Raw genomic sequence first — 62,847 nt, 5'->3', positions numbered from 1 at the left:
TGTGCTATTTTCAAATGTTCTTTTTATTGTAGACAACTACTGGAAGAGTGGGGCGTCAATGAATTGTAAGTTCCTATTAAGCGACCGTTGAGAATGAAAATAGTAGAAGAACAGAATCTGATCACTGAAAAAGCTCGCTGACAGGTAAATGCCTGTCCTTCAGCTGTCTGCTCTAATATAAAGACAAATAGGTCATGTATTTCAAGACCTTTCTGAAGTTAGTAAACTGTTATGAAACTTTGCCACCTCTATCCCAAATACCTGATTTAAAAATACTTAAGCGAAATAAATGGAAGTCATTACCTGAAGCTCAGGAGGGATAGCAGCAACAAGTCAATCCCAGACAGCCATATCTAATCACTATCATCACCAAGCTAGCTACATAAACTGAACTCAAATGCCTTCCCTCGCATTCATCTCAAGACTCCCTCCTTCACCCCATCTCCATATTGCAGCTGCCCCTTGGTTCACTCAGTCTGAATGGGGTTCAGGCCTCCTGTGTCCTGTGGCCAGCAGGTTAAGCCAGACTGTTCTCAACAAGTATTCCAATAATTCACAAAGCATTAAATGTTGTCGACCCTAGTCCCTGGTGAAATAATAGTTCTTTTTTAGAATTTGTTTCAGTATCGGTGCTTACTTAAGCTGATAAAAAATAAAGGGAATTGTGTGTACTTTAACTGATTTGTAAATCACTCTGTGCTTTCTTGTCACACTTTGTTTGCCTTTAGAAAAGTGTTGTTGGGAAGCCTTCATGATGAAGCCTTGTAGAGGGCCTTCATAATGTACCGACAAAATATTCCAGATTTGCGTAATGATCCAATCAGTTTAACCATAGAAATAACTTATACAGACTTAAAGGCATGTTGATGGGGCTACCCTATATACTAATATCTAAAAGCATGTGTCGCACGTTGATAGGAATGCTTTTTTATCATTACACATCCATGGAGACCTCCTGTAAAAGAGTATACTAGATTACACAGTTGAATACAAGGATAGTGGTCTGAAGGATAACAGTCTGCTAAATATCACACAGTTCTGGATGGGCTTGGAAGGGTACGTACCTTGATAACTTTTCAGTGAGAAATCACTTAGGTAAATACACCTTATGGATTGTTCAACTTTTAGAGAATCTCCCGCAGTGTTGATTAATGGCTAATGAACGTTAATAAAAGAATGAAGTGTACATAACCCACTGTGTGTTTAAAGAATGATTGATCACATTCAAAATTTACCTTCAGGAAAACGATATCCGGGCTTGCATGGGAATTGAGCCGAGGCAAGAACCGTCTGTCTCTCAGATTGTTACTGATACAAAGCAAAAAAAATTCCTTAGATTTCCCTTTCGTGAAAGTGAATCTGTTTCTGTTTTTTTATAACTTGAAAATGCGCAACTCTGCAGTTGAAAGAGAATGAGGCAGAATTAACAATATATATTGTTTTTTTCTTGTTTTTGTTTTGTGTGCAGAGTCCAACAAGCAACTCATGCAAGCATATACAGTAGAGTTTCAATGTTCATAGATTCTTATTAAGTGAAACGATCTGAGCAGTGCAAAATCCTGAAATGGTCAATAAAGTGGTGTTATTTTGGTTTGGGCGCCAGGTCACCCACCTGGCTACCCACAACTCTGCATGCATCTTTCTTGCTCCTGTCACTCCACCCCAACTTCACCCTTTCAGCTGCCTCCCTGGTTCATTCTGCATTAGTTAGGGGGGTTGTGACAGCATTTATCGTCAGTCATGGCTGTCATTTTTCCAGCCAAACCAGCAAATGCCAAAATATTAAGAATGTTATCCCTTTATATTCATTGGTTCATTTAATTGATATTGGAATTTTACCAAAGTACTCAAAGTCACTTGTACTGGAGATAAGTTATCAAGGTTATATTTTGACCAAAAGTTAAGCACCTTGAACTTATCTGACATTTTTCCACACTTTAATGAGTGGATCATTATTTGTAAATCATATAATAGAACTAGAACTTAACTTGTTTGTGTCAGCAAATTACCGTCATTGTATGAAGTGTGAAAAGGTAGAGGTATGTCTGATGTGAAAGCCACTAAATGGTTAATTTAATGACTGTGTAATCCAATTATGAAATACAAGACTTATCATAGCAGTAAAAACAGGATAATTCAATTAAAAAGTAAAATATAGTGTTTATTTTATTTTAAAATGCACTTCATTTCAAATAAGGACATAAAACGACAATTAACAAGTCTCTTCATTGGATTAGACTTGTTATGAGGTTATGTCTGATGCTATGATGGCACTTCATAGGTGTGATGCAGAACTGGAAATAAAAAACTAATAGATTTAGCAGAAAAACCTTCTGGTAAAATGTGAGACACTTATTTAATAACACTAATGAATAACACTAAAAGAAAGAAATGGCACAGGACCCAAAAAATTAGACAAACACAGACTGCCTTTAAACAAACGTCCTTGTGCCTCAAATAGCTTTCCAGTTCATAAGCTTGGCCTATCAGTTGCACCAAAAGCTATTGAGTATCAATAATTTTTTAATAATTTAATATTTTTAGCCTCAGCTACAGAAACTCCATACTCTGGCTGGTTCTTTGTTTCTTTTTCAGTTTTGGATTCTTCATTGCAGATTTTGCTGACATTCAGCTGCTCACCTTTCTGTTTGAGCATTCAGGTTTTGGATGAAAAATATATGCTGTTAAAAAAGTTCTATTCATCATTTGAAATTCAATAAAATGGGCCATGGTTGCAAAATACTTTTGCAAGGCACTGTATACTGCATATCCACAGCAATTGAATACACACGCACATTTACTTCAGTCACTACATTTTTCCTGCAACAGAGGCGCTGAAGTATGCTTTCGCTTCAGAACACAGGGCCATGTATTACTATAACTCTCAGCCTGCTTGCAATCACAAAAGTCACTTGGTAAAGCATAGCAAACATCAGATGAGAACAAATTAATTCCTGGTTTAAACCTACATACAAAATCAACAGTCTATGAATGTGAATTAGACGAAAAAAAACTTGAATTAGTTAGGACATTTTAAATCAAATATCTGCCATAACATTTACATCTCTGTTTAGATGATTCAATGTTTCTTTTATGCTTCCTGCTTCAGCAACAGGATGCCCTTGAAATATGATTATATCCCCCAGTGTTATAGCCAGTATAAAATTTTAATAAAAAGCATGAGTGCTATTCATTCAATTGCCCCCCTCCTCCAACTCACCCTTGAGTAGCTGGCTGTCAAGTAGTGTACATAGCACATCTTTCAAAATTGTTTTGATTCTGCATCTATTCAGAAATTCCATGAGCCGCCAGTGCCCCTTCATGAAAACAATTATTGACGAAACAACACTTGCTTCAGCTGTCAGAAGTCATACATCCAGAGTGTGAAATTTTGACCTTTGGTGGGAAATGTTTTGTGGTATTTATGCATTATTACTTTGGTAAAAGGTACAATGATCGTGCTTTAAAACAAGAATTCAATCTTGCCACAGAAAGCTTTAAAATCCTATTTTAAAAATGTAATTTAACATGTTTTACAGTATATTGTTATATATATGCCAGACTTTCCATTTCTTTTTACTAAGTATTTCTTTCCTTATGACCCTAATAATGCAAGACTATTAATAGTATTGTCATGATTATACTAAATATCCCAAGGAAGAGATAATACAGATAATACACCAATACAGGGAACTGTTAAGAAAAGCAGCACTCAACCATTGTGATGCATTTTCCACTTGACAAAAAAATTGTTGATGCTCAGGTATAAATCAATCCTTTTTTCTCCGTGCTTTTTCTCCTTCCCATGTGTTATTTAGCGAGGGCAGGGAGTGAAGTGAGAGGATGTGAATAAGTGGAGATGATGGAGCATGGAGTGACAGGACACACCTGAGATCTGCTCGCTTGCCGGGCATGATTAATAATGGCTCAGGGATGCGCTGATTTCAAGTACCCAGAGTTGCTGCACAATTTCTAGCCCCTTGCGCAGTCTCCCCTGGTCTTCCCCAGCTGTGCTGCACCTGGAAGGCAGCCCGAGAGAGAGAGATCAGCTATCCATCTCTCAAGGGCTGGGGGTGCGTGCAGCCAGATGCCAGGTGGCGTTGGGAGAGGAAGGCAAAGTGTAAAGAGGTGAGTCTCCACCTCTAGTGCCAGGCAGAGAGGAAATGAAAAAGAAGAAAGTCTTCACGTGCAAATCAAAGCGGATGTGTTTCACTGTGTTCTCATGCACTGTTTGCACCCTAAAACATTCCTGAGCTCCACAATGCTGAAGGCATTTTTATAGGTATATTTTATAAGCACACACCCGAAGAAGGCTCCACAGCCAAAACATTGTGTTGCCTTTCTTCTCTTTTCAGCATGGAATAAACCTATTACTTGTTCCTTTATAGGTAGTAGAGTATGTCACAAAAAGCAAGAGAAAATTCTGTTAACGCTAGTGGTTGTGGTTAAAATCTACACTTCCCTGCTGCTGTAAGGTAAACTAGTTCCCTGTGTGTTTTCCTTCTGCTCTCTTCAGCTCATTGCACAAAGGGAGAATGAACTTCTAATGGTCACTGGATCAGTGAGTTAACTGCACACCAAGGAAGGTAGCAATGTAGAGGACTTTTTAGGACTCCTAATTGGATGGTTGTGGGTTCAAATACCAGCCTGGGGAAACTGCTATTGTATCCTTGAGCAAAGTACTTCACTTACTGTAGATTGCTGAATTAAACTCCCAGCTGCATAAATGGGTATGAATTTAATTTGGTCTGGCAAAGAGTATCAGCCAAATTATGTTGATGTTGCTTTTTTTAATACATGTTAATACATGTGTTATAAGGTGTAGAGCAGAAATGGGAATAATTGCTTGTTGAACACATACTATATGTCTTCCAAAACCTTTTTTTAATAAGAATCTCTCAGCAGATTGGAAGAAGCAGAAGTGGGCGCTGGAGCTATATAAGGTGTCTCAGATTCAAAGACAGTGCCTACTGAAAAGATATTAATGTGACTGCATACAACACAGTTTAAGAGATGCATAAAGATTTGAAATGAGGAAAACCTGACATTCGGCTGTTGCTTGGTTTTAATGAGGGTGGAGGAACTCTTTCCTCTCAAACTCTGCCTGACTCTGAGCTAAAAATGAATAAATTAATACTGAATAACATATCTGTGAGTCAGATAATTCACTGGAGGGAATCTGCTGACATAATACAGTATGAGATGTATCCTGAAATGCTTTATAGCAGTCAGCACAATAAGAGAGTGAATTACTGCCAACAGTCTGACTTGTGGCTATCTGTTGTTTTTGGTTTTCCTATAGTCACTGCATGAGATATGGCAGAAGATGAAGGTGTAATTAGTCATCCCCTTGATACAAAACACCATAAATTTGCATTTAAAGGTGACTAACGTCCTTTTATGTAAATAATCCCATTTTCAAAATGTGAGCCAGATTAAATGTAAATGTGAACAAAATATTTTCATAGCTTTTTGACAAGATGTACTTGTGAGAATCATGGTTTTATCTCACATGCAAAAAAAGCAAAGATAATAAATCTGTAAATCATTCTCAGGTGTAGAAATTGTTACTTTTAGTAATCTCACAAGAAAATACATTTTTATGTGTTGTTTAACTACACCTAGCAAACTCAATTCACCAAAACTTATTTATAAAAATAAATTTAATATAAAATACGTAGCCACCATGATTCATGTTTACATGGAACTTTCCTACACCATTTCCATTTTAAAGTATTTTCAAGGACTATGTATTACATAGTATGTATTATATATGTATTATATAAATGTATTACAGGTATATATACAGTAACTGATAAAAATAATTTAAAAAGTACCATAACAGAATACCTCTCACTATATATACTGTATTATAATAATATAAACCAACACTATCTGTTATTTCTGATTCCATTGAATTCATAACGTTTTAATATGACTAAGGCTTGTTGTAGAAGCAACACAAATCAGCAAGCAACTAAATATCAACAAAATGAAAAAAACTAGCTTTATTTGCATCAATGAGTAAACATGGAAAACAAAGCATTTAACACGTCCATACCATCATATAAGCCATATAAGCCAGTGTTAAAAATGTTTCTAGATTATCTGAAGAGTTAGATGCAGTTAATTCTTCTTGATTGAACATCAATTTCCAAATAACAATAACAAAGAAAGCTCTGATCTCAAAATGTGCTGTGCTAATGAAAGACAATGAGAGACAGCCTCTAGAGGGAGTGCTAGTTTTCTTGGTGAGTAAGGCTCTCCATCTGGCAAAAATTAAACCGGTTCAGAAATAAATTCTTTAAGCATCTGCCACTAAATACATCTTATTTTTTCCAGAGAAGTTTAATTTCACTTCCGCCTTTTGAATCTAAATCAAATATGTTAGAACAGCTCTGTGTCTTCTCTGGGGTCATTAACCAAAGCCCACTTGGAAGAAAAGAAATCTGGGATTAAAGTAAGATGGAAGAGCACTGTCAAGGTGTGAACGGAAGGTTTTCAGCTTCGGGATTCAGGAGATATTTTTAACCCTTAGTTCTAGTGGAAAATAATGTTGCACCGAGCAAGGGGTGTTTTCTCTGCTTGCTTTCATCAGGTATTTCCTCACTCTTAAATGCGTAAAGAATACACTAATGCTAAACATGGAATATAGCCGCAGGCCATAATTGGTTTAAAATCACCAGATGAGACTGTTTAGGGTGCGTTCTACTGATAAGGCTGAGAACACATTTAAATATTTTTCTTACGTGATGACCAGTAAAAATAGTGCGGGTAACTTCATCCTTTTCAATGTCTGCAAGCTAAAATAAAGGACAAAATAGCACAAAGAATGTGGTCAAAACATTGACACGCTACACAGAAAAGTTCCAGTTAGGGCAAAACCTGTTAAGTTGCAGAATGTTTTGACTGCTTGTAAGAATCACCACATGTTGTACTGAGTTTCTTTGATATGGGTTTACATTAATGCATTAGGAGATAATCTGTAAGACTGCAAAATGCAATTAATTATCCATTAGCAGACTTACTGTATGAAGGCTGATGCTGACAATATTATATTTGTATTGCTGGATATTTAGAAGGATCAAGGATGTGTCTGGGTAGGTCAATAAATTGATCAGATGGATGGAGTTAGTTTAAAACAGAAGAAATCAATGCAGAGCATGTCCATAACTCCCCTGGCAGACTGGAACCTCTAATAATCAGCTTCTGGGTGTAGATCTGTGGATAGGCTTCCCAACCCCCCCTTCATTATTGCGAGGAATGAGCTAGGGACCTGCTGCAAGGGTATAGATAGGGAGGCAGAGGGAAGCCAGAGAGATCGTGAAGGGAAGTCCTGGGTGTGAAACTTCAAACTATAGGTGATTGGAAGTGTGCGATATTAGGTTCTAACCTTCTGCCTGAATTTCTGTTGTGAATTTTGGTGTTACAGTAACACCATCGAGTCTGTCCAGCAGGCCAGGATCAGTATCAAAGCAAGCAGTCTGAACCCACTCAAGCTAACGTTCAAATTGTCTGGCAGGGTAAGAACACTCGGGGCAAACCATAATGCAACATTAATTATTTTGGAAGTATAAATGATAAGAAGAGGGTTAGGGTGTGCAATGCTGTAAGACCATTCTAATGGAGAACTAAATATATTGTCAAGATTGACACCTTTGTGTGTTTAAATACTGTTTTTTTTATATTTAAGGACAACAATGATGTTTTCAAAATGGGAATCGTATATAACCCAGCAGTTCTTCAAATACATTTGGAGGTATATTTATATATTTGCCCGAAAAATAGTTAAATCTTTCTATTGTACAGAGTGCCAAACCATATATATCACTGTTTTGGAACTACGTACAGGAACTCCTTTAACAAAGCAAAAGGAGACTTTGTGTCATGTGGAGGTTGTCTGAAAGCAGGCAGAGAACAGTTACATTTGTTGGAGCTAACAGTACTTCCACGTCTGTTCCACAGCTGCATCCATTGTGAGGCCTAATCTGGTTTCTATTACCTCTTTAGATTTAATTTCCTGAAGCAGGCAACTGTTTTTCATTCACTGAAAGTGGTGCTTGTTTGAAAGGTGACCTACCAATATTCTCCGTCATGCCTAGAGCACTGAAATCCCAGAGTCCCCTCTGTGTATCAGAGGGATACACAGTACCAGAGCACATAGAACGGTTTTCTTTAAGGAGCTGCAAACATTCACTCTTCTACAGTCATTGTTTTTTGAAAAATTGCAGTGCAGTCATCAATAATTTGATTTCTGATACTGTATTTACACTTTGCTTCAGCTGTGTCAAGTACAGTCTCCAGTACCAACTTCCAGTTATTTTGATTTGATATTCCCAAAATATCTGGACTTATTTTTAAAACTTCTTTCGAGGGGTCTTTTTTTTCTAGTATTTTTAATGATCTGCAATTTATGAAGATATACACTGCCATATTTAAATCTTCCTCAGCTTAGCTGACATGGAAAAGCTGTGTTGTAACAGACATGGTTCCACTACACTGTACAAATGGGTCTTGTCTGGGGCTTAGTTGCCATAATCAAGCAGCCTTTAATTAAACTTGTATTTTATAGGATTTAAGGAAGAAAATACTTTAAGTCAGACTTAACCAGTCAAGATAATTTCAAAACAACATTGCAGGTACAGTAGGGATGTCAGAAATAAATAAATCTATATACTGTACTGCATATGCTATCCAAGATACACAAAGATAATGTGCTGCATTATAAGAAAATACTGAAGTTGCTTTAGTAACAAAGGTAGATATTTTATTCAAAAATGCAATACTTTGTAGTACAGGAAATAATTATTGTACCAATTCCTGTTATTATTGTATTTCAATATAAAAACTAAAATACAACATTACATTTTTTTTTAAATCAAACTTTCTAATCTTAGTGTATAATGTCATATACAGTACAATACAGTGAAAAACTTTCTTATTCTTATTATTAACAAAAAAAAACATTGGGATTAATACCAATTGTCAAGATTTTATTCAAAATCTATCATAAATAAACTGGTTTCACTGATGGGGGTTTCTTTAGCGGGAAATATTTATTGTTTTGAATAGGTTATAGTTTTGAAGGTTGAGCAAAAATATTTAAAAACATAATCCAAATGACTTTGCCATTGTACAGCACCCCTGGAGCAGTTAGGGTTAAGAGCCTTGCTCAGGGGCCCAACAGAGTAGGATTCCTCTGCCAGCCACAGGATTTGAACCAGCAACCTTCCAATCACAGGTGCAGATCCTTAGCCACAGAGCCACCACTCCACCCTACTGTATGTATAACCTATATTATAAAATACACATGAAATATAATATGTAATGTGAATGTATTTGTACATTCAACTATAATTAAGTATACTGTACTGTGCATCTTGCATGATTTACAGTATGTATTTAGATAGTAGTAAAGAGTCTTAATCAGACTCTAGACAAGTAGGGAGATACTGCTGCTGCAGCCTTTAATAAGACAGTTCATTCACATTGTTTCAAAAATGCCTTGAAGTATAAATGAGTGTCCAGAAATCAATTTAAAATGAGAATTTGTTCTTAATTGACTTACCTAGTGAAATGAAAAGTAGACATTAACATACATACAATTACAATTACACCTGACACCTGACACCTGAAGAAGGCTCCACGGCCGAAACGTTGTGTTCTCTTTCTTCTTTTTTTCAGCATGGAATAAACCTATTACTTGTTCCTTTGCAGCCTACGCATGCTGACGCAGCTACCCACCGGAACTACTACTGTATACATACAATTATATTCTTACAGAATGGCGATAGTTGTTTTACCTTCCCCATTCGTATGACACTGCTTTTACAACTGAAATCATGTATAAGACAGTGAAAAAGTTTTCAAATGTTTTATCTATGTCAATAACAATTCATTAAGATGACCTTTCTTCATCAAAAAAAGATCATTTCAAAACATCAGTATCTAAAATCTTTTTAAGTTTTTTTATTCCATACCTACAGTACCTTCACAGTTTTTAGTGGCAAGTGGCAAACTACACTTTTAAACGTGGTATAAAGGTAGAAATAATTCTGATAATACTGTATATCGAGAATTAAAGATGAATTACTATTTGGCTGTGAGAGAAAAGATAAATCACCTAAATGCAACAGAATGCAATAGTGCATTTCTAGCTCTAAAGTGAATGCCATAACCAGAGACGGGAGGGAAATTAATGAGCCAAAGAATAGCCTTTTCTGAAATATAAACTGAGAGACATTTTATTCTTAAACAGATATTGGGATGAGTGACTCTTTATGAGACAGATTTATTTTATAATACAAAAGGTGGATTGAAAAGGATGGGGAACATGTTAGCTTAGACTGGGTTTATTTTGACCCAAAAGGGCAGGACACATAAATTACAGCGCAGGCTAAAAATTTTATTGTTACTTTGTTTAAAGTTAAGCTTGTTTCATCCTCCTCCTGTTTTCACAAATGGTAGAATAATCGTCAACGGGGACAATAAAAAAGCTGCGTTTGTAAGCCAGCAGTAGATATCTAGGAACGCTGGAAAATAATATCTGGAGACAAACGACACATTCATCTTATTCCTGCCTCCAAGATTCAAAACAAATGTTTCTCTGAGGTGTGCTACAATGTTGTTTAGCTGTTTCTGTAGACCTAAACACATACGACATGAAAAATTAATGCATCAGTTCTTTTAATGATATTAATGGAGAATAAATATGAATTACAGATGGGCTCTGTCTCCTTGATTCTTCAATAAAGAAAATGATTTATATGTTGTCAGTTGTGGAGTGAAGTTCCTGCTGCAGTGCTGTTTTGAATTGGATTTTATTCTCCGGAGAGCTCAAGTGCAATGAAATGGAGCCTTCACCTCCTTTCCATGTTGTACCTGAGCTACTTGAGTTGCTCAGTCTTTCTGCCAAGGGACAAATCCATCACTGGTAATATGAAATGCATTCTCAAGAACTACATTTATAGAGTGTGAATAAAATTGAAAGCTACTATTCATTATACCACGTGTTTTCGTACCAGAACACACATTACATACTGTACGGCTCAAGTACTGCCACAATATAAAGTGAAGAAGTGAATTTTATTTGTAAATGCTTGGTTTTTCACTTATATCTACTGTTTGTTTTTCTTTTTTTTAAATTAATAACTGGTTCTGGTGTAGATTTGTTCTGTACTATCATATACAAAATAAACTGCTTAAAATGTCTCTTATGGAGCTATAATCTACAGTACAAGCGTGTCAAAAAGGTGTGAAAAACCTTTTTCTTTTTAACGTGTGGCAGATTGAACCGTGTTCTTTAATACACAAGGGTTCTGGTGTGGATGTGAGGCGCTAATGGACATTATTTTAAAAAATAATTATTTTCTATATTGCATGACAAAAAGAATTTAAAAATGTGAAGCCAGAGTACTCGTACAGTGGAGAGGGATAGAAAACGTGCTGCAGACGGGGCACAACACATCAAATTTCAAATAGAATGCCTTTTCATTTCTTATTACAAGGATGGCTTGAGGATAACCCACTTGTGATCAGTGGAGTCTCTATCTGCCACCTGATTGCTGTATTATATTAACTATATACAATGGTACAAGACTGCTGTTAAAATAAAAATGAAAAAAGGCACATTTTATTCACTGCAGTAGAAAACTGTCCAATCATAACTGTGGTGTTCATATCACCTATTTAGAGAGTCTACTTTTAACACACAGGACTCACTGCAATCAGTGACTGAGAGATGACTGAGAGCAAGAGAGGAGGATATTTGTAGTTTGATAAGACAAGTGCACAAACTACTCCAGTGCACTACCCTGACATATGGTCAGCACACAGTAAAATGTAAACCACTCCAGGTTGCTCAGTTGAAACCCATTTCATGTTTTTTGTCTCTAGATTAATCCTCTATCAATTATGAAAGATGTTTACATTGTCTTAGGGTGTTTTTGTTTGTTTGTTCTGCGACACCTGGAATACAGTTGTCATCCTTTGTCCATCTTACCGTACATCCTGCTTCCTGAAAAAGACCATCTGGAATCTTCTATTGTCAATCAGAAGGGTAAAATGCATTATATATGTGTAAGTTACATTTCCAATTGGCAGGTTTGGTACAAAAAGCAGCTGGGTCCTAGAAAAACAGCTCCAAGAAAGACTGACAGCAGACAGCAGACCTTGTGTCGAAAGTCACAGGCAGGACAATGTATTTGAACTTCAAGTCACCTACACCCCACGGGTCTGACATATGGCTTCTTTGTTCCTGACACTTCATAGTTTCAGAGTGAAAGAATAGGCAACAACTTAAAACTTAAATCTATTTGTCAACAAAAACAGACGCAAAACACACAGACTAATATTTACACATTTATACAATAAGCATTAGTGCCTATGCTTAACTTTTTACAGAAACAAGTCTGAGCCAAATGAGTCTCGCTATGATCTCAATACTCTCCAAAGGGGACCCAAATGGAGTACAAAAAAGGGTAAAACTGTTTTTGTAAAATTCAGGGGTCCACCCAGGACAAAAGAGCTTCCTTTAGGTGATTCTGAACTCCAAAGAAACTTTCTCCCTAAACCAAATAAATACATAACCTTTAGACAGGGGTTTCTCTTGCCTGATAGATACCGCAAGAAAGAAAAAAAATCTGCAGATACTGTATAAGAATACAGCCTCTTTTTCTACATTTAAATTTGGTCTCCTCAAAGCTCAATTACCTGGATTTGTATTTCTCAATTACTGCTGTCCTTGCCTGTTACCTGAGCACAAGTTAACATTGTTGCCAGTGGCAGAGAGAGACTGAAGATGCCTGAACTTCTAATATTCTGATCTGGTCTCTGAGACCGGCCATTCGCCTGTTAGCATGAGATTGCATTGCTTTATCAGGGCATCTTTTACACAAAACACAGCCTGTTCATTTTAAGTAAATAGTATTGAAAATTTTCCAATTCACGTTCAAATCAAAATAATTTTTAATGAATGCAAACTGATCCACAACATCCAAATACGCAAAAAAACAAAAACAAGAAGAAGTAAGAGGATTAAATTATTTAATTCTTATGCAATTTCTAATACAATGTACAACGCATAAACTTGAAAAACTATCAGTAATAAACAGTTATTTTTATTCAAGACATGCCTACTTTAACCCATCCTGGTACAGTAGTCTGTTGCCATACACCATGATATAGTCATGGAAAAAAATGTTACCTTCAGGTGGGGTTTCATCTGTGTTGCAGTTTGCACCTGTTGTACAGTACATTGCAGCCCTTTATTGTGTTACTTGTGATGAAGATTTCTGGTACAGAACTATTCTGAAAAGCTGTTTTCTCTTTAATTGAATAGAATAGAAGGAGCCAGTGCAGGGAGGTGGTGAGCAGGAACAATAGCAAACACATTCTTCAAGGACATTCTTATAAAAGCAAAATCTCCTGAACCTGAAACAGATGTTGAGCTACTTAAGGCAGGGAGCTGGAGGCACATTATGTTCCATGAAACAGTCTATCCAGATGCTGCTACCTGGAAGGCCTTGAGTATCTTTTGTTCCTCATCTTGAGTGACGCCTGTGACTGGGGGTGGGGGTGGGGAGTCTCTTATCTTGAAGATGGCCAACATTGGAAAGTAACAAATTGACCAAAGAATGAAGCAGGTGACAATGGCCAAGGTGCATATGTCAGCTGTATTTTGCTTTTTCATTTTTAATTTAGCTAAATACCAGAGAAAACCTCACAGGCTTTTGAGCCAGGAACCTATTAATTGGGGTAATCATACCAGAATGAATTTCCATGAATGGCTCTTCATTTGTATCCTGTCCACTATCCCTGATAACCTACAAGGTTCTCCCTTCTCTTTCTCCCCTGAGCTCACACCAGTACGTCAGCATTTCACTTATATTGGACACTGCCGATGCAAAAAACAGTGAACAATATACATTTTGTATATTTCTTAATTCTTTTTTTTCTGAAATTTAGCAGAAATTGAGTAGATAATAAGGGCATTTTAAAGCTTTAAAGATCTCAGGTCTGTTGAAACATTTCGCAATCACCTTCTGCTTTGTACCAGTGTGGCTGGAGCTGAATGTGAAAAGCAGCCTGAAAATGCAAGCAGCTTTCTCTTTAGCTGTTAGGCATTATTACCTACAAACTGCCCATTGTGCTGTCAAAGGCCACAGCAGTTTTCAGTCACAAAAGTGGACACTTTAGCTTGTTTGGTGTTTATAGCATCTACGACTGTGAGGCAGAAATGGGTGGGAACATTCGAAACAGAAAAGGAACAAGGAAGTCCTGAGAAAAAGGAAAAGAAAGATGTTAAAACTTTCATCTTGCTATGTCCTAGCTCTTACTTTTGTTGTTCTGCATATTGTGGCCTAAACAGAAATCCATGGCACCCGATAAATAATATTAATATGAGGCTTGTAGAAATAAAAATACTGCATTACCTCTGCATCACATGTTAGTAAGACAGCGTTATTTTCCCTACTTTCTAAACATTTGAACCCAGGGGTAACCCATTTTTTGTTCTAAATGTAACATGTGTCTATCTAACCCACTCCCACAGAATTCATTGTTAGATCTCTAAACCTGTCTTATCTGTTGTAGGTACAAGCTAGTAGATCATATCTGCCAGTCCTGATACACCAGCATCTAATTAAGCCCAGTGCTCATTAAAGCAATTTTATGCAAGCAACTCCACAAACACAATGGAACCAAAAGCACAGGAGAGAAACATAAGGCAACGAAACTCATCCCTAGTGACTGTCAATGTAATAAGGTACTTTTCTCTTTCGAATACACACACAGGTCTTGGGTAAATGCAATGTCTAACAAAATGGAGTTTTGAAGGTTGAGCAAAAATGTAAGGACTAAAAACATTAGGAAACTTTTGCCTTTAACATTGCTTAAGGATACTATAACCAAACACTGACTTCATCTACAAACTTCAACATCATGGAGTTGAGAAACCTGAATGGTTTCTAACCTTTCACCCAGACAAGTGACAAAATAACAAATAAGAATGGTTTAGCACTGTAGTTTATGTCAGTTTGTGTCAGTCGACCTGTGTCCAAAAGAAAATTTAAAACTTTTACGAAAGTCATTTAACCTAGAAAAGAATGACTCTGAAGGATCCAGAGTTTTACAGAGCACATACTGTACTCTCGAAGAGTATGGGAATGCTTGATAACAAACCTGATATCTGCTGGATACAAAATATCTTTAAAAACAGAAAATATCTTTCCAGAAATTGTGACCTGCAACAACCTCATAATTTAATGGACTATGGGACATCAGAATTTGGTGAACTGTAGATCGGATACACAAAAACAAACAGCATGGGTGTATTTAAAACGTTACTGTAACATACTAAGAGTTTCTAAGCTCATCCTTATAAGGCCTTTTCAAAAAACTGTTTAATGAAGCCATTTATTTAAAAATAAACTAAACCTCAGACTTAAATAAATAAAGCTTGGTACCAGGGGACCTCTCTAGTAGTAGCTACCCAGAGCTCAGAGGGGACAAAGGTAGTCTGACTGTGCCCTGGTCTGCTGCACTGTCTGTCCTCTGGGACTCCCTGAGCACTTACCAGCTCTCCCTCAGACCCTGGAGAATGCCACTTGGGCACTGCAATGCCAAGTCTCTGAATCTCCACCAATAAAATGCATTTCTTACTAATTATTTTCCTTTTCTACTACTTTACAAGAGGTTCATATTACGTACAGATGCTTCCATTTGATGAAACCCATTGGGATGTAAAATTTTTCCAATTGGAAACTACAAAGGAAAAAAAACCTCCAACATCAACACTTGAGTAGGACATAAATATTTCATTCAAGCTCAGGGGCTTAAGCTTTCCAATGACTCTGGTACTCTCTAACCACAGTCTCAAAGAACAAATTCTTGTGCTTTAGAAAAGCTGAAAATTAAACTTTTAATGCTTTTTAAGCCAAATTTAGATCCAAAGGAAAATACTCTTCATATTATATTTATATTAAGAAAGCATCCAAAACCGATGGGAAATAACAGCATCTTAAGATGGTTTTCATGGACCTGTTTACGGTTCAGTTACAAATCATCATCATCGGGATATTTTGGCCTATTCCTCAGACTTGTATTTATATTGCAAAAACACACAACATGCTTACCCAAGCGTATCAGTGATTACTGTCCTTAATATGATAATTATTAAACAATAAGACTCTCTGATAAAGCATGTATCCTGTCCATAACAGTAAAAAATACATACTAGCCTATTAGCAACAGTATTCAACTACTGTAATTATTGACAAGTGAATATGGCAGGATATAACCTGCAGTCAAGGAATGTCGCCTCTTAACTTTAAAAAACATACTGCTATTACTGTGTGCAGACACTTGGATTATGGATTGTGATTTATATAAGCCTCTACTAACTGGATTCCCACACTATTAAATTTTTTATAGTTACAGTACTTAAGATTTGCATTGTGGATAACATACAAGTTTGGCTTATTAAAATACGTAGGCCCTTTAAATAAGGACCTATACCAGATGGGAAGATTCTGTCAACACTGTTCCTTCTTAGCCCATAAAATACAACCTTTCATGTTCCCCTACATGTTGCAAGAAGATGGAATTTTAGTCAAACATCAAGCCTTTCCTGTGAACATCCCTCCTCTGGATTCTATCCATCTACCTAATGCGACAGTTTTACAAAAGGAGAAAAAAAATCATTATTTATTGCATAAATGTCTAAATGCTAATTAAGAAGATAAAGTATAGTCACAGACCTGTGAAATATGGCAAGTTCAATTACTTTTATTAATCAGCTAGATTATCTCTTGGACCACAAAAGTTCCTAATTGCAGATGAACTCTAAAGTGCCTGACTAATAAATCAATCCTAATTAATACAGTATCTGTACACACCTCACTGTTACGTTTTGCTTCTGGCTGTGCTGCCTGGCTGTGCGTCCTATACACACATTTTTCCTACAATATGAACAGACCACAGAAGCCTGTGAATACTAAAGCAAACATCTAACTGAAAAGCAGCTGTGAATGATTTCTATGAAGCGTATGAATGCAAGTTATCGAGTGTAATGTGTCTGTACCTAGACATTTTTTTCACGTGGTATTTTGTCACATTGTGACTTATTAACTGTGAAATGGCATAGTTTTAATATTATCTGTCTTTTGTTTTGCAACACAAAAACTTTAATGCAACATTTCACTACACTTTACAGTAGAATGTGGCTGGCATTTAATGAAAATGCATTAGGTAAACAGGAATCGTGCCTTATTAAATCTTGAAGCTATATTTCTAACCCACAGAACACATGTTAAAACATTACAGAGGGCTTTAAAAACTTTTCAGGCACATCAGAAAAGATTAAAGCTTTCATATCCTTTGAACTGTCTGCTTAGATACTTTTATTCCTAACAATGTGGGTGTTTGCTGTTGGACCAAAAATGACAAATGGAGCAAAGAATTGTCTGTGGGCTCTTTTGCTTCTGCTCCTTAATGGGTATAGTTTGAAGAGAGAACTACTTATCTTCCATTCCAAAAGATTACAGATATACAATTTTTGTATGGGAATTTTGTTTCTGAGTGTGTACTGAATGTATTGTGTACAGTCTCTCAGGAATATGCAATTCTGGAGTTAAATATAATGTTAATGCTAAATATGCTGATGTTATTCTGAATTTGTTAATTGGACATAATCCGGATCATCATTCTTAAGATTAACAATAATCAATAGAAAATACTATGATACTACAATATGTATTTATACTGCTGTTTCCTGTTCCTTCTGTGTTGAGATGGTAGCCATATATAAACATCATGTAATTCTTTAAGGAACGGTAACTGAAACTAGCATCAGCATCTGGGAACTGCTATATTTTCTTATTGTAATTACAAATTGTGATTGATTCTTGGCATCATCATGTCTTTAATCATTATAACAATTACTGTGTCTTTCAGTTCATGTTTTACAGCTGTTGTGGATTTGAATACAAACTCCTGCCTTTTTGACAAGCTGTCAGTTTTCAGTTACCTTTACTTTTCAAATCAGTCCTGGTTTTATGTATTTTCAAGGAGGGACATTGCTTATTATTATAATTGGCAACAAACTTGTAAAGTTTTAAACTATGGAAATACCACATATTAATTCTTAATTAACATAACGCTTTTATCTTCTGCTTTGTATGGTACTTGATTTAGCTAGAGCTGTTCAGAAACAAAAAGTCCTCCACACAGTGACACAGTGGATAATGGTTTTATCATCTGCAATGTACAATACTTAAGTTTTTTAGACTCATTCAAAAACTAAAAGATCTCCACGCAGTGACACAGTGACATCTTGTGGACATCATAATCCATGCAAGACTGCTGCAGGGATTCGTGGCTAGGTGGGAACCTGGCTGTTTTAATGCTTTGCCTGCTGCATAGGAGAAATAGGAGAAGATTATCTCTGTAGACAAGATAATAGAAACAATCCATCCAACTGATAAGAACAATATTACTGAAGGAGGAGGCATTCTGTTGTTGTCAATTAAAGTGGATCTGAAGATTGTAGTTTTGTGTTTTAAACGATAATCTTACAAACAAATAAAAAATAAGTTAATGTGTCAGTAAGTTACCAAACTCTAATATCAAACAGGAGAACATTCAATACTTTAGGCTTGAAGTATATAAGTAAGTGCATCCCTAACATTGTTTGATCGATATCCTCATGCTTTGATGTAAGGTGGGCAAAAATGAACCCAAGATTAACTCCTGCTCTGATTGATCCATCACCTTCTTATTTTTTCCAATTGTGATTTTGACCTGACCATGACAAACGTTGCTTTCTCTTGTCGTTCGGTCCTGTTAACTCTAGACAGCTCTAGAAAGCTGTGTGTAATATTTTGGCCATTGCATCATTGAGTGTTTTCCGGCAGACACAAGGAACTTCCTCCCAAAATCTTGAAAAGGTATCTTACTGTTTTTCCCTGGCCTCCCTTTTCAGACCACTGAAGGTGCTTCGTGAGCTCATTAAAAGTAGAGACAAGCTAAATTGGCTTCAGCCTCTGTCCTCCAAATGCAGGTATAATTCTTGCCAGCATTAAATAGGCTCTACAGAATATGAATGTTCATGAAATACAAGGTTTGGGCCTATTTTTGTACTAGGAGATGCAAAACGACATTGTCATTACAGAGCCAATAAATCCCTGGAAACAGAGATCAGAATTCCGGCATTATTATTATAGTAATAATATTTATTTTATACAACTTCTTACATAATACATTATGTCAAGGCTTTTTACAATAAGACAGTAGAGTTTATTAACTGTAAAAATTATTACTCAAATTAATACAGTAGATTAAACAGAATTAAAATCTAGTGCATGAAAGTATTATGACTGACTTGCAAGATCTAATATGATGTAGGAGATTATTTCAGTGGAGAAGAGAGAAGCAAGGTCTTCTTGTTTTGGGAATAAGAAGAAACAGTTCAAGAAGAGCAAAGATGTGTAAGTCTATAAGAGGCTTGGCGCTTACTGATGTAGTCAGGAACCAAAGCATTCAAGCCCTTAAAGGTGAGCAGCAGTATTTTGAATCTTATTGTAAATCCATAGGGAGCCAGTGTGAGGAAGCTGAAGAATGTGATATTGTGTATGATCATGCTGTGAACAGCTTGCACCAGTTTAATAAATGAGCCTGGAAAAGACAGAAACATGCAGTGGTTTTCCTCATCAGATTGTGAGAGATGCGGACAGATACAAGGAAAGTCACAAGAACAGAAAACAGACACCTACCCAGCATTGCTTCAGACATGCAACACAGTCACAACATGAGATTCGAATGCAAAGCTCAGATCAAAGGCGACACTCAGATTCCTGGCCTGAGTGTCTGGAAATGATCCCAGGACCATCCACTACTGCTCCCTTCACTTTGTTCCCCTGCTGTGACCTGAACATTTCGACTGGGAAAAAACGTCATTTCCATCAGCCCTTCAGATCCTCCTATGGAACCCAAAAACCAAATAAGAAGAGAGATGTCCCAAGAATATACCAAAGAATATCATATAAATTTGATGTACCTGAGTTCTTTATTCACTGGCAAAACTCTGGTAAAATTAATGTGAGTGAGGCAAACTAGAATAAACAAATATTTCTCAACAATAACAATAAATTAAACAACTACTAACCAACACACAACACATTCATTACAGTATTAATAGACAAGTAAATGCTGAGGTATACAGTATGTCCTGACCACCAGACTGCTAACCCAGCAATGTGAACACTACACAATGCCTAAATTATCTAACTTACCGTATAAAGGGTGGCCAGCAGCCATATCACCCTGCAACTCACAACTGGCAACCCACTGAAGCTAAGCAGGTGTGAGCCTGGTCAGTACCTGGATGGGAGACCTCCTGGGAAAAACTAAGGTTGCTGCTGGAAGAGGTGTTAGTGGGGCCAGCAGGGGGCGCTAACCCTGCGGCTCATGTGGGTCCTAATGCCCCAGTGTAGTGACGGGGACACTATACTATAAACAGGCGCCATCCTTCGGATGAGACGTAAAACCGAGGTCCTGACTCTCTGTGGTCATTAAAAATCCCAGGGTGTTTCTCGAAAAGAGTAGGGGTGTACCCCGGCGTCCTGGCCAAATTTCCCAGCGGCCTTTATCAATCTTGGCCTCCTAACAATCCCCCTCTATAAATTGGCTTAATTACTCTGCTCTCCTCCCCACTGATCGCTGATGTGTGGTGAGCGTTCTGGCGCACTATGGCTGCCATCGCATCATCCAGGTGGATGCTGCACATTGGTGGTGGTGAAGGGGAGTCCCCATTACCTGTAAAGCGCTTTGAGTGGAGTGTCCAGAAAAGCGCTATATAAATGTAAGCTATTATTATTATTATTATAAAAGCACAGGAAAGGTTAAAAACAAGACATGACCATTTGGCCCATCTTCCTAGCAGGTGATTGATCTAAGGACCTCAGCCAGCTGTTCAACAACATGGTTGGGTTGTTTCACTCTCCCACAAACCTTTATGGAATGAAGAGCCTCTTGTTCCCTGTGCGTCCTCTGGTTTGTGCTTTACATAAGAACATAGTATAAGAATGGTTATAAAAACATAAGCATTGTAAATACTTTTTTAATGGTAAATATTAATGTTCTGCTTTTCATAATTTTCAGTAGTAGTAGTTCAGTAGTTAGATCCTAATGAATGTGATAGAGAGATGAGATATGTTGGGAATATTTAGTGTAAGTCACCTAGCGGAGGGAATGTCAACCTAGCTGAGAGGGAAAGGCTGCCCAGACCTTCACTCTCTATTGCAAGGAATGAGCTAGGGAGCTGCTGCAGGGGTGTAGATGGGGTGGCGGAAGTGGTAGAGAAAGGTGCTCGATGGGAAGTCCAAGGTGGAAGAATTGATGTATATTCATAGGCAAATGGAAGTGTGTGGGATTAGGATCTAACCTTCCCCCTGAACTTGTTAGAAACTGTTTTTTTATATGTACTACATATTAGAGGTGGCTTACTGTTCCTACTGTACATGCTGAGAAACTAACCAACTAACTTCAATCCAAGCACAGTGTTGAATTCGATACCATGATTCCTTCAAGAAACAGAAGATCATCTGATGAGTTACCTATTAACTACCAAATAAGCTAGATGGGCCAAATGGCTTCATTTCATTTGTAGTTGCTCTTATGGTCTTACATGTTTTGAAAAAAAATGTCTTTTCACAGATTAGAGTAAGAAAATATTTTAACAAAACTCTTGAATACAATAAATCTTGATTTTTTTTTCTCACAATTATAAAGAAAAGGGTAACCTGATATGCTTTCTTCTTTGAAATGTAATTTTGAAATGAAAAACAGACGGGGAACGAAATTTTGTTTTTCTTAATTTTATAAGAAAGCAATTTGAGCCACAGATCAGATACTACAGAAACTTCAAAACGAATAAAATTATTCTTTACTGTTGGCTATATCTGTTGCAGATTATAAATTCAATGTCTTTTCTCTGAATGGTGTTATTTCCCTTTGACTAATTCCATTTAGACAGATCAGCTAACAGACTATTGGAATTTTATTAGTTTCTAATCCATGTCTTTGAGCCAGTGAGGTGTCGTTTCTGCTTGATCTGTCTAGATAAGATTTATTGTATTTTTCTACATCTTGCTCTTGACATAAAAAGTGAAATTTGTTTCATTACATATTTTCATTATTCTCAGAATAATACTAAAACTACAATGAAATGTGACTCTGTGGAAAAAATAGGTTAAAAATAACTTGCTTGGCTGCCTTTTATTAACAAACTATATTCATTATGAAAAGACATCCACACAAGGTTGACACCAGACAGGGCCTGGGGCTGCTCTGCTGCTCCGGGACACAACATCTGTTCCTTGGAATAGTTGTATGTTCATTTATAATTCTTTTCTGATTATGACTGTCAGTGTAGAGTTATGACCTCCCCTTAACTTTCAAAGACAAGAGTTCAAATACCCAAAGGGCCTCAAAAGTCTTCGATGTGATGCAATAATGAAATTATTCTGCACTGTCCAAAACATGTCTGTGTCTCAGAAATACATTATTATTAATGTTGAGCATTCAAACAGTTTCAAAACAGACACAAAATGAGACTAAAGCTAAGCAAATTCAACCCTTAAAACACAGGGGGGTTTCAGTTCCCAGGCAAAGGCATAGCAGACACGGTCTTCACTCAGAACCATGGATTAAATGATTTCTCTACAGTTAAAATGAATTCAGTTTAGAAAAGGGGAAAAAGAGGAAAAAAACAAAGCTGCTCCTCCTAATCCTGCGCTGTCAGGCCTCTTGCACTCAAACCTCCAGCTGTAAAATACTGTAGATGTCCAAACTGAAGAAATCAAATTGTATTGAATTTCATTAGATTATACAAATCTAGCAAGCAAAGTATCAATGTCCTGGTACAATGTACTGATTGGACATAGTTCAAACTAGCAGGCAAGTGAGAACAAAATGAAACACACATTCAGCTCCATCTTTAAAGCTTGATAGATGAGCACAAAACTGCTCATCATAAATAAAATGCACCAAATGCAGTTCTATTTCTGTGCTCGATCTGAACTCGATCTCACATGCAGATCTTCTTGTCGAAACTCTACCGTGCTATTTCAAAAAGCATAAAAAAATGTTATATTTTTATTTTTTGCTTTCCTTTCCAAAACAGCAGTCTTAAAAATGAAGGAGGTGTGCACTGCATGTCAAGTTTCTTTCCAAGTTTGCCATGGCCTTCTGCCTTTTTGAACACTATGAAGTTACAGAGCACTGAGAGTGAAAAAAGAGATCCAGAAACAGAAGTTATTTCTTTAATGGAGGTTCTTAAATTAAGTTTGATTGGAATGTTAGTAACCAATCCACTTTCTGAGCTGTTTTAACCCATTATCAATTCTGACATCAGTTCCTGAATGCTATGTACCTGTATAAACCATGTACAAATCCCTCTTGTTTTGACATTTCAGATCATGCATCCTTTCTCTACTACAGCTACTCCTTAATTCACTCTTCACTCTGCAGGGTTGCCAGGCTCCTCATCGTATGGCCAGGAGGTTGGACCTTAGCCAAGTGGGTTAAACCTGATCTCACTATACAGTAAATGCTCAATGAACATCCTCAACTGCAGCTATTCCTTGGGTGCAATTAATCCTTGTGAAATACAGATATGCAGCATTTTACCATTTTACAACAAACAAAATGCCTCACCGGAGCATACTGTGTGGATATCTAGAGTTTATCATCAACAGTCACTCAATCAGTTTACTTTGATGAGTTATGCTAGTAGTAAAGCCATGTAAGGCCTAGGAACATAGAAAGGGACTTTGCCTGGATCTTGAATATTCAAAACATTTAATATTTATATTAATATTTGATTAATATTTTGGTTTAATAATGGAAAACTGGCAAAGCAAACATACTGCCCAATAGTGTTGCAAAACCTGGGTTTAGCTCCAGTATCAATACATGGGTTTTGTTTAGGTTTTGAACTACACATTTCTGTTTTTCGATAGCCTTTCAAAAGGGCAGTAGAAGACAGCTTGTTGTGTGCATATATTTTAAGAAATCAATAATTTAATTCTCCTTTCCCTTTACCCAAATCAATTTTTTTATCTAAATATGATATAAATGTGACTTTCTGTAATCCTTGAGGATAACACAAATACCATACAAATGCAAATACATAATAATTTGTCAGATAATCCTAAATACCTGCAAATTATTTAATATTCCACAGAAACTGAAGTTCAGTGGTAATTAGTGTAAAAATTAACCAGCTGCCAGAGAAACATACTCACATCATAACAGCAGCAGCAACAAATCCATTTGCCTTGGAACCGTAGATATAAAAATCCCTTAATCCTTTTCATTGGAAGAATTCATAAATTGGATTTAAGAAAAGTATCAAAATATGAAAATTAGTAACATGATTTTCTGCAACTACAATTGAATTTGAATGTTTTAAAAGAGAAATCAGAAATGTAACTACTACAACTTTATTCTGCCAGAACTAGAGCTAACCATGAGAAGAAAGTACATGCATTCAGATTTAATCAATTTACTAAGCAGATAACAATAATATTTTACACACTAAACAGATAAACCTACCACGTATTATTGATTTAGCATTTATGAGGTATTACATTGCACAGTAGAAGCCTGGTGGAGTTATCCTTCACCACAGATACTGCAGTTAATAATTGTTCTCTTCTTACAAAGGTGGATTTAGACAGACATACCATAAGAGTAGACCCAATGAACATTCAACACCATAAAATGTCTTATGAGCAGAGCCATCTATTAATAAGCTTTGAGGTAGCAGCTATATAATCTGCAAACATTTAACCACCCCCAGCATCATGTATTCAATGAATGATTGGCAGCTTTGTTTTAAAGTAAGAATGAGTGAGAAAAAGACATAAATCATACCTTTCTGTAAAAACTACAATGCCCTTTCACACGCTGAATTTGACGAAAATTGATCAAAGAATGCATACATATTTGCCTGATGGAGTACAAGTAAGATAAGACCAAAGCCGAACCAGGACTCGAGTTGTACAGAAAATAATAAACTGCTAAGATACTGATTTCTCTGCTGTAGTGAGAAAGGACTCAGCTGCAACCACCTCTTATCAGGGTCCATCTACACAAAGCAGAACTTACAGCAGAAAAGAAGAAAAGAGACACAATGTTTCGGCGGTGTGAACCCGACACCCGAAGGCGGCTCCACAGCCGAAACGTTGCGTTTCTTTTCTTCTCTTTTCAGCAGGGAAGAAACCTTTACTTTTTCCTTTGCAGCTTACGCATGCTGACACAGCTCCCTGAACTACTTCTGCAGAGAATATACTGTACTAAGATCAGGTTGTATATTCATATACCCATACTCATTATATCATATGCTGTATGGTCATAAATAGCAGTACAACAAGGAATCAATGATGTAGTTGACAGTGCAATTGCTGTATAGAAGTCCCTTTAACAATAAGAAGAGGAGGCCCTTTACCCAAAGCTTATGATGAGATCCTCAGGCCAAATCCCTACTAACTAGCCAACAAGCTAGATGGACAGAAAGGCCTCCTCTCATTTATAACCTTTCTTATGTTCAGTGTTTAACCACCCTGTAAAAGGCTGCCGTCCACATGCAATTTCAGATAACCTCATAACATTTCTTATCGTGAAATTTTCTTAGCTTCATGCTTCTGGACAGTTGGAGAATTAATTGATTGAAACCAAAATGTCACAATTTAAAATCCAGAGCTTAGATTTTAATTATTCATCCATTAAAGCTTTTTAAAATAATTTTTTATTCGGGTTTCTCAGATATATCATTCCCTGTGCTATTAAACAGTCATCCAATTTCATTAATTTCTAGGTTTGCAATTAAACCTGATGCATAATTCATCATTTCTCCTCAGTAGGCTCTTCGATGAGGTCTGGAAGCTTCAATGGCAATTAAATTCTTTCAAGTTTTTCTTAAAAAATGATTCTCTTGGAGTTACCTAGAAACAGAACGAAACAGAACTCTGTTCTTTTGCATTTAATATTCTTTCATGCGCAATTAGCACACTGTGGCTTCAGAGATATTTCTCCCTTTGTGGATGGCATAGCTAATGGAACATTGAAGCGATACTGAATACCATGACAGCTTATTTCTTCTGTCTCTTCAGAAGGGTTATCAACTAGAAGAGGCCATTCAGCATATTCATTTGTAGAACAGTTTCTTTAGACATTTTTAATAATTAAGACATTTAGTAAAAGATGCAAAAAGGGGGGGTATCTACCTGTAACTATGACAATATATTACTATAAATGTAAAGAATCAGGCTTTTGCATTCTAATAATATCCTTAAAAACGAAGAACAAATCCAACTTATCTGTGAGCCATAAAAAGAATATTACTTAGTGTAAGTGCATGCAATACAGATATGCTTAATTCATTGTTTAACAATTGTATTTTCAAAATGCTTCTTAAAAGTCTAAGAGCTCTAAAATGTGAGATGGACAACATTTTCCATCTATTTATTTTTCACGCACTTAACAAAATGGTTCAATACAGTAATATATTGTATATTTCAAATCGTTTCAATATAGTCACATATTGTATTATACAATACAACTGTGGTTTTTAAACAGCACAACGTGACGTTAGTTAAAATCGCTGCGCTTTAATTCGGCATAAAAGCCATGGCAGGAAAGATATCTGACTTAACTCTCTAAATCAATAGCAAGCTGAAGGACTGGAACGTTTTTAGTCTTGAACAGAGAGGAATATAAGGGAATGTGATACAAGTATTCAAAATAAGGCTTTAACAAGGTCAATTCAGCACATTCCTACACATAGAACAGTGAAACATACCAGAGCGCATACATGGAAAATAAATGGGAGTGTAAAACTACGAAAAGCAGGTTAATTCTTACCCAAACGAGTGTGGAACGACATACTTAGTCATGTTATTGAAGCTGATACCATGGCTTTTTTCAAGAAACAGCTTTATGAGATTCTTGAAATGGATCATCACTAATTACCAAATTGGTTAGATATCCCAAATGGCCTCCTCCTTTTTGGAACCTTTCTTATACTCTTAATTCAATTATTTCAAAGAGTGCCAATCCTTCTTATTCTGGAACTGTTAAGAAAACTAAATTGCGATGTTTTTAAAAAGACATTATGATATGTATATAAAGATTAGCATTAGTTACAGTACAGCTACAAATTATAAGTCCAAAATATTGATCCTGAGGATCAAAATAAAATTGTCACTCTTTTTAAGCATGTACGCTTTTACGAAGTACATTATACTGTATGTTTCAGGTGTCATGTTGATTAATTAATTATGCATGACTGGATCATGTTACACTTCAATGATTTTGACTGTTGCATAAACCACTGAACAGGCACATGTTTGTCCAGGCTCTGTGACAGGAAATGGACAGGATCCCACAAAACAGCATCTGCAACCTGCTACAAAGCATGTGTTGCAGATGTACAATTTGAATGGCTTCCAACACTGACCACACTTACTACTACCCCGTGCCATTCATAATATAATCTGTGTTCAGAGACATAATCAACATAATACATTTTCCTATGTCATCTCTCTTCAATAAAATCTCAGTGCACCTACAGTACCACATAAAACATTGTCATTTGCATAATAATATTGGTGCAGTTATCAATGATAGGCTTGTTTTGATGCTTTCTCTATATAGAGGGAGACAGTGTATAGACACAGATATACAGTATATGTCTGTCTATACAGTCGGTTTTTTACAGTCTCAGGAATTCCTTCGGGAATGTGTCTATGCCTGTGTTAGGTGACACATATAATTTCTCATACTTGGATGAAAACTCAGCCATCTTTTCTGTGTGACTGCTCAACTGTGGATGAATGCCCGTTGTGACTTGAATATTGACCTGTATTTATTGCATTAAAAAATTTAAAAAATCACCAAGGGCTTCAAATACTTTATATAATTTTTGCACCTTTGGCATTCATGTTACATGGTGCGCAGAAGAATGAAATCAAGCTAGCGGCAGTAATGCAAGACAATATTCTACAGTGAACCCAGGGCAGCAATGTATAATGAGCATCATGTGCCACAGTGGTGGGATTCTTTTAGACACAGAGGAATTGAGACTACAATCTGAAGAAACTTTTATGTATTCCATGAGGGTAAGGGCAACAGAATTGGTTCAAGGGAATTTCTAATGTGTGAATGTGCAAGTGTCTCATGCACTGGTACAATAACTGAAGATGAATCAGTGAATGAGCCTGAATCACGAGTCACTTCATAGAAAGATAAAAGATTAAAATAAGGATTAGGGTTAAATATTAAGGCTAGCTATAGTTAGACATACACAAAGGATCAAGGTTAAGGCTAGAATAAATGGTTAGGGATAAAGCTACAGTAGGAACCTCGGCATAGGGCTTTCTTTGTTGTTTGCAATATACAATTAGATTCAATTACTGCAATATAATATTCTGATGTATCACAATTACATATTTATAGATATAAAGTATCTATAATTGTTCATAAAAAGTCTGTTTGTGACCTCGATCTAATTAACTTTGGCTTCAGAACAAGAATACAAGGATATTAATATTTTAGTTATATTTAACACAGGTTGTTATTTATGCTTTAACCTTCTTATATTGATTATATCACATCTCTTTAATTTACTACATTTACTTAAAAAGGGGGAACAATCACGGGTGTTATCGAACATCAGAAGTAAATTAATATTGTATCAGTAGAGTTCCACACATGCTTCTCATACTGTGCCCAGCTGCCAAGGGGCCCTGTCCAGTTGTACTGCTTCTTCTTCTTCAGGGGACTGCAACCCTCATAATAAGCATGTCCACTTTTATTGAAGCATTTATATGAGCACAGCAACACTCTCACTGGTATGGTATGTAAGAGGCTTGCAAGTTTCATCTCCTGAAACAGGGAAATTGGAAAAATATTCAATTCTGGGGTAAACATGAATACTGGCTTTCAACTTTGTTGGTGATCAGTAAATCAAGTCCTCTCCACCCAAACGCAGATGGTTATGGTATCACTGCAAAATCAATTCATACCTTTTTCAGATTTACAAACTTCACACATTCCAGCCAAATGCCAAGAAAGCCCTGGGAACACACAGCACACTTCCCCCCTTGTGAGAGCACTGTCTTGAGTGCAGGATAGTGTGTGATGGCCTTGTGGACGACCGAGGATCTACTCCTGAGCTCCTTAAAAATACACCTTGCCGTGATTTCCTAACAAATCAAAACAGGAATGATGTAAATTAAAGATTGTGTTACATTTGACATTGCGACACGTTGGAGTCCACTGTATTTCATAGTAAGCTTTTAAGTTGTAAAAATATTAGTTCAATATAATCTCTTTAAAAACAACTTACTACATATGCTTCCTTACAAAACAATTTGTGCTCATTAATTATACCTCAATCCTATAAAACGGCATCCTTTAGAAGTGTTGTATTTACCCTCAGATTAACTCTGCTCTGTCTGCAATACAGCTCATGGAAAGTTTTTTTTTTATATAATGATTCATCCCAACAGATAGCACCAACTTTAGATAGCACTAAAGTTTCCAGGTGAACTGAATTCTCTCAGTTAACTCAGGTCTGCAGTTCCACAGATACTAAGATTTCTATGACATTAGCTAATGTATTTGAAACCTTCACCATTACTTACTGGGATGAATCTGTGCTCATTAATTTTTGAAAAGGTATCGATAATAAATACAAATACTCAAATTAAGCATGTTCTTTTAACAAAACAAATTGGTGAGTAACTGTTTAAAATTAAGAGTGCCAATAGTAACTATTATGAAAGGGAAACAACAGCAGCATTTCTGCAACATTAATCAATTCTACAGGTAGTCTTTTAAATAGGTTCTCACAGTTCTCTACAAGACCTTTAAAGATAGGACCTCCTCTTCTTGTTCAGACTCAACAAGCTCTTTCTGAAGCAAAGGGTTTTCTTCACAATACAGCTCTTCTAACTGTAGCTCCTGGAACTTGAGGCACAACAGAAATACTATATTCATACCATAAATGATAAGAATAATATGTTATTAATCACAACAATACCTCCTAAAACATTCTGTAGCAAATCACATGTACAAGGCTGTAATACAGTAAAATGCAATAATCCCACACAACAGTTTTCTAAATGCTTTATCCAATACGGGGCCACAGGGGAGCCAGAGTCTATCCTGGCAAGCTAACAGGTGCAAGGCAGAATTCACCCTGGATAGATGTTCAAGGCGCACACAGACACAAACGCACATTCACCGTGGCCAACTTCCAGAAGCCAATTAATCTCCCAGTCTGTCTTTGGGCCGTAGGAAGAAACCCATGCATACATGGGTAGAGCATGCAAATTCCATTCAAATAGTACCCCAAAAATCGACCCCAGCCCTCCAGTGCTGCCAAGCAACTATTAAATGGCATGCTCTAAAGCTGAAATGATGATATATTAGAAATCTTAGCCTTTGAGTTTAGGGGCCTAACCCTGAAACTAACTTTGATTAATTTGTTCATAACTATCATTTCATTAGACTGCACGTGCTGCATTTATACTTATAAATCAAATAATGCCATGCTTCGCTACTTTACAGAGATTTTTAAGGCATTAAAGTAATCGGGGGCTGCCAGACGGCTCAGCCAGTAAAGGCACTCATTCAGAGCGCAGAACGAGATCTGTGGACTTGATGAGAGCTGTTCAAAGTGTGTCATTGCCCAACTGCAGGAGAAATCCTCAACCTGTAGCACACAATGAGCTGAGTACTACAGGAATTGGCCGGCGATAAATATGTCTGGTCTCTCTCAGCTTTTCAGCAAATAGAAACTCCTATAGGTGCTGCGTACCTGCAGGCTTAACATAACATCTACAGAAGACCCAACACTCCTCCCACTGGTGCTAAACCTGCTGTAAGGCACTGTGGCTCTGCTGGTGGGTGTGGGGGTGTCTATGCATGTGCTTCTGCATAAGGACAAGTCACAGTACACCATCAAATTCAAATCTGGGGGTATAAAATCAATGGATGATGACAAATTTTAAATAAAAGGATTTTGCTGCACTTAAATGGATGCAAATTCATTAACAAATATCTGCATTAAATTAAAAACACTAAAAGGTTGCAATGCATCAGAGTAACTCCTGATAAAAAGCCATAGGAAAGCACGGTTGAAAAATCATACATCGGAAGGAAACATCCTCAATTGATTCCCTGCCACATCTATTACTTTAAGCTTTCTGAGCTTGTGAATCCCCTGTGGACAGAGAAAAAAAAAGAAATGTCAATTTTCATTTCTTACAAAGCAGAATATTCTAAGATACATTAAATGAATAATTTATCTCAGGCTGGTACTATATATCCACTGATGCAAAGCCTTGACCTTCCCTCTACCAAAACCCTGATGTTGTTTTATCATTACTAGATTAGAAACGAATCCTTTGCACTTTACTCAGTAAAAAGAACTAAAATTTAAGGCTCTATATTTTGAAAGGCATTTAAATAGATGAGAAATGGACCCAAGAGCATTTGTTGCAATTTTAATGCTTCTAAGTATAAGCAGAAATATATATCTCAAACAGTGGCATTTTGTACTTACTTCAGGAAGTCCATTAAGCTGGTTTCTTGCCAAGAAGAGCTTGGTAAGGTTTGTTAAAAAGCAGACCTCTTGTGGTAAGAGAGTGAGCCTGTTTCTGGCTACATGGAACTCAGACAGATTCTTCAGAAAACACAGTTCAAATGGTATGTCTTCCAGCTGATTGCTGTTCAGACTGAGGTATTCAAGGTTAATAAGCCTGAAACAAAAGGAAGGCCTCTATGACCCTGGAAAGAGCTGATGGCCTCCAACATATTGTTTCCCACAGTGCTAATTATACTCTCTACATTGTTACACATCTGAAGTACAAAACCGCTTTCAAATGTGAAAATTCTAAACTTAATCTAAACACTATGATACTTTTACAGCATATGTATCTTTACACATCCATTTTAATAATATAGTTTCATAAACTATAATAATTAAAAACTGAAAAACAACAGAAAAATGTTTAGACAGGTAGTTAAAAATAATATTAAACTATCCTACAATTCATTGTATAGCCTACATTAAGAATTAACATAAACCAATCAGCTCAAACTATTATTATTAGGTTTCATGAACCTTACAGTAAGAAATACAAAGCACTTATAACAACACTAGAATGGAATAGAAAATGCCCTCTCATTTTTCATGCTATTTAGCAAATTACAAAGTCAGTTTGGCTTTGTGTATTGAGGACGCCTTGTATAGCCTCGATTCTGAATGTACTGTTGACCTATAATCCTCCTGAGTCACTCGGACAAAAACACAGTCAAGTTAAGTATCCATACCTGTGGACTTCTGCGGGAATAACTCGAACCTTATTGTGGTTTAGATTGAGAAACTTAAGATTTGAGAGTCCCTCTGTAAAACACGATTTTGAAATTGTGATTTAAAGAAAGAATGGCTGTTCTACCCCTCGCTCTTTTCACACCTTAACAGTAAACCACTACTAAGAATCAATAAACGGATTTTGAGCAATATACAGTATATAATTAACTGTAAACATTGCGTTTCTTTACTCCAACTATAGCATTCATTTTTATAAATCCAATACGTTCTGTACATAGATCTGTAAATGTAATCTCTTTTTTAGTTGTACTATAAAATAATATTTATTAGAAGTTATATTGGCTTTCCAACATTTTCTAAATTTCCTGTTAAACCTGGCTTCTTTAACTTCCGCTGGCAAACATACCGAACACTTCTGAGGGTATTTTTTCAATGCGATTCCCAAACAGGTGAAGCTTCCTCAATGACCTGAGATGCGTCAAGACCACCGGCACCTCCTCCAAGACATTGTTGCCTAAATTGAGTTCAGTCAGCTGACAGAGAGGAAGAAGAAAGGTTCATCGTTAACAAAACGAGATATTTAATCAATAAAAGAGACTTAGATCATATCTAATGAAATCGATTTTATATTTGTGAAATGAAGAGTTTTATTTAAAATGCAGTGTAGCTGCCCCTGTTCAAGAAATAGGTTAAATTAAAAATACACCATCGAAGACGAGCAATAGTTTCCTACATTAAGTTCATTGCACCCTGCACTCACATTGATCAGCGTTTGTACTTCGCACGGAAGCGTAGCAATAAAGTTGTTTTTCAGCTGTAAAGTCGAAAGGGACATTAACTTCGCGACGGCCGTAGGAACCTGGTGTATTTTCTTAGAGTTCAAGTTTAAAGATCTGGCATTCCCCTTTATGGCCCTCAGTACCAAACTGTCTGCCATATTCCCAAACCGCTGCAGAGTCACAAAATACTCCACGGCGCCCTCGTCCTTCTCGCGCATCTGCCCTCTACTTCCGCACCGACTGACAGCTTGGCTGTCTCCTTGGAAACCGCGACACGCGCCGCTCCAAACTCACTCATCTCTAACCAGAGTGAGACTGAGTCGCCCCCTAGTGGCCTGAGTGCATTCGTTTTATAGCCTTTATTACTACCACCTTGTAACCAGTCTCAAGGAGAAAATACTGTACAGGAGGGGGGGATTTAAAATAATTTAATAATGCATATAGCGTTTAAAACATATCCGTATGTCGTGAAGAAGTCACAGTTTAATGGCTGGTCTAATCAAGGTCTAATCCTGTTTCGAGTGCTAAGCACTGTTACTGCCAGCCTAAAAGACACAAACTTTTTCTCCCATGAAGACGAACCACGGGCATCAAGTGCATCAAACATTGTTGCTTACCCTGCAGTTACTGTTTAAAAAAAAAACATGAATGATAGAGGTGTAGTAAAATCTCTTTTCAATGTTGTTCTGCCGAAGACTGTAAAATCTGGTGGGTATGAACTAAAAAGAACTGGCTCTTCTAAATTCAAAAATAGACTTACGCCTAAAGCTTGACCAGTGGAGGAAAAAGGCATATCAAAATGTTAATTTACTCTTATTTTCTCTCACATGAGTTTAAATGTTTTCTTGATGGAATAATTAGCCCTGCACAAAATCTCAAAGACCAAGGAACATCGGACAGCACAAAACATTTCATGGGAATGAAATGTCAGAAATTAAAGAAAAATATAGAAAAGGTAAACCACCTACTGTAGTTCTTTGTAGAAAATGTGTGCAAGTGTGAGTTGTAGCCCTGCTTATTGGAGTTCTGTAAACTGAACATCATGATGCTGACCTCAGTTCATACTCCTCCAGCACAGGAGTGCAGTGGCTAATAGCAAACCACCAATGACAGGCTGACACAACCCAAAGTGAAGCCCAAACGCAGAAATCAAGTTTACCAACTTAACATCCACTGTGTACATGTCGTATGATGGAAAATGACAATATAATATCTGAATAGCAGGGCCTTTGGATTAAGGAGTACATATCCAGATTGCTAGACATTTCCTTTGTAAATTATGAGGGGAAAAGGCAAGACTATAACCAGGACTGTAAAACTGACAATTCATCCTCTTCCCACTTCTAATCAAAATAAGGACATTGCAAATTGAGTAAAAAGAAGAAAAAAAACATTTAAGTTTCAAGGAAAAGATCATTCCAAGTATGGAAATGTTAAAGGTTTTTATTTTATACAACCTTAAAACATTGGTATACATCATGTATGACTGGATAAAAGATGACACAGAGTACAAAATACTCTAAAATATTAAATGCTGTTAAATACTGCTGTAACTCGGCTCATTTAGACTTCAATTGCAACATGTGATTCTTAAGGAACCCATCTTTCCAAGCCAGGATTAAAGCAGACAGAAAATTCATTTTTGTCTCTTTTTCTTTCCAAATTAATTCCAAATAAAAACAGTAAGCCATTTCTGACTTAAGGGACATACTCACATGGTTCATTCTCTTCTTATTTGAAATACAGTACTAAATATACATGATACATTCTTGTTCTCCTAACAGTGTCCACATTGTGTTGACCTTTTTAACGATTAAAATTTAGTATTTACACTGTTCTTGGGACAAGATGTGTGATATGTTGTGAGTGTACCTTCATAACATTGGACAATGTTAGTGAAGAAAATGTGAATTTGTTTCAGCTATCCTCTTCGTTTGTTTCTTCCTTTAAGGGCTCTACAGAACTGTAATGTTCTCCCAGTCCATATGCATGCCTCATATATCTGGAAAAAAACAGAAATATCACAAACAATTCAAACATTCTGACATCCTTTAGAATCCTCTAAACATATTGTGCCATCTACTGGTCATTCATATATTCACAGTAATATATAATTGAACACTAGACAGAAATGTACTTTTTTGTTACATTACTTTTTAATGTTGGTAGATGTTGTGTTAATTGTGTCTGCCTGGCCAACACTAATTCATCAGCCATACCAATAAAGCTTGTTTAACTGAACTGAAAATTATTCACATCTGAAATATGTGAACAAGGGTGCAAATAAACCCTTCTTTCATACTTACACCTACAAATGCTCCATTATTATTTTTCATATAAATACTGTAATCCATGAAATCATTTAGATAGACCTTGGATTCAGATAACATATCACCAGGTCCTTTCCAAAGGAGCAGTCAGAGTCAGAAGGCACACTAAGGTGACCATAATGAAATTAGGTAGTGTTTCAAGCTTGGCAACAGGTGCACTGCGGGTTTGTTATTTTCTGTTCAACATGGGACTTCTGAAAGTATCTGGGGTAGTTAAAAGGAAAAAATGCACATGAGTTGCTATATGAGCAAAAACTGGCTTGAACAGAAAACCGGAGGAAAAAAAAACTCTCCCATTGCTGCTTCTGTCTGGAAGCATATTTTATTCATCGAACATATGGTAGCATTTTAACATGCAGAATGTACATATGGGCACTCATCCCATTTTAAAACCACCCTAACACGCACATTTGTTCTGTAATATTTCATAGGACTGAAAGTGCACCAATCTGCCCATAGTGGAAACCTAATTAAAGCACAACTGAACCAAATTTGTCAAACATTTCTTCGGTGTCTTTAAACTGAGTGACACCATGTTGCACTCTTTCTAAGATAGTGAGCCAAAATACTTAAAGTAAACAAAATATTAAAACTAAACTCTGAAAGCCCAGATTACAGATTGCCAATTCTGATCATGGCTGTTACTCTCAAACTGCTCCTGATATCACCTGTTCTTTAAGTATTAGGCAGCACTATGGTCTACCTAATCAATTAAGCAAGCAATTTGTTTGGTAATAGAGAACTATAGTCTTGAAGATGGAAGGACACTCAATTTTAACAATTACCTGTTTGATATTTATATTAAATACCTGAATTTCCCTGAATACCTGCAATTAAATAAGTCCTATAAGGACTTAAACAGTCTTCTGAATATAAACAGTCTTCTGAAAATCTATACAGACTATATCATGTACTCAACATTCATTGAACAAGCAACAGCCACACAGCACAGAAGATCAGGCACAGATGTGAGAAATAGATTGCATTAAGGAAGAAATGTCCATAAATCAAATGTTCCAAATCCAGAGCAAAATTAAACCAGGATACCAAGTTTCACAGCCTTACTCTTAAATTAACGATATCACTTATGCATACAGAAGTTAAGCAATTTAAAAGAAGTGAGCAAAAATTTGATGTTGCTAATCGGAGCTACACATAAGCATCCATAAGGGATATTATTTGAATTTTAGGAAATAATCAGAGAAAATGTGCATTTTGTTTTAAATTATGTGAGCCAATGTGCAGCTTCTGTTTCTTCAAAGGACTTCATACATGCTGTAGACTGTAGATGTATAGATTATTACTTAGTTTCCCTCTCAATTTAGCAAAATTCACCTGATCATTTAATAAAGCCTTATAGCTTACTTACATTAGAGTAATTGGGGCTTTCTCATATTCATCACCAATAACTACTACAGGGGAGTCTGCTTGGATGACCTCTATTGGCATCTGAAGAATGTGTGTCAAAGCTCGCAGCTGTATTGTTAGAAAGAAAACACAACAAAATCACACCAATGTGCAGTAAAACAATTTTACAAGGGTTTTGTGACCATGCACTGCAAAATATGAATACAACTACATCGAGTCACTTATGTACAGATGAATAACAAATTAGTTCTGCAAACTCTCTTAGGATTTAAATGCAAATAAAGGTAGATGAGAATTGTGCAAGGTTTTCATTCTTCCAGGGCCATAGAAACAGTTCACTGTCAGAGATGCTCTCCACAATATATAGATTACAGGTTGTTCTTACAAAATAATGCCATTTCTCAGGAAGTAATGTGCTGGAAAACCACATACTCTCCTTGGTAGGAGGAAAACACAATAGTGAACACATTTTTTATCGCAAGATAAACTGATATGAGCAGACATCCTATTACTGCACCATGCATGTTCTTCAGTCAACAACTGCTCTGTGTTAACTGAAGTCACTGGCTCTTTTGCAAGACGCAAATCAAAGAGACGGCCCCATTTATAAGAAGGGATTTTCTTACCTCTAGCTGTCCTCCCCAGGCTGCTGTGTTGGCCACATCATTACAGTAATTCTCAAACTCGTCTGGAAAGAGAGTCTCAATTTTAATACCACATCAGGCATGTTCTTTTCTTTTATTTTGCCTCAGGGAGGCATATCTATCATTAATGCTTTTTAAGTTTAAGAAGCATGTTTTAACATATTTAAATTCTGGATTTACCATATGCTATATTACAATAATTATAACTCTTTAGAAGCACCGAGCTCCAACAAAACACAAAACAACAAATAGATCACAAACATATTTAAAAGATATTCATGGGAAGTTCTGACAGTGAGTTCATAAGCAGACCATACACAAGTCTAGTTCGACAATTTATTACTTTTCATTTTTCGTATCAAAATCTGATGAATAACAAAAGCACGTTAGCATCTTTGAAAGTCAAAACCTATGATGGTAGTCTGATTTGTTTTTAATTGCTTAGTGTGCATTTTTTAGTTCTGATTGCAAATCCTACAAGCCCACCCTTAAATCCTTGAATTATAAAGACATATAAATGGAATTCTAACATCTTGAATAGTGCTCATTGTATGTTATAATCGATTAGCAGTCTGTTATATGTCATGCTCTTAATTAACAGTAATAAATTATAGTAAAAAGTGGCAAGAGCCCACACAGACTGTCGAATCCTTGCTGGACAAAAATCCTGGGATATACCAGCTATTAGCAATTAATCATTTTTTAGCCTCTGTCTTATATTTTTACATTTACACATAACATATTACCTCCATCTGAAACATGGCTAGTCATCAGTTTGTTTAATTAGGCATTTTATTTATTAAAATGTAGCAATTTAATCATGATTAGAATGTTGTAGGAAAGATCTCGGTTTTTTTACATATGTGGCATTCAATGTTTTAAAAATTCTGTAAAAGAAAACAAAAACAAACATTGTTGCTTCACAAGTCCCTGTCGATATTCCAAATGCCTAAGATATCCTGCTAAGATAATGAAGCCTCAACCTTTTTGTTTTCTCATTATTTAGCATAGGAAAATAAACCTAAAATGTCAGTTTTCCGATTCAAACTCTTCTGTGAGAATGGGAAAGCTATATATAGACATTTTAATTTTGTTACACACTCTTGATTTGGAGTCCCGAAATTGCATGTTTTCCACATCTCCGCTCACTCACTCACTCACACACACACCTCAAAGAGGCGAATGAGAAAGCTTAAAATAAATGTAAAAATCATGCAATCCATTGAACATTCACACTTTCATTAAATGTCAAACATCTAAAATATTATACAAAAACTAAAACTGCGTCTACAAAATGGCAGAGATGTTTCCAGGATTTGACTGGTCACCACCTGGACAGCCCTACCTGGTGTGTATATGTCGCCTGTGTTCGGGTTGGTTAGGAAAGGCAGGAAGTCATCGATGTGACTTCGCATGTATTGAGCAGTGCGACCTCGGAGCTGCTCCAGGCTGTAGGAGCCGCCTCTCTCCTGCAGCTGGTCCTCCACTGCCCGGTACATGCAGTGCCCGTCAGAGGGGATGTGCTTGATTTGCAGCTGCCTTTCGGCCAGCATCTTGGAAAGCTTCTGCTGCTCCAGGTGTCGGGATCCTGAGAGGTTCTCAATTTCAGCTTCTGCAATTCTGGTCTCCCGCTCCTTTTCCAAAGCTGCCTTCTTGTCCTGGAGAGATTGAAGGCCATTACAGCTATTTCTAACTACCAAGACAACAGCCTTAATGAAATGACCCCAAAGAACTTCTCTCGTTTCTAACCCTTCTTCTGCTCTTATGAAGGAAAACCACAAAACTAGACAAATTGTAGACATTTACAAATGAAGAAAAAAAACACTTTATGATACCCAGTCCTTTACAGGATTTGCCTGTGCTCGCAGAAATTGCTTGACACTGATGACAAACGTTTCCATATTTAAATTGAAATACTTCTGATGTTGGGCACAACCCCTCATCTCGGAAACAAAGCACCTGTTCTCACCCTTCTCTTCTGGGCTTTGGAAACTCGAGTTTGCTTAACATCTTTTTGCTCTTCACTGTCTAAGACCAGGTTTTCTAGTCCATTAGCAGCCACGTCTTCCTGAAAAACACAAACAATTTAATACAGAATAATTTACTGAAATAAACTCTTGACCATATGGAATTCCGAATGCAACCAGAACCTTACCAAATTCACACACACACAGAGAAATTCTGGTTTTTTGCTGCATTGTGCACGTTTTGCATCACTTCATACTACAGTCCAAGACACAAATGAACAACATAAGGTACTATAAACTACACAAAACAGTGTTTAAACGGGTATAGTCAACCAGCAATAATATACATACAACATAAGCAATAATTAAAAAATAATTAAAAGTAATGCACAATGCTGCAGATAAATGACTACATGTTAAGTTTGTGATATTTTACAGAATCATACAGATTTATCCACGACAAGGATAACATGGTAATGCAAAGTCAAACACACTGATTCATACATTATACTCTTTGACAGCTTTCTGTAAAACTGTGTGTAAAAAAGTGTAAAAACAGAAAGCTACAGGCGACCTAAGTAAAAATTGAATCGATAGTAACTCGTTTGTAGGGATGTACCTACCGTGTCTGTAGCCACAGTATCCTTCAGCTGTTTCAGCTCTTCTTCGTGTTTTTGTGTCAGCTCAGCTTCCAGCTTTGCGATTTCTTCAGTAAGCTGTTTTCTCCTCTTTTTGTCATTCTTGGGCACAGCGTTCTTCATACTCTGGATCTTAGCTGTGTAAAAAGAGGCACACTTTACCATGAAGACTGAAGTCATAACAAAAAGCGATCAAATTAATTCAATTCAAAATTAACGCCCACTAAATCGCATAACTCTTTTATTATAATTAAAGGTAATGGAACAGTCTACGTTTTAAAACTGTGTTGGCGACAGTGTTCATAACACAAAAAAAACGATTAAAATTACTCTTGAGGCAAAACAATTCTCATATATAATGACTCACAATGTTTTCGAAGCTATAAGCAAGCCCCGGTTTACAGTTCTTACATGAATCCTACCACAAACCAAAGCCTTACCATGCAAGAAAGCTAAAACTGATTCTATTTAAAGATATTCAGATTAAGCTCTGCACAAAACAACTCACTAATTCACCTTGTAAATCTTTCTTCTCTTTCCGATGCTGCTTACTAATAAGCTCTTCTGCTTTTTCCACTTCTTCCATATTTCCTTTTGGGTTTTTAATTAATAATCAGATCACAAGTTTGCTAATCAACACCATGCTGCTAGCTTCTTTCCACTTTCACCTCTCCTCTCGCAAAACTATTGGCTTAAAGATGTAATCACATGGGACACATTAGCCAATAAAAATGGGTAGTGCGTGACGTAGCGTCTGTCGCAGAGATTTATGGGTACTGTAGTGTCAACAACAGGTTATCTAGTGGCTTGAGATCGTCAGGTCTTTAAAGCAAGACTAAAAGGGAAAACGAGGTTAGTGGACAAGTGTGCAGCCCAGGGTGTTTCTCTCTTCTGTTCCCGAGGAACCCCTATTCTAAATTACCATTTCTAATTTCGCCATGTAACTCTTCTGGCTGCTTGCTTAGACTCAATCAATTCAATCAACCAATCATTCAAAGTTTATTATCAAATACACAACAGCACAGCGTGCAGCAGTAGTTGCTGGCAATGGAATGTCTTTCCTGCGAGCACACCGGGTGGATAGAAATCACAAAATTAAAGTTACAAAATTAATTTTACATAATAATACATAACAGTGCAATAGAAATCGAATAAAATAAACTCAGAACTCAGGCTGTATTCCTCCAATTACTGCTTAACCATACACTTTATAAAGAGGAATTAAAAGGTATTTTCAAATGACAACTTTATTTCAGATGGAGATAATGATGCGCAAAGGGAACCAAACTCTTGTGCAGGACGTGTCTATTTCTAATACATCTCACTGGGGGGGGGACATTGCAAACTAAAAATCGTCATATGCTGAACGCGGAGACAACTGGGTTTTGCATTTACAGTATCTTTGCGGAATCCGCTTGGAAAGGCATTTTGTTCTGTCTCGCTGTGTGACGTCTGCGTTTGAGAAGACACAGGCCGCTCTTGATTCCGAACGCGCTTCGTCATATGACTACCACGAGACCGGGTCCAACCACGCTGCACGGGGGTCCGTGACGTATTTCCTGCTGCTGGAGGCTGGAGGTGGGAATGTGCTGGTTGCAACTTTTCCAGATGTTTAAGGCTAAACGTGATCCTATAGGGTCTTTATAACAACATTCTACTATTTTATTTTAATTGTATTTATATCATTCTGTTCCCCTCCCCTCAAAAACTTAATAAAATACGGAACCTGATTCGAACTTTTATTCCAAGGCTATCGAAGTCGTACAGCTGTACACTTCAGATAACCAAATAATACATTAAAACCCCTAAAACTTTTTTTTGCTGGGATGGAGAGCGGGACTGGATATAAGACATGTGATCAATGTAATGGTGAGATTAAAGATGAAAGAGAACAAGAAGCAGCAATTCTATACAAACATACTGTACATATAAAACACGAGAGTTTAATTTCCTTGAGAGTTTAAGGTCCTTGTCAAGGGGTACGTTTTTTTAATGAACAACCCCGTTTTTTTCTGTTTTACTAACGTCTCCTGTCTTTCAGTAGTCCTGTACAGAGGTCCCACTATATACAACCACTGCCTGTTTAACGCTCTCTGTTGACCGATGCTGATTTATTATAAGCGTCCTGTACACTGTAGATATTACATAGATATTCTTTATATATATACACATTCTAACAGAAATTAACTGTAACCACTCCCGTTTTTTAATTCCATCCTTTTTGTTTATTCACAATTCTTCGGGCTCCGCCGAGAAAGCCGTTCTGCGCTGTTGCATCACGTCACGACACGACGCATCATCTGAGCCCAAGTCATCTGCGAAGACTGCGATTGGGCTGGGAGAAGTCCCGGACAGGAGCGTTGCGTTACACTAGCGCAGGATTCCCGTGCTCATTCCCACGTTTCCCTGGCTTATCCCCGGCCGCCCCCCCGCCCCTTGGCCCCGCCTCCAAACAGCTGCCCTTGCTGGGTCTGTGCTGTTCATGACGCATTGGTCCGCTTCCAGAGAAGCGGAGGAAAACCTACGGGCGCTGTTGTTGTAACTCTGCGGCTGTCAGGCGATACCGCTTGCAGACATGGCCTCGGAGACGGTGGATGAGCGGTCTCCCTTGCTGTCATTGCCAGACTCCGGTAATGTCACACCTACAGCGCCGCCGTATCTGCAGGACGCCAGCCCGAGAGGTAAAGCCGGCGCCGTGCGTTCGCCCGTGGCGTTCGTGTTTTCACTGGGGTGTGTGGTGCGGAGTTGTTGGCGTTTGGAGACAAAACGAAGAAATTGTAACGGGCAAGGGCATCTGCGGATAACCCGACCGGTTCACATGAAAAAAGGTGGAGCTGGAAGCGGAGCTCAGTAATGGAATTAGCTCTAGTCCCTTGTATGGGGGGGCCTATAGACGTATATATGTCTTAAAAGCCACAAAAGCCGGAGTCTAATGTGAAAATTGTGTCCCTTCACGTTAGAAATAGCACAGTCATGATTTGTTTATCAACCAGAATCAATGTTGTTGCTGGACGTGCCGGAGTGATCGGTAATCATTACACCGTGAGGGCCTGTTTTATCCTTGCTAAGGGCACAATTCTATTGTGTTGTGCCTTCCAGCTCCAGCACTGGGATTCCTGTGCTGGCGGTGCTGTTCTTTGACACAGCAGGATAGAAATGCTGCTTTTACTTTTGCCCAGACCTATTCAGGGCCTCACCTTCATTTCCCATGATAGTTCAATAAGATCTTTCATTTTCTTGAAGCAGTATCATTTAATTTCAGAAATGATTTATTTTTCCTTCGGGTACAGATGGGTTATGATTTCATATTTGCCTTTCATGAAGTTTTGACATTAGCATCCCGAGAATACCCCAGTAGCTTCAGTGCTGTAAATGAGCTGGATTAAGAAAACATTGAATTCCCAAATGTGCCAACAAAGTGGCTGTCAAAACCATTCATTTCTCTTAGACCCTTTCACATTTTATTCTGTTACAACATGGAATCATATTGTATTTAATTGGGATTTGTTGCAGTGGTTCAACACAAAACACTCTGTAATGTCAAAGTGAAACAAAATTCCACAGTTTGTCCTACATTTGTCATTAATATAAAACACAAAAGGGCTAATTGTGTAAGTACTTATGACCCTTGAGTGAATATTTGGTAGAGGCACAAATTACCACCCCGAGTCTTCTTGGATAAGTGTCTCTACCAGCTTTGCCCATCTGGACACTGCAGTTGGTGATCGTTGTGCTTTGCAAAACTGCTCAAACCCCCCCTTGAGATGGATGGGGACTGTTGGTGAGCAGCCATTTCCAATTCCTGCCACACATTCCCGATTAAAGATTCAAAGGCTTTGACTGGACCACTCCAGAGCTTTGGCTTTTTGCTTTGAACCACTCCAGTCTGGCTTAGGGTCATTGTTATTCTGCAAGATGAATCTTCTCCCAAGTCCATGGCGTCTGGCAGGCTGCAGCAGATTCTCCTCCAGGCTTCCTCTGCATCCATCTTGCCTTCTGTCTTCACAAGTCTTCCAGGCCACGATGCCCGGGAGAATCCTCCTAGCATGACGCCAGCACCACCATGCTTCACTGTAGGGATAACGTGTGGTGTTGTGCTTACACCAAACTGTGCTTAGTGTTGAGGGCAGTAAGGTCAACTTTAGTCTTACCAGACCTTCGATTCCTTTTTCACCTCGTCTCTGAGACTTTCACGTGACTTCTGGCAAACTGTTATTGAGATTTGATGTGTTTTCTTTCCAGCAATGGCTTTCGTTTAGCCACACTCCTATGAAGCCTGAATTTGTGAGGCACATTGTCTGTTGTTATTGTGTGCATAAGTGCTTAAGATGCTTAGAGTTGGATCCCCTCTTACTGTATGTACAGTTTTGGGCTGAAAAATGCGAGATTAATGCTATCAGCTGTAAAAGAGAGTGTAAAGGCAAGATGAGAGTGGGGGGCGTTCAAGTCATGTGGTTACTGTTATACACTTGGCTTGTTGAATTGTGCCAGTGAGTTCCTCACATTCCTTGGATTATCATTGTTTCATAACGTAAGTTGGGGTTTTTGTAAAACCAAATAATAATACTTTAAAAATATAATTCAATGGAGGATAAGAAACACAGCACAAACATTTTGGTAATGCTTAAAATGTTTTTTTTTGAAAGAGATCATGCTTTGCTGTGCTCCCTGGGTGCACTTTATCGAGCTGATAGCGGAGGCACAGAGTATCCCATGTAACTGGGCTTCAATGTTAATGTAAAAATACGTTTAAATGCGTATTTGCAGGGGAAACCAGTGCTTGATATAGAAATTCCCATCATGAAAAATTGCACATAAATAGTATCTTAAAGAAAGGACAATATGCTTGCTGTATTATTTCTTGTTTATTAAATGTACCCTTATTAATTACAGTTTAAGATATTTCATATTGAATTTTGGTATATTTTCTCAAGCAGGGGGAATGAATCGCATGTTTTTAAAACTGTGAAATTTGGAAAAATATGCTGTAACATTCATAGTTAAAGAATGAATAACCAACATATCAGACTTATCCTCTTTCCAGTTGAAAGCCCCTGTTTTTACTTTATTTGTCATTGTTTTTTTTGGTAGTTCTTGGGGAATTGGGGAATCTTCTCCAGAGCTTTAATATACAGTGCCAGTGCTGCTCCAAACGTGAGGTGCTTGGGAACTGAACAGACCCGACAGGTCAACATAAATACAGGCTTACTGACTCTGACTAGCTCTGGTGTAAATGAAAGGAATAGGATAATGTCTTCTTTAACTGAGTAGATGGGCTTTTACAGATCTGTATCACACTTGCCACTCAGTAAGACCTGTGTTTTCACAGAATGTTTCATTTGTGAAATGTGCCATGGCTCACCTCTGCAGCAGTAGACTGAAAACATCGACGGGTTGGTAGGACAAAATGCCAGCTTTCAAAAGCTGCGCTGGTTAAAGAGAAATCTGGACAGGCTTGGCGTCTGAATGCTGTTCACGTGGCGCCTCTTAGAAACTTTCCCTGTTGTAAACCATCAACATGTTATGCAAAGAAGACAGTGCTCCTTAACAATGTCCTTGAACATCTGCTCTATGAAGAACCAGCAGTTGTATTTTTTTTTTTGATCGAATGTTTTCAGGCCTGGATTATTGGAAACCGCGCTCTGTGCTCTCTCTTCTCGGGGCGAATTTCTCTACGAGCACCAGCCTTTCTGTGCATGAAAAGGATTAACAGCAATAGCAGAGGGCTGTTCGGCAGATCTGGGCCTCCCGCCTTTGAAATACTGCAAGTGGCAACTCAAGAAGTGCCGAAGCGGTGCTGCTCGAATCCTGTTGCGAAACTGGAAACCCCTTGGCAGCACCGATAAAATGGACTGAAGAGTCTAAGAATAACCTGGCCTCCTGCCTTCAATCACAGAGCTTTACTCCCATCTGTCCTTACAGTTCTGCTCTTGCTGGGGTGCCCATACTTAATTGCTTTAAGGATCTCTGGGCAGGACAGGGGGCCTGCAATTATCCTGGTGTCATAGGTGAAGACGCACATACTCTCACACTTTCTCTTGTGTTGTTGACCTAGAAGCCAAGATGTTTTAGGTGCAGAAGCAAATAAGAAAAATGAGATCCTTTGTTGTATCTTTGCTGTCTGCTGCAATCAGTATGCAGTCACATGGACATATTTGAATATGCTTTGGAAGTAATGTTGTGCAGAGTTTCCATCTTGCTAATGATACAGTGCAATGTGACTTTGTGGCAGCAGTTTAATATGCATAAATGTTTCATTGATTAAATTTACTTACTGGCTTTGTTAACCTTTTCCACAGTTTTTAATCTACATTCTTTTTACACTCGGGAGAAAGAAATGCGACATGTTTGGTTAAAATTCTCACTATTTGGGATTACAAGAAATAAGATAAACAACGAGTTAGCGGAATGGATAGACTTCATTTGGCATAACTTTGCAAAAACATGCATTGACAAGGGTCATTTCAATTATGGGGAAAATACTACATTATTGTATTTTTATTACAATTATAATAATATAGCATCATTACATACAATCTTTTAAAACAAATGCGTAGCAAAACATACACTGCAAATACTGTTGTTCAAAGCCAAAATTATTTGCACACCTTCACTTGGTTGCTGTATTCACCAAATTAGGCATCTGTGCTATGCCACCACCGCCCACACATGCTCTCTCACTCTCTGATTTTGCAACTTTTCTTGTCGTCAAACTACAGGTTCCTGCCAGTCCTTGGCTTCCTTCCACAATTAATTTTTCAGTTATATTCAGATTAGGTAATTGCAGTGACTCAGCAATCTGTCGTTTTTAATTTGCGGCAAACATTTGATGCCAAATTGTATCGGTATCATCCGTTAAATGTGTTTTTATATTAAAAAAATCTATTCATATATCCCAGTTTTGGAGCCACCAACCACCAAGTGATAATGAACTCTGTGTGCTTGCCACCCATTCGACACTCACTCTGCAAGTCCCAGACAGCCTGCAGCACTGTTAGGATGGGCTGGAAGCTCAGTGCTGCTCTCACTCATAGCGGTGCACTCTCCCATGTCACCTGACTTGAGCAGCGCTTCGTCACTTGGGCTGTGTCGATGGCAGACAATGCCAATGACATAACCTAGACTTAAACCAGTATAATACACTCTGCGCATATCCCAGGTGCTCCATTTATGTCTTGATAACACGTATTGCAGAATATCAGATTTGCTTCAGTCGCACAAACGTGTCCTGACCCTGCAGAGCAAAAGGGGTCATGTGCAATAAGGGCTCTAATACTAACATTGGCAGTGAGTCAATATCTCATTTTTGATATTTCCTATTTATCTTTATGGGAATTGTACACCTGGAAACGATTAACTTTGCAGTTCATCAAGTGCAGTGTTGTTGAAGGATTTACTCTTTTTGCCTCGAGTATTTTGGCATAGTGTGCAGTCTTAGTTTTTTGTCTTGTACTGGAGATTTCAGTGTTGCCCAAATGCTTGAATTCCCCGCTCTATGCGATGTCTTTCTTCTGTCACAATCTGTTAAAAATCTGTACGTTCGTTGACTGTTTGGGGTTTTATAGATGTTTAAATGTTTAGTCTTCTTTCTTTTGCAAATGGCTTTCTTGGTCTTCATGTCAAAATCCACTTGTTTACTCATCATCATCATCATCATCATCATCATCATCATAATTATTATTGTTGTTGTTTAGTCACTTGTCAGATTCCTTAAGTTTATCCAATGCACCATAATGGTTAAATTCATCAGTAGTTCAAAAATTGTTTGCTCTTGCAATAATTTCTGATAATATAAAGCCTGTGCCACTTGTAAATTACAGTAAGTTAAACTTTATAGTTGGCTTTTGACAAATGCCTTTAAGTTATATTCCTTAGTCTTCATTTTTACCAAAAATAAGCTTAGTCTGAAATTGTCAACACATGACAATTAGTACATTAAATACATGACAAATAATTAATACAGTATGTGAGTGATTGCCTACTAAATAATCATTTTAAAGTGGGGGTAACACGTATTGCTGTTGTCAACGCATGATAATGCACTTGACTGGCTTTTATGCTTCTGGTTTTTCAACATTTTGCGTATTTTATGTAGGAGCTTGAAAACCACAGTACTAGGAAGGGACGGAGATGGTTAAGGCTGTGATATTCAGCCTGTTCTAAAAGAGGGTTTCAGTTATATATTTTCTGTGCTTTTATGAGAATTCCCTGTTGAGAAAAGATTCATATCACAGCTATAGTGAGATAGCTCTCTTCATTAACCACTCATTTTCATCCTGTGAGTCCCATTACCTGTAGTAATTTAAAAACATTCTGCCCTGACCAAGCTTGAGAGGGGTCTTGGCTTTTTAGCGCACTGAAATTGGTTTTGCTCCCAGTAGTGCACTAGTAGCAAAAAGGGTGTGATTCTTGATTTTATTTAAATGTAAATCAAAGGACATTGTGAACATTAGAAGCTCTCTAGAGAGACGGAAAATATTTTTGGCTTTGCTCCCTATATCATTGTGATTTATTGGTATACCCAGAACATGTTGATAAACCTGTTGTGCTTGTAGAAAATAGTTAGTAGTGGTAGTGCTGGCCTGTGAAGAAAGTTTAATTGTTTTCTTAGGTAAATCGGATAAGAGACCCGCAGGATAATAACAAATGAAAAATACTATTGCTAAATTTTCAACTTAAACATTAGCAACAGCCAGCATTTCTTAAAACAGAAACTGCAAGCTACAATGAGAAAAGGTATGATCTGACAAAGTCTTAATTTTAAAAAAGTGGTTGTGATTATTCATAATAAATTAATACAAATTATTGGGTAGAGCTGTGCTGTTTGTTACAGCAATTAAAGAAAAAATAAGGTAATCTTCACTGCATACAATCCAAACAGGACATGTTTGTTACTGGATAGTTAGTGGTGATGCTTTCATGGTTCGGCCTGCCAGCGTTTAATTTAGGAGTGGCTGTGGGGCTATATAGACATTTTATCTGTTAATCAGCTAGACATGAAACTCTGATGATTTTCTGATATAAACTGTTAAATCTAGTAATAGAAATTAAATAAAATACAGTTGAAGGCATTTGTTTTGTTTACTTCTGTGTTTTTAAAAACTAAGCTATTTTTATTTAAACGTATTAACTTCAGTTATTTTGATTGTTTTGCCCTAGATTTTCTCTGTACCAGAGCTTTTCAATTGAACTTCCCTAAGCCTTTTCTCTTTCTTTCAATTCTTTGTCATAGATTACTGTAAAAGACCGACACGTGTGTAAAATGGTGATCATCGGGTACAGGTTAGAAACCACAATGAATGTAAGGGCGATTCTGCTCTAATGTGCTCAGAATTGACTCGCCTACAATGGAGACTGGATTATCTCCTTCTCCTGGCTTGTTGTTTTGACAGAAAAAAATTAAGAATTAAGAGGTAAGAGCTATTTGTGATGACATCACTTCCCCTAGCTGGATGTGTCTTTAAATGGTTCTTGCTTTCCTTCCACATTTACTTGTGTAGCTGACAGTTATAACATCTTTCTAGCAAGTTTACTGAAGTAACACTATGCCTTGTTACTTCAGCATTAAGCAATTAGGATTAGTAACACTATGATGCAGCATTAGGTAAATTTTTCCTGCATATCCTGTTACCAAACCAGCGGTGCCTATAATCTTCAATCATAGTTCACAGAAAGCATTCAATGTGCAGCTAAGATTGTCTATGGTTTAAAATGTGGAAACTAAATCATCCTTTCTGTGTGCATGCATTTCTTTACTTTTCAGCGCTTGGAATGTTTAATGATAAAAATAGAGTATAATTCAGAGCAAATGGCACTTTCATTTTCATATTGCTGTTTTTACAGTCCATCAAGTTTCCCTGTATCCTGAAGAATACTTGGAAGTAAATTCCCACTGACACAGTAACTTCACCTTTATCACACAACATGGTGTCTCACAGAAAGCTTCCTTCTGTGGGCCAGCGAGAGCGTAGCTATTGCCTGCTCTCTCTGTGATCATGTGCTTATTTTTGCAGTACATTCAGGTAGGGTTTGGGGAGTATCATTTTTTGTAAAATCTCAGTGCAATGCATTTTGAAAATGCAAAAGCATTTTGCTAATTGAACATTATCTACAAAACAGGACCTTTTTAGAGAGCAGACCACATTTTACAAGCCTGGTGAGATAATGACTCATATGTAATTGGTTCATTCAGGAGAAATAAAGTCAATTTGAAATACTAATTTCAGAGTGGCACACGGATTAGGATTGTTTTTCGGGCATGGTCTATGACCCTAGCTACTCCCATATTTTTATTCCTCATTTCCATGAACACCAGAACGTATTAAGCCTAAACTAGAATGCTCTTTCAAGTTATCCAAATCAGAAAACAGCTGAACTGAATTGCAATCTGTGGCATCATTTCCTCTGCTGGCTCCTTTAAGATTTAAGTAGCTCAGCTTCTTGAGGGGGAGCAGAGTGCTGGAAACAAGCACATTGCCAGCAATATTAACTGATCGTTATCCTATTTTTGAAAGCAGCATCCACTCTGGGGGTCAAGGTGGCTCCAAATGGCAGGAAATGTACAGGCAAATGCATGTGCCAATTGATAATAGCACACCGATGCCTTGAAAGAACATTTAAACGGACATGCACAGTGAGTTGTGACTTTTGTGGCATTTCATTTGTATATTCATTAATAATAATTAATCATTGCTTACGCTTATATAGCACTTTTCTGGATTGTCCACTCAAATTGCTTTACAGGTTATGGGGAGCCCCATTGCAGCACCAACTGGATGACAGTAGACACTATATCACACTAGCATTCACATTGATTCTAATCAGCTTATACACTGTTAACTGGTCTTTTTCTTTTACTTGCTTACTTTTAAGCTTACCAGGTTGAGTGGCCAGAAAATGCATGGATGGATTATCGTGTTTCTTTCTGCGACCGACCAGTTTGGAAAGCCACCAGTTCTTCCTGCAACCCTGCAAGTTTGCATTGCTCAAACCTGTGTTCAGGCACAAGTAGGAAGGAAGACAGAGCAGCGTTCTGTCACAGTCTTGGGCCATGTCACACTGGCGGGTCCCACAGGAGCCGCCATGACAGAGTTAGCTTCCATAGAAAGAGCGAAGCAGCTCTTGCTGACACTACAGGTTCCCTGGTACTCTCTGCATCTGGCAAGCTAAGGAGAACTTCGCTGACCAACGCCTACGCCACCCGAGCTGTTCTTGAGAAGTTGTGCATTGCTGCATTGGAGATTGTGGCCAAGAGACAGCATAGATCCGTCCAGACTGCAGGCCTCTTTGCTGTTGCTGCCTTCAGGAGTGGATGCTTGCTAATATCTCGAGCGGTCTCCAGCAGTTTTTAAAAACCGCAGCAAAAGAAATAGGAAGACGGCATTACATCTGCAGCATTATGATAAAATACTTGCCTATAAACATGTATACCCCTTTTTGTTGTTTTAATTTGATCGATTTAGTGGTACACCCTTTCTGGTTTCTCTCGTTTTAAACTTTGAAGTGTTTGTGGCGACAGCACTTCCTGATCCTTCACTGTCGGCTCTTCCTGTCGTTGGGCAGCAGGCGTCTCCAAGCCTTGAATTGTTCACCGACTAACAGGAAACATGAACTGGGTTTAGGCTGTTGCGAGACGGATTAGTTTTACCGACTGCACCTGCTGCTCAATAGGTTCAGGCATCTGGGCCTGAAAAATACCACTGTAGCCAAAATACCACAGTGTCAGGGCTCTGCACTCTAGGTGCCAGACTGCAGGGTTGTGGGCTCAAATTCCAGGTGGGCTGCTGTTGTATGTTTGACCAATCTGGTTTCACTCAGATTTCTCTAGTAAATTGCCCTGCTATGTGTAAATGGGTCTACAGGTCTTTACTGTAACAGGGAGTTTGTTCTCAATTGACTTACCTGCTACAATATCCAGAAAAGAAAAAAAGTTAAGAGATGTAGCGCAGTGGTTTATTATTCTTTGCCGTTGTTTGTTGAGAATGTATTGATGTCTTTTTTTTTTCTGCTATGATTTTGTTGTGTGACTCTTTACTACAGAGTTTTTTAAAACCATTCTAGGCAATCTCTTGCCCAGTGTATTCTTAGTGAAATAAGCCCATCTTGAAGGCCGAACATGATGAACACCCAACTCCCAAGAACAGAAAGCAATATCAAAAAGTCAGAGCCAAAACCTTCATTTCCATCACAAGACCATTTAGAAGAATCAGCCCATAAAACGAAAGAAGTGGAATTGGAGGATTTCGAGTTTGAATGTTTTCAGAAAGCCGGCAGCCGAAAACATTGTGGAGCTCATGTGGTCTTAGTGTCTTTCCCCCTCAGGGTGTTCTCGGGAGAGAACGGCCCATTTTGGATTATTTAAATGAGCTTTTATTTCCTTTTGTCCTCTGCAGCAGAACTGCCTCCTCCTTACACTGCCATAGCCAGCCCAGATGCCAGTGGTGTGCCCGTCATTAACTGCAGGGTGTGCCAGTCTCTCATCAACTTGGATGGCAAGCTGCATCAGCACGTGGTGAAATGCACCGTTTGCAATGAAGCCACGGTAGGCGCCCGTCAGTCTTGTCCACAATCCTGCCTTCTTCTCCATTTTTTCTGATGTGTTTGTGGGTTTTTTTAATATCGGAGCTTTTTTATAGAGGGTAGTGATGGTCGTTTTGTCACATCTGATCCTAGTGTGGAGTATGGTTGTATCTCGGCGGTCCTGCCCCTCCCCCTCTTTCTAAACACATCAATAAAATGGTTCATTCTGCTGTGGCAACAGATTATCTTAAGTGCTGTGCTGACAGAATTTATGCTTGCTTCTGCACAGGCTGGAAGGCAATGGGATTGCAGCTAGATGACATTAATAGGCAGTCTTGCCAGTATGTTTTATTTTGTACTTGATGGAAGGCGGTTTATTTAAAAGAACAAGTTTAAAATATGAACACATTAAGTGATTTACAGCTGTATCTTAGTTTTGGTGTGTTGTCGTGAGCAGGTCTCAGGCCAGGATGCCTGCATGCCCTTGTGCTGTTGAACAGCCTGCTCTGTTTGTGCTCTTGTGAACAGTATAGCATTGAGTAAATGTGATGGTTTTATTTTGGGTCTTAACTGCAGCAGGATAAAAAAAAATGACAACCTTAGTCCTATAAGAGATAAATGAGAACAAATGACCCGAAAAACCTCATGATGTGATGTTACTCCTTCTACAGAGTTAAGAAAGATACAATTAGATATTGTGGATGGTGTAACTGAATTCTACTGGTGGTTTGGTAGAAAAATGTTCCTTATAGCTTTTCAGGGCATGCATAGTATTTTCTGAATGCCTAATGCATTCTTTAAATTTCCAAATTGCAGAATTTGTACCAATTTTGTTAATAAAATTAAAAATACAGCATAAGGATAGTAATGATTTACTGTTTACAGCTAAAGACAAACTCTCTTATTCTTAGTCGGGTTTTGAATGTCAGCTTGACTGACCTATACAGACTTATACCTATACAGTCTATACAGACTGGGGCCTATACAGAGAGGCGGCACTGTGGCTCAGGATCTGTGCCTGTGGCTGGAAGGTTGCGGGTTTGTATCCTGCAGCCGGCAGAGGAATCCTACTCCGTTGGGCCCCTGAGCAAGGCCCTTGACCCCAACTGCTCCAGGGGCGCTGTACAATGACTGACCCTGCGCTCTGACCCCAAGCTTCTCTCCCTGTATTTGTGTCTGTGTCTCATGGAGAGCAAGCTGGGGTATGCGAAAAAGACGAATTCCTAATGCAAGAAATTGTGTATGGCTAATAAAGTGATCTTATCTTATCTCTTTCAAACCCCACAAAATCCCTTGGTGCACAGTGGTTAGATGGTCACAGTAGAGGTTACTAGTTTGGCAGCAGTTATTGGGTAATTTTCAGGCTTCCTGGTTCAAATTAAACATTTGTACTTTTAGATTAGCTAAGACCTTCCCCTCTCTTTGAAGACAAGGTGGCTGAAAACTGAATTCGCCATGCTTTCTCCGAGGCTAGAACATCAACATGCTGGCATCTAGACCATGCAGCAGTGTAGTCAAGTGTTTGCAGCTCTGTGCAGGGAGCTGGCACCTTTGGGTGGTGTGTCCTTTGGAGCCCGTGCCCGTGCAGTCAGTATTTCTTATTGAGCTGCTATCTCAGAGCAGTGATTGTAGGGCTTTATTTGCACCACTGTGATTTGTTTGGAGGGGTGCAGACAACATAGTTACATGCTCGTTGGAGTTAGTCGTTTGTGAATGAAGCGCATTAGGGGGGCCACTATGCATGCCGTGACCTGGTATTCCTTCTTGCCTAGCCTATCAAAAACCCTCCAGCAGGAAAGAAGTATGTAAGATGTCCATGCAACTGTCTTCTAATCTGTAAAGATACGTCTCGGAGGATAGGATGTCCCAGGCCCAACTGGTAAGTGTGGCTTAAGGTACTACTAGGCCCACAGTGGCCAGACCATGAATTGTGATCTTTGGACGGTGTACTAGTTTTTCCTTAGGCAAGATGTGCGGAGGATCAAAAGATTCGATTTTTTTTTTCTCTGTGCGAGATAAGGGTGGGTGTTTCTTTCATGAAAGAAAAGGCTGACCGTGCAGGACACCACATTTTAGGCATTATTGCTGGAGCCCTTTGGAGGTGTGTGTTTAGAATTCATCCAATAATTAAACAATTGTTATTTATTTCATTAAGTGTCTGGGGATTCAGATTTTTTTAAACCTGGACACCACAGTGCCATCCTTTAAAATGTATTTGAAGGAAGTAGAAGTGTCCTTCATATATGATGGTCATGTTGCATTAAGTTAATTGGCATCAACCTTGTTTACTGTTTGCTGCTTACTATGATTTTCAAATTACAGAAATAAAGTGTCGCCTGTTGCTAAACAATATGCCTAAAACTTCACTTGCTTATTTTGTTTTTAAGTAAATGTTGAATACTGTTAAATAGAAGGAGGAAACGGAAAACCTCAGAAAGGTAAAACCCATCCTCATTTTGGATGGATTATCAGAATTTGGAAACTTTGGGCAAAAAAACTGAAATCAAAACTCGCACTGTGTAGCAGCTTATTTTTAAATATGTATAATTCAGCTCACAGTGACAGTATGAGAAATATGTTCCTCTCTGCTCCGTGCTGTAGAATATACAGGAGGGGACTGTATTGAGAAAATGGGAGATAGTATGTGTGTTGCGTGTGATCATACAGACAGGGCTGAAGGCCGGCGTGTTAAAAGCTGCCTGTGTCGAGGCTGTACTCCTCTCCTTTCCCACAGCAGACGAATAATCAATCTCAGCCCAGTGATGGTGATTCCAGAGGAGCAGCCCGCGCAGCCTGCTCTGCCAGTCCAGCCCGAAGGCATGCGCGTATTGTGCGGACACTGTGGCAATACATTCCTAGTAAGTACGACCTGCCCGGACTTGTGTGACCTGCTTGAAAGCAAGGGAGCTACACCTCAGAGTAGGATACTCTGCTCTGCTGAATCCTTGCTTTGTTTTCTGTCATTTATGTTTTGGGAACAATATTGCATGTCCTCAAATTGAATACATTCTGAACAAGGCTTTCATTTTAGTGTCTGTGATAAAACGGCAGGCTGATGGATTTGAGAATTTTTTTTAACTAAAAATACGTATGTGGTAAATGAATTTATCTGACAGATGCTTTCATCCAAAGGAACTTTTATTTGCACCCATTTGTACAGCTGGGTATTTTACTGGAACAGTTTGGGAGAAGTGTCTGGCTCAAGCGTACAAGCAACAGTGTTTCACATGGGATTTGATCCCACAACTTTTCAGCTAAGTCCAGTTAAGTCCAGGATCCTAACTTCTGCCTTCTCTTAAGTTATAGTAGCTAATGTATATAACACTTTTGAATCATTAACTTCAAAATAGTGTTGCTACAGGAGCAGTGATTTTTATTAAGGGTAAATTTGAGGGCCTGAGTGTTTGATCCCGAGCTCTGAAGCTCAGATATTTGCAACATGTAATATTTAGGAATTTAAAAATAGAACTGGAACCTTAAGATTTTGATTGAAATCATTTATACAAAAGCTGATATGATAAGCATAATGTTATGGTACTGACAGTATTCATGAAAAAAGGCACGAGCATTTTTTGTTTCAGTTTGTTGCAATACCAGTGACTCTGTCATAGGAGCCTCTAAGAATGTTTAAGATGTACCAATGAGAAGGAAAGCAGGCAAAGGACTGAATTTGTGTTATTTTCAGAAATGATACTAGCTTAATTTATGTGTCTATAGTGCTGTGTCCTCTTTAAAAAACGAACATCCGATTCCTAAAATAATATTTTCTGATCTGTGATTGTGTTACTTCACAGCATGTAATAAGCCAGCAAACATGTTAGATCATGAAGCAGTGTTCAGCGTGACAGGGGCAACCCCAGTCTGAGGTGCAGGTCACTTTCCTAGAGCACCGTTACGTTAACGGACTAGCCTGCTCCATGAGCCTTGTCCCTAAAGGCACGACGAAAGCACTTTACATTTCGCATGAATCACAGTAATCATGTTGTCAGGCCTAATGTATAATTCTTTCATTTACAGTGGATGGAGCTCCGATTCAACACATTGGCAAAATGCCCACACTGCAAAAAAATGTAAGTTTCTTGTTTGTTTTTTTTTACATTTTCTCTGGAGTGTATATATTATTCCTTAGGAGACAGTGAAGCTAAGAATATCTAATGGTTTCTGCTTTGGTTTTAGTGACAATCTCTAAGTCAATATAGAGGAAAATAAGAAACCCGTAGCTGGTGATAGATAACATTGATATGGGAATGACTCAGTAAGAGCTCTGTGATGCCAGACAGCTGTCAGGCAGTAACAGGGGAATGGGACACCTAATACCAGTGTAAGTGGTGTTGCTGTCTGATGAAGCTCAAGTATAGAATATAGAGTGATGCTAAGATTAATTAAGAGGACCTCATAGTAGGAGATCTGGCTTCTAGTCCCCTGTGTACTTAATTCTGTTTTAGGCAATCCAGTTGTTTATGTGATACAGATGTCATTTCAAGAGCCAGCTAAAAATATTATATTAAAAGATCTGGACAAATTTGCTGTTTGTTGCCAGCTCCCTGAATTGAATTTAAAAGGTCTGCCGCACATATGGAAACAATTGAGGTGATATAAGTAAATGAGTTAACTTTATCATCAATTTACAGATTTAGAAATGGCATGACAAGAAACAACCAGTGGAACCTCCCAAGCTTAATTTATGATTCCAAATTCTGTAAATGGTCCCTTTCGCCACCTACCTAAGCAACATTTAAAACACACACATGAGAAATGTTGCTGTACAGTGTTCATTAATATCTGCAAGTCTAAACTTTAGAAATCTTAGGAAGCTGTGTCAGAAAGGTATTACAGTGTAAATCCAGTCACATGCAAAACATGTGAGATGTTGTTCTAATTAGACAAGACAGGGAGCTGGATGGGTCACATGATGCACTGTGGGTTTCTCCTGCCAAAAATAATACTGAAACTCTGATCTGGGCTGCAGTCTAGCTGGGTTATTTATTCAGTTTTCTGTTGTCTCCGGCCCCCAGCAGACTCTGCTGCGTATGTTACCTGTTATTAGCAAGCCTTAGGTATTTCTCTTGACTGCATCTTTAGTATTTGCTGCTTTTTAATATTCAGCTATTTCAGTCAAAGCCAAAGAGTACTACGCTCGCTATATGTGAGACACTTTCCTCTCCTGTATTTCTGCCAGTTAACCAGTTGGTTGACAATCTGTTGTCATTTAGGCATTGCTGTGCCTTGGAGTGTAATACCAGTATTCATGCCTGCTGTGAGCATGTTGCAGCCTTCTAGACAGAATTGTTATAGTACTCCTGTCAACATGTGCTGGAAAGTACAGCAGTATATAAAGAGCAGATTTTAACATAATGCATATTTTAATGTTGTTAAGAGCTCAGAGAGTCTTGAATAGTTGTTGCTGATAGGCGTTTTTCTTCTGTTTATTGCCTTGTCATATTCCTTTGAGCACTCCTCATAACGGGTTATAAAAGTTCAAGTAGGGAGCTGCGTCAGCATGCGTAGGCTGCAAAGGAACAGGTAAAAGTTTATTCCATTCTCAAAGGATGGAAGAAGGCTTCACAGCCGAAATATTCTCTCTTTTCCTTTCCTTTCTGGAATAAACCTTAACCTATTCTTCATAACTACCTGTATTCCGCAGAGCCACATTACATAATTCAAGGACAAATACAAATCCTTACAGAAATATTCAAGAAAATATTGTAAAAATAATCCTTGTGGATTCCATGAATCCTGATGGATGTTAAGCTTAGTTTCCTAGAATTCTCTTACAAAATCATAGTGCTTGTTTTAGGAACATTTTAATGTAATGGCATACCACGTTTCTCTTTTCTCTACCCCATGTGGCACAAGCATACATAAAATCAAAAAGCTTAAGCTGTTTTACCAGTAACGGTGCAAATGTCAGGTAAAGACATACAGTATGGCCATTTCTGAAACCTGCTGAGATGCTTTGCATCAATTTCAGCTATAGTTAAAATTACAAGCAGGTGATGCCCTACAAACATTTTATTTGCAACTCCCATTGAGTGGCTCTTGATAGGGGTTGATTTCTGCCATTGGAAAGTATTTATGTCTCTTAGAATACAAATTTGAGAAGAAGCGGCATATAATTATGATTTCAGGCTTTTTTTGTCTTGTATTCCGGTGTATGCCACATTGTGTGGGTGATTTACTGTATCATTTACTGTACTTCAAACTCTTGGAAAAGACCCTTTTTGAGAAACGGTTTCAGTTTTGCTCACACAGCATGTGCAGACTTCCAAATCCAAACTGAGTTCACAGGTATATGGTACTGTGCTGTTTTATCGTTTCCTTAGGGAATAGATTGGTTAGAAATTGCCAGGATATTGATTGCCTGCATTAGCAGGCATATAAACATGTTTTTCAAGTTCCTTGCAAGGAGAAGTATTTTCATGTTATTCATACATATATTTATACGGGCTGCATATTTTCAAAGTTTGTTAAAACCAGAGACAATATTCGAGATGTTCATTAGTTTTCCATGTGGTCATTGTATCAGGATAAGTTAAAGCTCTGGTCTGGGTGTGATTAAAATGTGACATGACAATATTACCTTTCAAAGATGACGGCAGATTTATGAAGTGCTTTCACAGTTCATAAAACAGGATGGTTGTGATGAAACCAGATGTGTGATTGAATTAGTGCCAATAATCAGAGTATGGATCATGATACAGAAAAATAAAAATGCTTAAAGATGGAATTTGGTAGGAAGTAGAATTTCAAGTGATAACGCAATGGGAATTCTTAACTGCAGGCACAAAATGAGCAGTGTCATTTCTTATTAAAATTAAGGCTCTTTCTGTTTGATACTGCAAGTGCTTTGAAGGAATGTTTAAATAAGTTGGTGCTGTTTCTCCAGATCTTCTGTCGGTAGTGCTCTTCCACGAAGGCGTTGCTGTGCATACGTCACTATCGGCATGATGTGCATCTTCATCGGTGTCGGATTAACTGTAAGTACAGTTGTGGGTCCTCCTTACCCATTCAGGCCTTGCTTTTATGTTCAATGCAACTTCATGATATTCCAGTTTTTGACAATGCAGTGTAGCTGTAGAATATTATCTAGCGTAATGAAATAAGAATAACACCAAAGTTAAACCCTGCAAATTATTGATTTGGTATTTACCCTATTACAAAAAGAAATAAATATGTTCTTAACTAATTTTCTTAGGTTGAGTAACATAGAGGGGGTGATATGTAGTAATTAAAACAGACACTAGTATTATCCAGCATTGTAGCCCAGCATTATTTTCAGCATATTTATGCTCTGAATGTGAGTTGCTTACCACAAGAGTTCTTTATACCCTAAAATGTTCAGATATGTTCCCCTGAACAAGTCTGCTGTACATAAAATCAACTTTTAAATGATAGCTGTAATCACGATGTTCTTGTTAATTCCTTATCTAACTTGTATTTGTTTTTCTTACTCTTTCTGGAAGGTTGGTACCCAAGACTTCGCTAGACGTTATCATGCCACCTATGTATCCTGGGCTTTTGCCTACCTCCTGGGTTTAATCTGCCTGGTCCGGGCTTGTTACTGGGGAGCTGTTAAAGTCAGCTATCCGGAGAACAGTTTTGCATAGACTTGTCTTTAACATGCAGTTTTTCTTTGACCTTTTTTCCTCTTGTGGATTCAGTTTGGCAGAGTTGGATGCTAGACGGTGGACATTTTACACGTTTTAAGTACTGCGTTTTGTTACCAACTAGACCAAAAGAAGTAACCTTTTAAGAACAATTGCCCATTGCACTACATTTTTATGCAATTATTATTTTCTTTTGCTGCTAGATTGCCCAGCTCGAAAGACATCAGCTGAGTTCTAATGTGTCAGAAACAGCCTGTATGTTGTTTTTTTTTAGAATAACCTGAACTGCAAGGACTTTTATTGTGTTACATCCATTGTGTCATTAATAACAGATTCATAAATATACTTTATAGGTCTTAGCCTTTCAGAAACAGTAACTTGTACTGTATGTTCTTGAACCTTAAAATTAACTTCATCCTGTACCGCTTGCATTCAGTTTAAGCAATAAACCTTATTTTAGGTCATTCTGGTCATCAGCTCTACACATGTAATGTATTTCAACACTTCAACTGCCTTCTAACAGGTTGGTAAAGATTCTTTTTACCACAGATGTTAGAAATCGCATATGCATGGTTTTCTGCACCAGTGTTTGAGTTGCCTATGTCAGAAAAGGAACAGTTAGAGTATTTAGAATCCTCTCTATGTAATTCCCTGTAATGTATTGTGAAACTTCTTCCTGCTTACAGCTTGTTTCTTGGATCTATAACAATTCAGTAGCATCTACAATAGTTCAGAATTCTGTTGACAAAATGGGCACAATAAATATCTTGTTCTGAATGTGGAAAAAACTTTGTACATTGAAAAAACACTAAAAGCAGTAGTTCACGTTGAAATATGCCTTGTGTCTTTTTAAAAAGGATAATAATTTATCAATAAAACTATAAAACGTTTCTTTATGTTTCACAGATTTTCTTCCTTCTTTTTTGATGTGCTCTGTAATAAAGACCAGTTTACTACAGCAGCTCTGTTATCAACAGTTCTAAATTCCTAGCTTATGAACTCGCCAAACTTTGTCATGGTGCATCATCTTTATTGAATGTTTAAACTTGTTTAGTCTGTTTACTACTTGGATTTATTAGAAATTAGCAGGTAAATTCCATTGGAACAACATCTGGGGATGTTCTAAGGGAACCATATAGAAGCATTACGTTTTAAAATTATATTTTAATTCTGAATTGACTGAATTCTGAATTGACTGAATTCTGTATCTCTTGAGGACGTCTGAATATATACAGTATACAGACATTTCTGGCCATTTTTTTCCATGTCAGATTTCTCTAAATCTCCTTTAATTTGGTTGGCCATTGTTTCCATCTCTCATGAATCCCTAATCCTTTTGATTACCTGTAAAATATCTGCCTGAATCACAGAAAAGAGCACCTTAAAACAGGTGTAATACAGTATGGTCTTATGGTCTTTATTAAAATAACTAGAGTTGAGAGTAACTTTTTTTAAGGAAGTTAGAGCAGGATGGCGAGATGATCTGTGTTGGAGTTGGAGTGAAAGGAAGATTGATGAGTACAAGATGCCAACTTGCATAAATGTGTTTGTACAACTTCTGGGCATTTTTTCATTCTGTCTTAATGTATTTACTTGCATCTTGCAATATTTACTGTGTCACTAACATAACATGTAGCAGTGTTCTAAACCTTTTCAGTATTGAAGTGAGGCTGACTTGAGCTTTTAGATTTCGTATTTGGTAAATGAGAAAGAAGAACATCTGGCGAAGTCTCTAGTTGAAATTTGAAGTGCTGCTCACCTTCTGTTTATTGTATTTCTTCCAATCATTATGTCCAGTCTGAAAAAATGACTTTTAGAATTCTCTTCAATTCTTCTTCTACTGTGTTTTCAGCTGACAAATCTGTCATGTTTACTAGCCAAGTATGAAAGTCAAAATCAGATGTAACTTTTTTCAATCAATAAAAGCAAAGAAGTGATCTTAAACACTTATGGTATGTGTTATGGTACCTCACTAGTTACTACAGGTCACTGAAAAAAGAGCTTTTATCCTTTATCATACACTTTTTCTAATACATTAAGCAGTTAGAAAACCACAGTGCTGTATGCACTGAATTGGACACTTAACATAGGCTCCAATAATCAGGACTCAGGAGCCTCACTGAAGGAAAAAATAATTTTATAAACATGGTGCCATCCATTTTCAGTATCAGGCTACTATAAGCCAGAGTGCATCTGTGAACAGGGGGCAACACAGGACAACCTGGGGGCACCAGTTATCCTGAACCGTGGGAGGAAACTGGAGTATCCACAGAACATCCATCCACCGGGAGCCTACAGTATGTACGTCCGTAAAGATGATACTTCAGCCCAGAATTGAACCCATGACCCAAGAGTTGTGAGGCAGGGGTGTTCACTGCAGCACCAATATGCTGCACATGGAAAGAGCCCATCGATGAAATTTCATATAGTGCGCAACACTGAATTTAACTTGCACGTTGTCTGCTTTAACATCTTCACCACAGCCCACACAGTTTTCCATCCTGATTTCTTACGCCGGGGATAGAGTGCTGTTTAGTTTGCGATGGCTAAATATTCCAGGAGCCTGATGTGCAAAGGACCAACATACTGTAGTT

At 37.7% G+C, this 62,847-nt stretch overlaps 3 protein-coding genes across 3 annotated transcripts; 1 reads left to right on the top strand and 2 right to left on the bottom strand.

The window, feature by feature from the left end:
* Positions 1-28,143: 28,143 nt before the first annotated feature.
* Positions 28,144-33,409, bottom strand: lrrc69 (leucine rich repeat containing 69). The gene is made up of 8 exons (XM_006636127.3): positions 33,162-33,409; positions 32,808-32,934; positions 32,401-32,473; positions 31,631-31,826; positions 31,217-31,288; positions 29,929-30,030; positions 29,085-29,264; positions 28,144-28,944 (listed from the first exon to the last, which is right to left on the bottom strand). The coding sequence occupies exons 1-8, from the start codon at positions 33,396-33,398 to the stop codon at positions 28,732-28,734; spliced, it is 1,200 nt and encodes a 399-aa protein (XP_006636190.3). The 5' UTR covers positions 33,399-33,409; the 3' UTR covers positions 28,144-28,731.
* A 1,198-nt stretch (positions 33,410-34,607) lies between these two features.
* On the bottom strand, positions 34,608-40,801 carry otud6b (OTU deubiquitinase 6B). Its single transcript, XM_006635998.3, has 7 exons — positions 40,644-40,801; positions 40,113-40,264; positions 39,492-39,590; positions 38,868-39,180; positions 37,505-37,566; positions 36,880-36,986; positions 34,608-35,182 (listed from the first exon to the last, which is right to left on the bottom strand). Exons 1-7 carry the CDS (start codon positions 40,711-40,713, stop codon positions 35,098-35,100), a joined length of 888 nt encoding a protein of 295 aa, XP_006636061.2. The 5' UTR covers positions 40,714-40,801; the 3' UTR covers positions 34,608-35,097.
* Positions 40,802-42,541: 1,740 nt separating this feature from the next.
* Positions 42,542-62,203, top strand: pip4p2 (phosphatidylinositol-4,5-bisphosphate 4-phosphatase 2). Its single transcript, XM_006635999.3, has 7 exons — positions 42,542-42,808; positions 52,520-52,668; positions 54,419-54,525; positions 55,381-55,504; positions 56,664-56,716; positions 59,533-59,623; positions 60,110-62,203. The coding sequence occupies exons 1-7, from the start codon at positions 42,703-42,705 to the stop codon at positions 60,251-60,253; spliced, it is 774 nt and encodes a 257-aa protein (XP_006636062.1). The 5' UTR covers positions 42,542-42,702; the 3' UTR covers positions 60,254-62,203.
* The last annotated feature ends 644 nt before the right edge of the window (positions 62,204-62,847 follow it).

The sequence above is a fragment of the Lepisosteus oculatus genome, chromosome 10, assembly GCF_040954835.1.
Source record: "Lepisosteus oculatus isolate fLepOcu1 chromosome 10, fLepOcu1.hap2, whole genome shotgun sequence".
In the NCBI taxonomy this organism is placed as follows: Eukaryota; Metazoa; Chordata; class Actinopteri; order Semionotiformes; family Lepisosteidae; genus Lepisosteus; species Lepisosteus oculatus.
The sequence above is the reverse complement of the archived record's forward strand: the minus strand, read 5'-3'. Positions and strand labels throughout refer to the sequence as shown.

Bases quoted from the DNA above. Each gene is read 5' to 3' on its own strand.
- lrrc69 (XM_006636127.3), bottom strand. From the start codon at position 33,398: ATGCGCGAGAAGGACGAGGGCGCCGTGGAGTATTTTGTGACTCTGCAG. The intron at 32,474-32,807 runs GTATGTTTGCCA...CGTGTTTTACAG, and splicing joins AATACCCTCAGAAGTGTTCG to AGGGACTCTCAAATCTTAAG. The intron at 28,945-29,084 runs GTATGAATTGAT...TCCCTGTTTCAG, and splicing joins AGTTTGTAAATCTGAAAAAG to GAGATGAAACTTGCAAGCCT.
- otud6b (XM_006635998.3), bottom strand. From the start codon at position 40,713: ATGGAAGAAGTGGAAAAAGCAGAAGAGCTTATTAGTAAGCAGCATCGG. The intron at 39,591-40,112 runs GTAGGTACATCC...TGTGTTTTTCAG, and splicing joins ATACTGTGGCTACAGACACG to GAAGACGTGGCTGCTAATGG. The intron at 39,181-39,491 runs GTGAGAACAGGT...CAATCTCTCCAG, and splicing joins CCAAAGCCCAGAAGAGAAGG to GACAAGAAGGCAGCTTTGGA.
- pip4p2 (XM_006635999.3), top strand. From the start codon at position 42,703: ATGGCCTCGGAGACGGTGGATGAGCGGTCTCCCTTGCTGTCATTGCCA. The intron at 52,669-54,418 runs GTAGGCGCCCGT...CTTCTTGCCTAG, and splicing joins CCGTTTGCAATGAAGCCACG to CCTATCAAAAACCCTCCAGC. The intron at 55,505-56,663 runs GTAAGTACGACC...TTTCATTTACAG, and splicing joins ACTGTGGCAATACATTCCTA to TGGATGGAGCTCCGATTCAA.